Raw genomic sequence first — 72,089 nt, forward strand, 5'->3', positions numbered from 1 at the left:
TCTGTCTATCCACGGCTGACGTTAAGAGAATGTCAGAGTGTTCAGGGAATGTGCAGAACAACTAGCATCTTCAACATTTCTCAGCAGCGCTGTTGTTCCTATGTGCCTCAAGACAATGACCATTGTCCCTGGGCTGAAGAAGTCTACAGTTTCCTGCCTCAATTACTATTATCCCGTCGCACTCACACCCATTGTGATGAAGTGCTTCAAGAGGCTCGTCATGAGGCACATCAAGGCACAACTACCACCCTCACTGGACCCCTTGCAGTTTGCATATTGTCCTAACCGCTCCACGGATGATGCCATCACCACAACCCTCCATCTGGCCCTTACCCATCATGGACATACATATGAATGCTGTTCATAGACTTTAGTTCAGCATTCAATACAATCATTCCTCATCATCTGATTGAGAAACTGAGCCTGCTGGGCCTGAACACCTTTCTCTGCAACTGGATCCTGGACCTGAACTATATTGTCTACATAGCATCAGGGTCCTGGAGAAACGTTTCATTTCACTATGTACTGCGTCAGCTATATGTGGCTGAAATGACAATAAAAGCTTCTGGACTTGACAAATCTCTCTCCACTTTTGTAGTCAGAGAGGGCCCTCACCATAAAACGGCCCTTGGAATGTGTAGTTCTCTACATTATATTCTCTGCTCTAATCAAAACTAACTTTTTTATAATGTATTTTTGTCTTTTCAGATATCTGCTCTGGGTGCTGTTGGAGGACAAAACACCAAAAGGGTCACATGGAACATACTTTCAAGGCTTTTCTCAGATGCAGTAGCCAAACAAATAAACTGGAAAGGAGTCAATGGGAAGAAGTGCTTTAAGGAAATGCTCACAAGAAGTTTGTTGATCAGTAAGTATGGAATAATACCAAGAAGTTGAGTATTAGACACCTCTCTTAAACCACCTCTACAACATGAATGATACTTAAAGGGATAGTTCACCCAAAAATGATTTCTCACCCTCGTGTTCCAAACCCGTAAGACCTTTGTTCATCTTTGGAACACAAGTTAAGACATTTTTGATGAAATCCTAAAGCTTTCTGAACCTCCAAGGGTCCTACCATGATCAAGGCACAGAAACGCTGTAAGGACATTGGTTAAACAGTCAATGCAACATCAGTGGTGCAACCTGAATTTCATGAAGCTACGAGAATGCGCCATTATCGACGCATTGCATTCCTCCATTTGTTAACAAGGTGTCGATAATGACAGACTACTAATATGGAGCTTATTATTCTGGGGAAGTTAGAGATGCTTATTGTACTTAGTAAATAGTCAGTAATAAAATAAATTAGCAGTAGCACATGAATAAATATTCATATAATATAAAAGTACAAATGAAAAATAGTTAACAATGACTAAATGTAAAATAACATTTGAATGCTGCAGTCACTTTAAAGAGGAAGTAAAGCAGTCAGTTAAGTTTACATTATTTAGTAGACTGATTTACACGTTAATAAAAAAAATATATATAACAAAAACAATTAATGTAACCATTTTAAAGAAAATATGATGTTTTTTTATAGCTTTTGGAGCAAAAAAATATCTTAACTCTTCATGCAAACGGAGCATAACAACCCTGTGATGTCACACACTGTGGTATTGCAAGATGGCCATGCCTTGTTCCAAAAGCTATAACAATTTTTCTTTAAAATGATTACATTAAAGTGGAAATCAGTTTACTAAATAATGTAATTATTTCCAAACAAGATAAAGCATTAACCTTTTAATGCTCATTGGACATTTAATTTCACTTGACATTTCTTACATTGCCTAATAAATACAGACTGAGATAAAATTTAATATGAGGATAGATGAAGACAGACAACAATAAACAAGATATTTTTGAAGCCTATGAACACACACAGTGTAACCATGATCAGAAAGTATAAAAGCAAACTAGAATCAGGAACACAGGCAAACAGGAAAAAAAAATGAGACACTTACAATCCAAATGTATGCCCTTGTTTGGCTAAATCCAATTGTTTATATATTTGCAATATTTATCTACTAAACTGTTATTTTTTTTGTAAAGAAAGCTTTAGAAAAAAAAAACACTTTTGTGCAATTTTATTTATGTATTCTTATTTTTATTTATTTGTTTTTATTGTTTGCATACCACTGCCAATGATGTTCTGCCACCATGGTGTGGTTGTAAACAGCCATAGATTGATTTACAGATAAAAAATAATATATTTTTTATTATATTAAATTTTAATATATTTTAATAATTTTAATTATTTTATTTATAATAATATATATATATATATATATATATATATATTTATTATTATTTTTTATCTGTAAATCAATCTATGGCTGTTTACAACCACACCATGGTGGCAGAACATCATTGGCAGTGGTATGCAAACAATTCGCACAAAAATATGACACTGCAGGTTTTTATATATATATATATATATATATATATATATATATATATATATATATATATAAACCTGCAGTGTCATATTTTTGTGCGAATTTGTAAAATAACTTAGCCCATATAAGTTCATTTGCAGTTTATCTATAGTCCATCTCATAAAACTGCTTAAGTGGAAAAATAACAGCATTCTTATTAGTCTTTTTTTGCTTAGACCCATGGGAATTAAATTGTGTGACTGCCCTATCTGATTGTGTTTTTCTACAGTTCATTGGATAAATTTGTTATTATTAGTATTTTAATTCCTCTGCTTTTTTCTGACCACATTGTTTGGACTGAGGTGACCAACTCCTGTAGTAGCACAGTTAAAAAAAAAAAAAAAAAGATTAAATAAGTAAATAAAATGACTTCTTGTTCTTGTACTGTTTTCAGGTAAGTTTCATTTGTTTTTTATTTACACTTCACACAACACCTTTTTTTGGGAACAGTGTTGTAAAGATCAGTGGGGTTTTTTTCACAATTTACTTTTCTTTGAAACTGCTTTGAAAGTGCTTGAACTATAGACCAAGAACTGCTAGTGTACAACTGACCCAAGACATTAATTGGATGTTATTCCCTATCCTGTCACTCCCCTACCGTCCTTGTTAGTAAAAGCATAACAAGACTCAAAACAGAAAATATTGGTAAATAATGTCTGTGAATAACTAGTTAGTGAAATTGGATCTCATTTGACTCAGTAGATTTTTGAAATTTGAAGAACTGTTGCATTACAGTCTCCATGTGGTAATAATTGGGTTTTTCTTATTGTGTAGCACTGATTTAAGCTTGGTGAATATTATGTAATCACAGTAAGTAGAAAATTGAGTGTTAAGTAGAAAGTGTAACGTCTTGTCAGACGTAGGAGTATTAGAATCCATTCTCAGATAACGTAAAGGGCCGAAGGCTAAGATCTTGGTCGAGGTCACAGAGAAACAGGGTCAAAACCAGAAAGCTACGTAGCAAAAGTCAAAACCAAAACGCTAGTCCAGAAAACAAAGTCAGAAGAAAACAAGCAGGGTCATAGACGAGGAAACTAGATAATAGCTAAATCAAGGCTTGGCAGGTAACACTAAGGAAACAATGCTTCGCGATGTGACTGAGATAGCATGCTGCTTTTATATGTCACTGAACCGGAAGTGAGCAGAAACAGTTAATATTCGGGCGATGGCTCCCTCTGGTGTTCAGGCCTCGTGACAGAACCCCCCCATCTAAGAACACCTCCAGGTGTTCGGCGTCGAGGGCATCCCCTCGGGCGAGGAGCGAGTCTGTGGGGAAAGTTCAGGTGAAATTCTTCTATGAGAGCGGGGTCCAGGATGTCGTGTGCATTGACCCAGCAGCGCTCCTCCGGGCCATATCCCTCCCAGTCCACCAAGTATTGGAGGCGGCGGCCCTGACGAGGCGAGTTAAGGATGGTGTGAACCCGATAGGCGAGGGAACCGTCAACGTCAAGGGGAGGGGGTGGCTCATGGGCAGTGGGGCCCGCGGTTTGTGGCTCGTGATAGGGCTTGAGCAGAGATACATGAAAAGTGGGTGTGAGGCGGTAAGAGGCAGGCAGCTCTAGGCGAAACGAGATGGGATTAACCTGGCGAATAATTTTGAAGGGACCGATGAATCTGGGGCTGAGCTTACGACAGGGCAGTTTGAGTTTCAGGTTGCGTGTGGATAACCAAACCTTTTGACCCACTTGGTAGGTAGGATGGGGTTGGTGTCGGCGATTGGCTTGAATCACCTGTCTATGTATACCCCGTTGAAGGCGAACATGGGCTCGTTCCCAGATCTCTTGGCTTCGCCTGGACCACTTGTCAACCGCGGGGACGTCGGAAGGCTCCTCGGACCACGGGAACAAAGGTGGTTGATAGCCAAATACACATTGGAACGGCGTCAGCCCCATAGAGGACTGGGTTAAGGAGTTCTGAGCATATTCGGCCCATGGGAGGAATTCACTCCATCGGTGTTGTTCCTTGCTGCAGTAAACCCTCAAGAACCTTCCTAGTTCTTGATTCAGACATTCGGCTTGCCCGTTAGATTGGGGGTGGTATCCTGAGCTCAGACTCACTTTGATTTTCAGCTGTTTACAGAACTCCTGCCAGACCCTGGAGGTAAACTGCGGCCCTCGGTCCGATACTATGTCTTCAGGGAGCCTGAAATTCCGGAATACATTGTGAAAAATGGCTAAGGAGGTTTCCATAGATGTAGGTAATCCCTTCATGGGGACCAATTTGCAAGCCTTGGAGAACCGGTCAATGACGACCATGATGGTCGTGAAGCCCTGTGAGTCGGGGAGGTCAGTGAGAAAGTCAATGGAGATGTGAGACCAGGGACGGCGTGGGACGGGTAGCGGTTCCAACAGACCTTCTGACAAATGGCATTCGGTTCGAGACTGGGTGCAGACAGAGCATGAGCGTACAAATTTCTCCACATCCTGGTGAAGAGAAGGCCACCAAAAGGTTTGACGCAGCAATTGGGCCATACGATGGATGCCTGGGTGGCTGGAGCTGGGGCTTTCATGTGTCCACCTAATCAGTCTTAGACGGAACGTGGTGGGGACATAACGCTTGGAGGGTGGACAATTTGGGGGTGGAGCCTCGGATGTGTAAGTCTGTTCAATTTCTCCTATGATATCCCAGCGAATGGGGGCTACTAAAACAGATGGTGGGAGAATAGTATTAGGGTGTGAGGGTGACTCACTGACCTCATGAATTCTGTAGAGAGCATCTGCTTTTCCATTCTTCGAGCCGGGACGATAGGTGACCGTGAACTTGAACCGTGAGAAAAATAATGCCCACCTGGCTTGGCGTGGATTAAGGCGTTTTGCTTCTCGGAGATACGCAAGGTTACGGTGATCAGTGAGAATGAGGAACGGGTGAGCTGCCCCCTCCAACCAATGTCTTCACTCTTCCAGAGCAACCTTCATAGCTAGAAGTTCCTTGTTGCCCACGTCGTAATTCAATTCCGCCGGTGTTAGTTTTCGAGAGTAGAAGGCACATGGATGTAGTTTGCCTGACTCTGGCTGGCGTTGAGAGAGTACTGCCCCCACCCCGCTGTTCGAGGCGTCCACCTCCACTGTAAAAGGTAAATCCGGTCGTGGGTGTCGGAGTATAGGGGCGGAGGAGAAGCTGTGCTTAAGCTTATCGAATGCTGTTCGGGCTTGATCAGTCCACTTTAGTTTCTGTGGTTTACCCTTTAACAACGAGGTTAGAGGACTGGCTATGGTGCTATAGTTCCGAATGAAATGGCGATAAAAGTTAGCAAACCCCAGGAATCGCTGGAGGCCTTTAACACTGGTGGGCTCAGGCCAGGACATGATCGCGGACACTTTGGACTGGTCCATCTCCACTCCCTTTTGAGAGATCACGTAACCAAGAAATGTGATGGAGGAGCGGTGGAACTCACTTTTCCAACTTCACGAAGAGGTTATGGGTTGCCAGGAGGTGGAGGACTGCTCGAACGTGGGAAACATGTTGTTTCAAGTCTGATGAGTAAATCAAAATGTCGTCAATGTAGGCTATTACGTGGCTGTGGAGCATGTCCCTGAATATTTCATTTATCATGGATTGAAACACCGGCGGGGCGTTAGTGAGTCCGTAAGGCATGACTAAGTACTCGTAGTGTCCATTAATAGTGTGGAAAGCAGTCTTCCATTCGTCTCCTTCTCTTATCCTGATCAGGTTGTAGGCACTGCGTAGATCGAGTTTAGTGAATACTTTGGCCTCTTGTAGCTGTTCAAGGGCGGCTGGAACTAAGGGGAGAGGATATGGGTAAGGCACTGTGATAGCGTTCAAACCGCGATAGTCAATGCATGGTCGGAGCACTCCATCCTTCTTTTCCACAAAGAAGAATCCTGCCGCCGCTGGAGATGTAGAGGGCCGTATATAACCTGCTGCAAGGGCCTCTTCGATGTAGTCCTCTATAGCCTTTTTTTCCGGGATGGAGAGAGGGTAAACTCGGTTCTTGGGTGGTACGGCGTTGGGGAGGAGTTCTATGGTGCAATCCCATGGGCTGTGTGGTGGGAGCCTGGTTGCCTTTTCCTTACTGAAAACCTCACGTAGGTCGTAGTATTCAGGAGGGAGTGAAGTGGGACTGGACGAAGCTGGGCTTTCGATAGAAGTAGCAAGGCATGGACGAGGAGTATGCTTCAAAAAACAGTTCTTTATGCAGAAAGGGGCCCATCTTCGGAGGTCACCGTCCTTCCAGGAAATGTCTGGGTCGTGAAGTTGTAGCCATGGAAGGCCCAGCACTATGGGGTTGGACGGGGAAGAGATGACAAAGAAAGATAAACGTTCATGATGGAATAATCCAAGTTGGAGGTCCAGGGGTTGTGTTTGCTGAGAAATGAGACCCCCCTCCGATGGGCTGATTGTTGATGGCAGTCACTCTGAGCGGGGGTATGCATGGGACTGTGGGGATGTGAAGATCGCGCACCAGAGTCTCGTCCATGAGGTTGACCACCGAGCCCGAGTCAATTAATGCTGTGACAAAAAACTGAGAATGAGCAAAGATGAGATATGCCGGAAGAGAAACTTTGGATAAGTGTACTATGGTTTCTACCTGTGGCGTAGATGGTTTTTCAGGACATCGGAGCACTCCATGACCGGGTTTCCCACAGTAGAAGCAGAGGTTGAGTTTAGTACGCCGTTCACGCTCCTCCGCTGTGACTCAAGCCCTTCCCAGTTGCATGGGTTCAGAATGATCCTCTGTGTACGGTTGCACTTCTATTTTATAACGCGGCAGGGGGCGTGAGGTGGTGGCTGTAGGTCGGTGTTGGCGGCGCAGGTTATCTAGACGAATGGCTGTGGAAATGAGACAGCATGCCATTTCTGCTTGTAAATCCGGGTTGAGCCCCTCGCGGCTGTGTCCACCCCCTGGCGTAATTCCAGCAGCTGAATGGAAACATCCTTGCCTCCCGCCGGGTATTCAAACACTTCCTTAATTAAATTAGCGAAATAATCCGCAGATGATTTAACTTGGGGGTCGGAGTCCCAAACTGCTGCTGCCCAATCTAGCGCTCTACCGGTTAGCAGGGATAATATAAACGCGCACCTGGTTCTTTCGTCGCGGTATGCCTCAGGTTGGTGAGCGGAATAGTTATCGCACTGACGAAGGAAACCCCGGCAACGATCGGCGGATCCGTCGAACTTCTCTGGTAGAGCAAAACGAGGAAGTTCGCTGCGAGCGTTGTACGCTGGCGCCGCGGCTGCCGCTTGATCCGGTGGCTGTTGCTGGAGCTGTTGGTTAGCGGCTTTCAGTGCATCGACCTCCGCCTGATAAGCCTGAATGAGGACTCGCTGTTGCCATAGCGCCGCTTGCATATCCACTGGACTCATCTCTGGCGAAGCATTCTGTAACGTCTCGTCAGATGTAGGAGTATTAGAATCCATTCGCAGATAAAGGGCGAAGGCTAAGATCTGGGTTGAGGTCACAGAGAAACAGGGTCAAAACCAGAAAGCTACGTAGCAAAAGTCAAAACCAAAATGCTAGTCCAGAAAACGAAGTCAGAAGAAAACAAGCAGGGTCATACACGAGGAAACTAGATAATAGCTAAATCAAGGCTTGGCAGGTAACACTAAGGAAACAATGCTTCGCGATGTGACAGATAGCGTGCTGCTTTTATACGTCACTGAACCGGAAGTGAGCAGAAACAGTTAATATTCGGGCAATGGCTCCCTCTGGTGTTCAGGCCTTGTGACAGAAAGTAAGGTCAAATCTGCTCTGTGTAATTTTTTTTTGTATGTTTACAGTGAAGTAGTGGCTGCTGTGTTAGCACTAACATTAAATTATCAGAAGGCATTTTATTCAGTACAGTAGTTAATAACAATAATAAAAACAATAAGATAATTAATCATGTATATTAGAAAATAGAAAATGCTTGAATTCTAGAAAGACAGGAACATAGAGTTGGGCCACATCTGGCCCATATCTATTCCACAATGAATTGGTCCATGGTACGGGCATGGTACAGGACCAGATCCAGAACAGAGCTGGATCAGATCTGGTCCACATTTGGGCCAAATCATCATAAACATCATGCCCCTAGGTTGTGCACTCACTATGAAATTCCAGCAGAAAAATGTGCCATAAATGATTTTGATGTCAGAATGCTTGCAGCAATAGTGAATTGAAAAGTTTAGCATGAGAGCATAGAACAAGACGACTTTTTTACTGGAATTTTACTGTAATTTTCACATACATTTTTTACAGTATGGATCTCATTGCATGCCGTTAAGATGTGCACATACTAATAAATTCCAGCACAAACGTGTGCCAAAAACGATTCACTGTAAAAAAAAAAAGAAAAAAAAAAAAGAAAGTGCAGCAGGTAAGCAAAGGTTCAGTAGAGATAGAGATTAAATCATTCAAACCAGCACAGCTATACCTTCAACTAGTCAAACAAGAGAGACAGGCTTTTACTTGGAGCAAAGTCTGGAGTGATTTATCATATTGCATGCTCCTAGGTTGTGCACTCACTATGAAATTCAAGCATAAACATATGGCATATATGATGCACTGTAAAAAACATAGAAGGGGCAGCAGGTAAAAAAAGGGTCTGTAGTGATAGAGATTAAGGAGCACATTGATGCTAGTCTGTTTAACACAGAGGCCCCTTTTCTGTGAAGGCAAGTTCCAGGAAGGACAAATCATTTTCAACCTGGATTCGATCTATCTATCTATCTAGCAGACAGTTGAAGAGGACAAAGGAAACTTGGAGTTCCTGCCGCTTAATATTGCCACTTAATATTCCTTCCTTTGTGTTCTTTGGGCACATCCCCAAGAACGCTGCTTGTTGATGTCTACTTTCCACCAGAATGGACTTAGTGAAATTACTGCAGCAGTAGTGAAATGAAAAGTTTAGCATGAGGCCAAAGAACAAAAAGACACGTGTTTGCAGGTTACAGTAAAATTGCACCCATGCACAACAACCACCACAGTGCAGTGAATTATTGCATTGCATGCCACTAAGATGTGCACATACTAATAAATTCCAGCACAAAAATGTTTCATAGTAAAAAATAGAAAATGGTAAGCTAAGGTTCAGTAGTGATGGAGATTAAGTCACAGCAAACCAGCACAGCTATACCTTCAATAAGTCAAACAAAAGAGACATGCTTTACTTGGAGCAAAGTCTGCAGTGATTTATCGTATATCATGCCCCTAGGTTGTGCAATCACTATGAAATTCCAGCAGAAACATATGCCATAAATGATGCAGTTCTTTGGACATGTCCCAAAGAATGCTGCTTTTTGATATCTCCTATCCAACAGAAATCTTGCAGCAATAGTGAATTGAAAATTTTGGCACGAGAGTATAGTACAAGATGACGTATGTTTGGAGGGTAGAGATTGCATAAGCGCATCATACCCCAAGGGTAGGCATTTTGGCTCGTTAGTCGAGGGGTATGAGTCTCACTTCGGGTGCAAGAGGTCCCGGATGAAAATCCTGGATGAGCCCTAGTTTTAGACTGTGTGGATTAAAAGCAATGGAAATGTTGGACTGCAGGCTGCTTGGATATTGTCTAGAGGAGGTTCAAATCCCATGATGTATTCCACCAAATACCCTCTGAAAATTAGTGCCCCGACCATGAGCCTATCTAGCCCTGGTTCTTGGATTGAAGCCTGTTACAGGACACCATGCTGAAAGACACATTCACGCTTAGCGGCAATCTAGCCAACTCAGCTACTCAGCATGTCTTGGGGCTATGGATAGAACATGCACAGCTGCATGTAGCAAGTAATCTGTGGCTCAGAATCAAAGCACTACATATCTACTTGACTAATTAGCTGCAATAGCTCATTAGTGTGTGTACTATCTAATGCAAACTTGAACAAAAAATAGGTGATTCAGAACTTACCCGACAGACTGCTATCAGGTTGCAGATGTAACCTGGTGACTTCCACTTCATACAACGTTCTATCACAGTTAAACAGCACAGCTAGACCTTCATCAAGTTTAACAAAAGAAACAAGCTTTTACCCACTGTAAAAAAAAATCTGTATATTTTATGGTAAAATACTGGCAGCTGGGTTGCCAGAAGTTCTGACTGAAGACACACACACATACACACCCACAGCCACACACACACACACACACACACACACACCCAAAGCGTCTGGAAACACTCATCCTGACCCCCACAAGCACACACAATATGAGCCTACGTTACTTTAATTGAAACTTTATCCATTCCTGACTTCACCATAAAGTATGCAAATGAGTGACCGAGCTGAGACAAAGAAACTTTTCCCTCCAAAAGTTTCAGATATTCGATTGGTCACTCTGAAAAACTGGGCGCGACCAAGGGATCAATAAAAACCCTAAGCACCCATCTATCGTAGCTTTTTGTCCAGCTTTGGCTTTGTGTCCGGCTCAGCTCGGCTTGACCCCACGAGGGCCAACCCCCTCTCCGCTCTGCGGTTGGGGGGGCCCCCGTGCGCCTTTTCTTCCTGGCACGACCTCTCCTATCGTCGCCCGACTCGACTCCAATCTTTCTTCGGGACAAGACTTTCACTTTCTTCTGAGACTTTGCCGGCGGCTTCAATCGAAGAACTTTGTTTGCACCACCGAACCCTTTTTCGTTCCAGCAGAATCTCTTGCTTACTCCGAGGACTTCGAATCACCGAACCTCCTCGATCCACTACATCAGGACTCTTATCAACGAACCAATGCAAGTAAAAGTAACTAATTATTTTAGATCTGCAATTTTAAGCTGAAGCCCCTTTATTAAGGCGAATCCTAATTACCTTGACGATTCTCACATGGGTGTAACCAAAACTCGATCTGAACCTTGCCATATTTGATCTCTTCTCTAGTTCCTTATCTCTTTCTCTCTCTCACTCTCTCTCTCGTTCTGATTTCCTCCGTATTCCCTTCCTTAATCTCAATCTCTCTTTGCCTACTTATCTCCTCTCTATAATCCTTAACCTGTCTTTTATGTATGTGTGTCGTAGTTAGTATGTGTTGTGTGTTTCTGTTTTATTAAATGCATGTTATTCACGAGTGATTGTCTCTGTGCTTTGCTCACAATTTCGGGGTCCCTGAACATTGCTCTTGCTACGTGCTAAACATGCAGTCGCCCTAGGAATATCCAATCGATCAATGTGTCGAATTCTTCATGAACATCTTCATTTCCATCCCTACAAAATGTGTATTGCACAAAAACTGTTACCACATGATTTCCAGAACCGAATAATGGGGTGCGAAACTTTATTGGAAACCGTTCCCCTTGACGCAATTGTTTTCTTTAGTGATGAGGCACATTTTCACCTATCTGGATATGTCAATAAGCAGAATATGCGCTATTGGAGTAGTAACAACCCTAGAGAGCTCCATGAGAGGCCACTTCATGGTGATAAGGTGACAGTATGGTGTGCGTTGTCGAGAGTTGGAATTATTGGTCCTTTTTTTGAGGAGGACAATCAAGCAATTACTGTCAATTCACAGCGGTATGTGGACATGATTCAAAACTTTTTCGAACCGGCTCTTAAAGAAAAGAACCTAGGAAATGTCTGGTTCCAACAGGATGGTGCCACGGCCCACACAGCCTGAGCTTTGATGCCAGTTTTGAGGGCAATGTTCTCCGGACGGCTCATCTCAATTCGAGGTGACATCCCATGGGCGGCGCGCTCTAATGCCCTGTGATTTTTTTTATGGGGATTCCTCAAGGCAGAGGTTTTTAAACATCACCCCACAAACCTGCTTCAGCATGTTATTCGGCAGGAAATAGCCTGAATTTTGGTGGACATGTTCGAATGTGTAGAGGGAAACATCAGAAATCGGTTGCATACGTGCATAGAGAACGGTGGTCATCACTGTAAGGACGCACTCACGGCGGGTTGAATCTGAATCCATTTGCGGAACTTTATTCATAGACAGCAGGCAATTACTCGAAAGCGATGTTGGCAGCAAAAGGGTCAAACAAACACTTAGTAACCAAAACCGAATCACAAGATCAAAAGGCATAGTCACAATAGAACAGGCAAGGATCATACACAGAATATCTAAGCAATCTTAGAAAACACTCAGTAGTCTCTAGAGAGGTTGATACTTCGCAGTGAGTGGAGGCCTGAATGGCGTTTAAATACCCTAGAAACCGGAAGTCCGTTCATGAATTTAAAACTCAGGCGAGGGTGCCCTCTGATGTTTGGGATCTGCATGTTCCGTTACAGAACCTCCCTCCTAGGAACACCTCCAGGTGTTCGCCGATGCGGGCACCCCCAGGGCGTGGTGCAGGTCGACTGGGAAAGTCCCAATGAAACTCCTCCAGAAGAGAGGGGTCCAGGATATCGTCAGTGTTAACCCAACAGCATTCCTCGAGGCCATAGCCCTCCCAATCTACCAAATACTGGAGGCGATTACCCCGACGATGAGAGTTAAGGATGGAACGGACCCAGTAAGCGAGAGAAACCTCTATATCCAATGGAGGAGGAGGTTCACTAACCGTGGGACCAGCTTTGGGTGGCTTGTGGAAGGGCTTCAGCAGGGACACATGAAATGTGGGCGAGATGCAGTATGACGCGGGTAGTTCCAGACGGAAGGATACTGGGTTCACCTGATGAAGAATCTTGAAGGGGCCGATATACTTGGGGCTGAGCTTGCGACATGGGAGTTTAAGTCTCAGATTCTTAGTGGCAACTTTCTGACCCACATGGTATTCCAGGTGAGGGCTCCATCGATGGTTTGCTTGGATTTCCTGCCGTCTGACAGCCCTCTGGAGGCGAACATGGGCCCTCTCCCAGACCTCTTGGCTTCGCTTCACCCAATCATCAACTGCAGGAACAACTAATGGTTCTCCTGACCATGGGAACAATGGGGGTTGATAGCCCAAGACACACTGAAAAGGAGAGAGGCCGCGGAGGAGTGGCAGAGTGAGTTTTGAGTGTACTCCGCCCAGGGAAGAAATTCACTCCACCGATGTTGTTCTTTACTGCAGTAAGTCTGTAGAAACCTTCCGAGCTCCTGATTCAGTCATTCCACCTGGCCGTTGGACTGAGGGTGATACCCGGAACTAAGGCTGACACGAATCCCAAGTTGTTTACAAAACTCTGACCAGACTCGGGAAGTAAACTGAGGGCCCCTATCAGAAACAATGTCCTCTGGTAGGCCATAATGGCGGAAGACGTTTTCAAAGATAGCCGTGGCTGTCTCCATAGCAGTGGGAAGGCTCTTTAATGGAAGCAATTTCAGGACTTAGAGAACCGATCAATCACCACCATAACTGTGGTAAATCCCTGGGACTTTGGGAGATCTGTAAGAAAGTCTATGGAGATATGCATCCATGGTCGTTGAGGAATTGGCAGAGGTTCTAGTAATCCTTCAGGGAGTTGGCGGCTGGTACGAGATTGTGCACAGATATTGCATGCCTGGATGTGTTCCTCTACGTCATGGCGCAGTGCTGGCCACCAGAATCTTTGGCCGATAAGCTGTGTGGTGCGTTGAACCCCGGGGTGTCCAGAACTGGGACCGTCGTGAATCATTTGCATGACTCTATGTCGTAGATTGGAGGGAACATATACTTTGGAGGAAGGACAGGTAGGTGGAGGAGCTTCCGTTGATTGGGCTTGTTCGATTTCCTCCATGATGTCCCACTGCCCTGGAGCTATGACGACAGACGGTGGGAGGATGGGTTCAGAACTTGCTGGTGGTTCTAGAGTTTCATGCATGCGAGACAGGGCATCCACCTTCCCATTCTTGGATCCTGGACGATATGAAACTGAAAATCTGAATCTAGTAAAGAACAGGACCCACTTAGCCTGGCGGGGATTGAGGCGTTTAGCTTCTCTGAGATACGCCAGATTCCTATGGTCTGTAAGAACTAGGAACGGATGGTGAGCCCCCTCCAACCAGTGTCTCCACTCCTCTAAAGTGGCCTTTATCGAAAGAAGTTCCCGATTTCCCACGTCGTAATTCGTTTCGGCTGGCGTGAGCTTCCGGGAAAAAAAGGCGCATGGATGCACTTTGCCAGAGTCTGGTTGTTGTTGTGAAAGAACTGCTCCCAGGCCACTGCTAGAGGAGTCTACTTCCACCACGAAGGGCAGTTCCAGGTTGGGATGGCAAAGGATGGGGGCTGAGGAGAAGCTGCTCTTGAGTTTCTGGAAGGCGGTCTTTGCTTGATCAGTCCATTTTATTCTCTTGGGTTTGTTTCTCAGCAGGGAAGTCAGTGGGCTCGCTACAGTGCTATAATTCCTGATGAACCGCCTATAAAAATTCGCAAATCTGAGAAAGCGCTGGAGCTCTTTGATTGAGGTCGGCTCGGGCCAGGACATAATGGTTGAAACTTTTTTCTGATCCATTTCCACTCCCTCACGCGAGATCACGTATCCAAGAAATGACATAGATGGACTTTTCCAGCTTAATGTAAAGATGATGATCTGCCAGACATTGAAGTACAGCACGGACATGGGAGACGTGTTGTTCCCGATTGCTCGGATAGATAAGAATATTGTCGATATATGGGATGACGAAACGGTTAAGCATATCCCGGAAAACTTCATTAATCAGTGATTGAAAGACAGCAGGAGCGTTCGTGAGTCCGTATGGCATGACTAAATATTCATAATGTCCATGGGTAGTATGGAACGCGGTCTTCCATTCATCTCCCTCCTTTATTCTGATGAGATTATACGCACTACATAGATCAAGCTTAGTTAAAAACCGCGCACCTTGTAGTTGTTTGAGAGCTGCAGGAACCAGGGGAAGTGGGTATGGATAAGGCACCGTGATTGCGTTCAATCCTCTGTAGTCTATGCACGGACGTAATCCTCCATCCTTTTTTTCCACAAAGTAGTGATAGAGATTAAGTCACAGTAAACCAGCACAACTATACCTTCAACAAGTCAAACAAAAGAGACATGCTTTACTTGGAGCAAAGTCTGCAGTGATTTATCGTATATTATGCCCCTAGGTTGTGCACTCACTATGAAATTCCAGCAGAATCATATGCCATAAATGATGCAGTTCTTTGGACACGTCCCAAAGAATGCTGCTTTTTGATATCTCCTATCCAACAGAATTCTTGCAGCAATAGTGAATTGAAAATTTTGGCACAAGAGCATAATAAAAGACGACGTACGTTTGGAGGGTACAGATTGCATAAGCGCATCATACCCCAAGGGCAGGCATTTTGGCTCGTTGGTCGAGGGGTATGAGTCTCACTTCGGGTGCGAGAGGTCCTGGGTTCAAATCCTGGATGAGCCCTAGTTTTAGACTGCTTGGATAAAAAGCAACAGAAATGTTGGAGTGCAGACATTCTCGAGAGCAGGTTCAAGTCCCATGACATATTCCACCAAATACCCTCTGAAAATTAGTGCTTCAACCTTGAGCCTATCTATCTCACATCTTTGGATTGCAGTCTATTACAGGACACCATGCTAAAACACCTATTTGCTTCGGGTGCGAGAGATTCTGGGTTCAAATCCCGGTTGAGCCCTTGTTTTAGCCTCGGTGGAACAAAACTAACAGGAACATTGGAGTGCCAGCTGCTTGGTTCGCTCTTGGACGCTCTCGAAATGTCCAAGGAATTTCAAATCCCATGATGTATTCCACCAAATACCCTCTGAAATTTAGTGCCCCAACTTTGAGCCTATTCCTTTGAGCAGGTCCTTGGAATGAAGTCTATTACAGGACACCATGTTAAAACACATATTCCAACTCTCTGTGTATATTCAGTGGCAACCTGCATGCCCTAGCCCAGGACCCCAACACAGAAAAGCCCCAATCACAATCTTGCCACATATCCCCTCTTTAAATTTTTGCTGCCTCCTAATTATTTTGTTTTCTTTTAGCAATATAGAACACAGCAAATTACCTTTTCAACCAGATAACATATCAACATCAACATAAAATATCAACAGATATCAATAACGATATCTACTGCTTGCAATAGTAAATCTCTTCACCATAACTTGTCACTTAAACAGAACATGTGAGCATTTATGAATTCACTTTTTTTCACAATCTTACACTGGGGGCAGCACAGGATAGAGAGTGGGTATAAAAGTTGAATGAATGAATGAATGAATGAATGAATCTTACACTGTAGAACTTAACATGCAAGCAATCACTATGCAAGCATCCGTATGGCTGTTTTAAAAACTACCCCAAAACATAATCCTTAAACTTGGTTTCAGGAGCTTTTCCAACAACTGTGGCTGATGTTTTCCATGTTTTTTCTCCGTCCAACTTAACTTTCACACTTTGTCCAGGATGTATTTCAGGTAGACTATGTGTTGAGTATCGTCAGTTGTAGAAGTACTGTTATGCCTGTTGGATCATTTGTCATTCTGACTTGTTCGTAGTCAATAAGACTTGGTAGCAGGTTCTTTGGTAGTATCGGAACTGTTGTTCTGATCTGATGTCTGATCATTTGTTGAGCTGGGCTCAATCTGGTGGCACTGATAGGTGTAGCACGATAGCTCATAATAGCTAGCTGTGGATCTGGCTGTCTAAGCACCCTTTTTGCACTCACTTTCAGCAGCACCATTAGCCTGTGGGTAGTAAGGGATAAAACTACTGTGAGTGAAATCGTATGTTGTTTTGAACTCTGCAAAATCAGTAAATGTGAACTGAGTAGCATTGTCTGTATGGGATCCCCCACCGAACAAACATAGTTTTCAGATGCGTTATCACTTGCTGGCTTGAAACAATTTGCAGATGTGCGATCTCAATATCAAGAGAGTAACAGTCCACGACAATGAGGTATTTCTTACCATCTAGTTTGCAGATGGCCATAGCAATCTTTTGCCACGGGCAGTCGGGAAGGGATCATCAATGTCCCTGCCTATTCCAGGCCACCATACTGACATATTGATGTAACACCTCCAGTCTCTGTGAACAAGGGATCACAGTTCTGTCCTCATACAGCAAAAGTCCGTTAATTTCAGAAAGGTGAGCTCTAGCAGCATGGAACCCGTGCAGTGTGTGTGTGTACTGAGATGTCTGACTGGGCCATCCTTGGCAAATGTACTTGCAAACCAACTGGAGATCTGAATCCTGTTGTGTGGCTTTCAATTCAATTCAATTAAAGTTTATTTGTATAGCTCTTTTAACAAAGAACATTGTCTCAAAGCTGCTTTATATACAACATAAGAAAACAACAAACATATAAACAAACAGTCCTAGATGTTATCCCAAGTGAGCAAGCCTGAGGTGACTGAGGCGACTCAAAAGAGAACCCATCCTCATTGGGGTACGTGTAGAATATGATGTAAAGTGATAAGGAGGTTGTTGTTGTCCACAGCATTGCTTTGAATACCCCAATCCTCACAAAACAGAACCCAGCTGGAGCTGGTCCATCTCCAGATGCCACTGGAGCTGGCACAGTCTCTGCATGCCTCAGGATGGGTAGAAGAAGGGAAACAATGGAACAGAATTAGCGTAGCTGCTGTTCATAATATTAGCAGAACTAGATGATAATACTGGAGCACAAGGTTATGGGATGTGTTAAATGTATGCTAGGCTAAAGAGATAAGTCTTTAGTCTATGTAGTCAGCTAGGAGACTGTGTCTGAGCCCCAAACACTGTCAGGAAGGCTATTCCAAAGTTTAGGAGCTAAATACGAAAATGCTCTACCCCCTTTTGTGGACTTTGATATTCTGGGAACTACCAGAAGTCCGGAGTGATCTTAAAGAGCGTGGTGGATTGTAACGTGTTAGAAGACTGGCTAGATATGTGGGAGCTAAACCATTTAGAGCCTTGAACGTAAGTGGTGCTAATTTATAGTCAATTCTAAGTTTAACAGGTAGCCAGTGCAGGGATTATAATATTGGGGTTATATTATCATATTTTCTTGATCTGGTAAGAACTCTGGAGGCTGCATTTTGGACTAACTGTAGCTTGTTTATTGAAGATGCAGGACAACCACAGCCACCATTCTTTATGGCATCTAACCTGTCTACACTCACAGGTTTAGTGGACAGTATAGCCTGTAACGTCACGCTCGAGTGTCAGACTCGCCCTGATGAGTCAGTGGATTTCTGGAAAGAGTGTCTGCCACTACAAGCTGTCTGCCACTACAAGCTGTTTGTCTGGCTCATGCACTGCTTTGACGTTAAATCTCATCAAGCACATCAGTAGCCGTTGGCATTTTAAGCGAGCTTTGTCAACATCATTTGTGTGAATTAAGGGCACAAGTGGCTTATGGTCAGTCTGGATTTCAAATTTGTCCATACCTTGTAAGTACCGTGAGAACCGCTCACATGCCCACACCCCAGCTAAACACTCCTTCTTAATTTGTGAGTAACAGCATTCAGTATCACTTTAAATCCTGAACAGAAAGCAATAGGACATAATCTGTTTTCCTGCTGCTGAAACAGAGCAGCCCCTAGGCCATAACTGCTTGCGTCCACACTGACTACTGTGGTCCTGTTTGCATCATAGAATGCTAATGCTGGTGCTGTAGCCAACATGCTCTTGACCCTGTTGAATGCCTGTGTCTGTGCCACACCCCAGCTCCACTCAGTGTCACCCCTGAGCAGCTCAGTCATTGGATGAAGAACTGACGAAAGACGTAGGAATTTGCCAAGATAATTTATCATTCCTAAGACCCGTTGAAGTTCAGTCAGATTTGTAGGGCAGGGAAGTTCAGTTATTGCTCTCATCCTTTTCAATAATATGTCAGACGAATTGAATCTCAGATTTTCCAAAGTGGCCCTTGCCTTTGTTCAACTTAAGACCAGATTCTCCGATGGACTTTAAGACTGCCTTGAAGTTGTGATCATGCTCCTCCTTGTCTCTACTGAACACTAGTATATCATCTATTACTGCTACTGTGTGGGTCTCCGGAAACAGACAACTGGTGTGATAAAAGTAGTGAGTTTCCTGCAGCTTGCATTCAATGGCATCTGCCAAAATTCACTGGATGTGTCTAATGTGGAGAATATGCATGCACCACGCAGTTGTGGTAAGATATCCTCAAGTGTGAGCAGAATGAATCTCTCACTCTTTACTGCTATATTCAATTTCTTAAGGTCAACGCAAATTCTCACCTTGCCATTCTTCTTTATGAATGGTACCATTGGTGCACACCAGTCTGTCGCTTCAGTGACCTCTTCTATGATTCCTGACTTTAGCATATGCTGCAGCTTCTCTTCTTTATATATCTGCACCAGTATTGATCTTGAACTTAACTGTAGTGCCATTCGTTAGGAGCTTCACATGCCACATCCTCACATGCCATATTACCATCATCAGAAACTACTATTTCTCATGCACCTTGAATATCAGCGCTTTGTGTTTTAATCAGTTCTGACTGGCGAGAAATTTGTATGGCTTTTTCCAGCATCAAATTGGGCTCTAACTGCAGCTTCTCAGACATGTCGCAATCTATTATTCCAATCACTATGCGATCCTGAATCTGCTAGTCTGTAGTAGCACCAAAATCACAAAACCCTGCCAGCTTCTGATGAATGCTTCAACACTTTCACAATTTCGTTGATTCCTTTCGTGAAAACAAGAGCGGTCATGAATCAAGTTGCATTTGGGCACAAAATGTTTGTCAACTTCTTAACTACTGTGTTATAGTAATCATTTTCCTCCACAGCAGAAACCATAAATGAGCTAAATATGGGCTCTGCCTGTTTGCCCATCACATACAGCAATGATTGCATCTCTGTCTTCCTTGTCGATTTTCATTGCAATCCTAAAGCGTGCAAAGCTCTGCCTCCACGCCAGCCAACTTGATGGCTGTGCGAAATCAAAGGCTTTGGGCAGGTGAAACTTCAACATTTTCTTTCGTCTTCCTTCACAGATCACAGGATTGGGCAGGCAACTTTTACTTCAGACACAGTTTCATAATACATGGAGCAGACAACTCGGTGTTCTCACAGTCTTAACTTTATTAACACATGCATACCACTAAATCCAACTCTCTGTGTATATTCTAACCCCCCCGCAGTTGCCCATCAACCCAGGACCCTGACACAGAACAGCCAATCACAATCTACTATTCCCATATCTCCACAGTATTCCACCAAATACCCTCTGAAAATTAGTGCCCCAACCATGAGCCTACCTATCCCAGTTCCTTGGATTGAAGTCTATTACAGGACACCATGCTAAACACACATTCACACCCAGGGGCAATCTAGCCAACTACTGACATATCTTGGGGCTATGGATAGAACATGCAAAACTATATGTAGCGAGTAACTTGTGGCTCAGAATCAAAGCAGGGATGCTGAAGCTACACTATATTGCCAAAAGTATTCGCTCAGCCATGCAAATAATCAGAATCAGGTGTTCCAATCACTTCCATGGCCACAGGTGTATAAAATCAAGCACCTAGGCATGCAGACTGTTTTTACAAACATTTGTGAAAGAATGGGTCGCTCTCAGGAGCTCAGTGAATTCCAGCGTGGAACTGTGATAGGATGCTGACTGTGCAACAAATCCAGTCGTGAAATTTCCTCGCTCCTAAATATTCCACAGTCAACTGTCAGCTGTATTATAAGAACGTGGAAGTGTTTGGGAATGACAGCAACTCAGCCACGAAGTGGTAGGCCACGTAAACTGACGGAGTGGGGTCAGCGGATGCTGAGGCGCATAGTGCGAAGAGGTCGCCAACTTTCTGCAGAGTCAATCGCTACAGACCTCCAAACTTCATGTGGCCTTCAGATTAGCTCAAGAACAGTGCGCAGAGAGCTTCATGGAATGGGTTTCCATGGCCGAGCAGCTGCAGCCAAGCCATACATCACCAATTGCAATGCAAAGCGTCGGATGCAGTGGTGTAAAGCACGCCGCCACTGGACTCTAGAGCAGTGGAGACGCGTTCTCTGGAGTGACGAATCGCGCTTCTCCATCTGGCAATCTGATGGACAAGTCTGGGTTTGGCGGTTGCCAGGAGAACGGTACTTGTCTGACTGCATTGTGCCAAGTGTAAAGTTTGGTGGAGGGGGGATTATGGTGTGGGGTTGTGTTTCAGGAGCTGGGCTTGGCCCCTTAGTTCCAGTGAAAGGAACTCTGAATGCTTCAGCATACCAAGACATTTTGGACAATTCCATGCTCCCAACTTTGTGGGAACAGTTTGGAGCTGGCCCCTTCCTCCTCCAACATGACTGTGCACCAGTGCACAAAGCAAGGTCCATAAAGACATGGATGACAGAGTCTGGTGTGGATGAACTTGACTGGCCTGCACAGAGTCCTGACCTCAACCCGATAGAACACCTTTGGTATGAATTAGAGCGGAGACTGAGAGCCAGGCCTTCTCGTCCAACATCAGTGTATGACCTCACAAATGCGCTTCTGGAAGAATGGTCAAAAATTCCCATAAACACACTCCTAGTCTTTTTAATCCAGAGGCCCCTTTTTCCTCTTTATCTTGCAGACAGATGAAGAGGACAAAGGAAACTCAGAAATCCTGCCACTGAATATTGACATCCTTTCCTTCCTTTGTGTTCTTTGGGGACATCCCCAAGAACGCTGCTTGTTGATGTCTCCTTTCCACCAGAATGGACTTAGTTAAATTACTGCTGCAGTAGTGAAATAAAAAGTTTAGCACGAGTCCAAATAACAAGAAAACGTGTTTGCAGGTTACAGTAAAATTGCATCGGAGCACAACAACCACCACACTGGCACTGAATTATTGTATTGCATGCCGCTAAGATGTGCACATGCTAAGAAATTCCAGCACAAACTTATGCCAAAAATGATTCACTGTAAAAAATAGATAGTCCAGCAGGTAAGCAAAGATTCAGCAGTGATAGATATTAAGAAGCATGTTGATGTTAGTCTGTTTATCACACTCATCCATTTTCAATGCCTGTACCTTTCAGGAGTCTTCATTTTCTACCTTTTATTTCTTAAAACATGTTATTTTTGAAGAAAACCCCTTACTTTCTTTAAACTCTTTTATTTAAATGAAAGAAACATGAAGGACCTTCCTGTTGATTTCTACTTAACATAAATACTTTTGACATAATGTATAGTTTGTGGAATTATTGGAATTGCTGTAAACTCAAACATTTATCATGAATCTTCAGATCAGGAAAGACACATTTTATTTAATAATATAAAATCAGCAAACAGTTTAAACTCATGTTGTGGTCTTGAATATGTCCGTTGCTTACTCAATGTTTTTGTACTATTACTTACTATCATTGGATTTGTATTTATTTGTTTGTTTGTTTGTTTGTTTAGTTATCTATCTATCTATCTATCTATCTATCTATCTATCTATCTATCTATCTATCTATCTATCTATCTATCTATCTATTAAGGACAGTATAAGTATTTTACAACAGGAAATATCCTTTGAATACTACTGATTAAACACAGCTACAAATTAAAACATCAGAATCTCTGAACCTTACTCATTAAAAATGGCATTTCCCCCAACATGGCTTACTGATTTAGACTCTGCAAACATGAATAAATAAACCACTAAATTCTCCTTATTTATAATAATGTCTAACGTTCACAGGGCTAAAGCTCTGTAACCTAGCTGCTTGACATATTTTGGAAGTAACACAAAGCCCAGCTCCAGACATGTCACCAGTGCAGGACCTAAAATAGATCCCTTTTGTATGGAGGCTTGCGAAGTGAGAAAGCATCAACACATAATCGGGATATTTCTGGACTGTTATCACAGATTACAAGTGCAGGGTGTTTGTCAAACGCAATTGTTTTGGAAGCAGTGATGCTAATTGAACAGCATTGTGAATTCATTGTACTTCTGTCATTTAAAATATTATAAAGTTTACCAAGAGTTTCAAGACCAACCTTTATGTGCTGTCAGTTCTGAGAGATGGTATGCTGTTTAAGGTACATCTATTACACAAATCATCTTTATTACCAATTAATTATGCATGCACACATTTTGCTATAGATTAAATATTCTCTCTAATACACAATCCTTTAATCATTTAAAATGTTTCCATCTGATGTTTATTTCTTTAACTTTGCAGTGATGCTAATGTGAAGCTAAGGTTAACTTCCAGTTTAGCATTGTGAAATATCAATTCGTCAATCAAAATTTTATAAAAGAATGCTAAATATAAAATGAATCTTTGACCAAAAATCTTTTATGTGTACTTCTATAAGGGTGACATTTAATTGAAATATACAGAATTTAGAATACAACAGTCTTCTTTTTTTTTACTATTATTACATCCATGCAAAATGGCGTGCTTGTGAGTCTTCATGGTTTTATGTTTTATTTTTAGTAATCAGTATATGGCAAAAAACTATATGTCTCTTGTTAATGTATTGTCAGTGTACAAGCCATAGCTTGGTCTACTGCTTTCTGATCCCATGTGGCTGCAAATAATGTTTTTCTTTACCCTGCTGCTTTGCTCTTGGCCCATGTGTGGAAATCTATCACTTTCAACACACAGGGCATGTCTTTGGCACCCAAAGCTCCTCTGAGGGAATGCAGCAGTGCTCCAGTTGTCCTATTATAGCCCTGCCTTCTTGCTTGGAATAAGACTTGAAACAAGAACCATTTGGTTGGATCAGTTGCTGAGGGTAAAGAGCCATCTGCCTTTCTACATCTGATCTGCCTATGACATGGCCACTAGCAGATAGTAAAAGAGCCCAGATTTATTCGATATTCTAGCTGCTGACACAGCCCAAGAAGGAGCTTTGTATTTTAAATATGATGGTGGACTTTCCCTGGGTGTGAAATGTGAAACTAATAGCAGGAATAGCAAAAAGGAGGTTAAATGTAAATTATTTTTTTTAATATCAATAGTTATCAACAGCTGATATTTACATTTTAACTATTTATATTTATTGACCTAATTTAATTTGGATTTCCGAATACTGTAGGTACAGTTTCAATTTGCCAGATCATCAAATGGACACTATTCTTGCCGTCCGACTGACTCATTGGCTGAATTATGGACGGCATTACAGAAGGTGGTTTGGCCCATTAGTGTACAAAATAAGGGGTGTTTGAAATAGAACAGCCTAAAGAGCATGATGTCATAAATAACATGACAACATAAGCAGCATGACATGGTGCAGTAGTGAAATAGGAGAAGACTTAGTCACTGACTGCGATACACAGAAATTTGTTTTTCTGATCATATCCAATAAGTTTGACCAGTGAGATTCTGGACAGAGACTGTTATTAATATCGATGGCTTAAGTGAGTGATAACCAAACCAAGCCTTTCAAGATAATCAACTTCCATTTGCCACTTATTTCACACTTTGTCCAAATTCCAAGTGTTACACTTGCTCAGTTGACGCAAGTGGCTATATTTGACTTAGCTGTTTGCAGGAGAAAAAATGAGTCATGCACCTATACTCTGTGAAGCCAATTACACCTGTACAGTACATGTGAAAATAAGGCAGCCCTGGATCTTCTTGAATAGCATATCTTTAGGGGGCTGAGAAGTAATAAGGTGACAGCAATGGCACTTATGCCCCCAATACCAAAATAGCAGATGAGTGCTCACCAGCTACTTCCCATGCTCCTACTGTGTTCTGCCTCACTCAACTACAGCAGTTATTTTGGTAGGCTCTACTTTGTATACTCACTTTCATTCTTTTTATCTGCCTGTGAAATTCTACCTAACACTTCACCACACATCCTTATGAAGAGAACTGCTGTTTTTTTTTTAAAGAGGTGGCTCTGTATGGATTTCTGAATGATTATCTCTGGAAACCTAGACTCATGTGTTTGCTGAAACATGGAAATTAGAAACCCAGTCAAAAGGTAAGAAAATAAGTTGCTTTATCATTAAATGACAAGCAGTACTAAACAAATGTAGTACTTTTCCCTGTAAAAGTACGCAAATCTTTTTTTGTGTGTGTGTCAAACAGGGTAGCCACTATTGACTTCCACTGTATGTAGTACATAGTACTGAAAAAGTTAGTAAGTTATTGTTTTTATTTTATTCCATTTATTGATCATATTTGAATACATTTAGTACATATATTTTGAATAGTAGATATTGCTGTTTGTGATTTAATTATTACAACTACATTTTGTATGTTTTAAGTTCTAGATAACTAGATAACTTTCCTGGAGGTGTATTTGCTGTAGCATAGTGTTTAGTTAAATGTACCTAACAGATGTATAGAAATCATCCAGATAGCAAGTTGATATAAAATTATGAGCACTGGAAAAGATCCAGATTCTTTTGGCTCCTTTCATAATGTTTGCTATGGTTTTATTTTTGGTTGTCGCTGGAGTCTTGTCAAGTTGTCTAGCATTCAAAATTACAGTTCTATCTCTAAGGATCCTTACTATTCTATTGGAATATATTTATGTTTTGCCTGGAATTGTACTGCTTTGATTTAGTTTATTACTCTATTATAAGTCTATTTCAGTGTCTAAAGTTTATGTCTTACCATCAGTGGTAATTGCAGTGGGGGTAACAAAGTGTAAACCAAAGTAACAACCTGAAACAATACATTGACAACAGGCAGGTCTTGTGCATCATGTGAATGCTGAGCTATTTTTGTTAAGCCCATGGAAGGGAATTGCTTATCTTCTTGCTTATAGTCATGCTGCTGCACATGGCTTATGTGTTGGAAAGGCAGATAGGCATTCAGGCTCAACTAAAAATAGTTTATGTGTGGCTTGGTGCATTTCTCTTAAATGTACTTGTGCACTTTAACCTTCTGGCTTAACACATGAGAAGGTTAAACCCTCTGAAAATTAGGCTTGCTTAAAATGATGGAATTTAATAATAATATGGTATCTGTTTTTATAGGAAAAATCATGAGGTAATGGTGAAGTACTGGTGCTGGCCACGTAGGATGTTACGGATATCGGACTGAAGTACGTGGATTATACTTTAACCATGAGCTGCCTCGAGAAACAGCATGTGAGCCATAAAGCAAGCATGCAGCACCCTTCCAACCTGGACAGCTTTATGGATGAGACAGATAGAGAGGTTATGAATCTTACAGACCGAGCCTTTAAGAGTCTGTGCATCGGTGATGAGGCAATCTACAATGACTCAGAACTTTTACCAACTCCAGTAGACTGTCACAAGCCACTAGCTGAAGAGATACCAAAAAAGGCTCAAGATAATTTTGCCTTGGATGTTAAGAAGTGTGGAGCTCATAGGCCCAATGGTATGTACAATAGACCAGGGCAAATCAAAAACACATCAAAGGTGTCCTCACTTTTTGCCGCTTTTGCATATAAAAAGAACAATGACACAAAAATGACAAATGGGGACTCATGGGACAAATCAACACTGCTTAGCATCCAAACAGAACTATCAGAGTTCTCTTCAGATTATCAAAACCACCTCAGAATTGAACACAGTGACCAGGTCAAGAGTCATCGTAAGAGCACTGATAAAGGGACTGTTAATAAATCACCCCAGGACATATCTAATTCATCACGAAAATCATCTAAAAATCAAAAAAGTAAATCCACTAAGTTGAGAAAACTGAATTCCAAAAACCTTTTCCTTCACAGTGAATTCAGCCCATTCCGGTCATGGGGAGACTTAAATAGGTTTGGACTGGACAATGTGGAGATGTTTCCATGCAGTAGCCCAGCTGGATTTTATGATTCGCCAGTTTACAGAGAACAGAACAATTCAAACATATTGCATGTACCAGAGCCAAATATAAGAGAGACAAGCCAAAGCACATCACCTCTGGAACCCCTGCATAAATCTAAACTCAAATTTCTACCAGTGCCAGAAAAACATTCTGAGCTAAATTTCCCAAAACTGCCTGATGTACATATCGAGACACTTCAGCCACAAGTGCTGCTGATGTCCTCTGGGTCATTTCAGAGGTGTCAGTCTGAAGGAGATATTTGTGCTCCTTGGAGGAAAAGTCGAAATAGGTCAAAAGGAATTGTTCAGCCACTTATCAGCTCACCTGTCTGTGAAAGGTTAAACACTGGAGAGCAGGGATCAGTACAAAATGAAAAGGAGGTTAGAACAGTAGAAGAAGCAACCTGCTTAAATTCAACTCCATTCAATATTTCACAGCTGTTGACTCCTGTCATACCCTCCAGACAGGGTACAGGAACCTTAGAGATACTGCAGTCTGTACAGTCACCCGCAGACCTCGATATCCCAGCACTCCATGAAACTGAGATTCGTCCATCACCTGACATCAAACGGGAAGGATACAAATCCAAGGCATCAAGTCTGTTATTTAATCTCAAGGACAACAGAAAACGGGTCAAGGCAACATACAGCCCACCAAAGTTTAAAGTTTTAGATGTAGTAGAGCAAACTAAACTCTCTCCTTTGCTTGAACAGGTTGTTACCCAAAATGTTCTGGAAAGCCCAGAAAATACATATTCTAAAACCATGTCAATCACTCAGAAAAACAGCTTGTATCCATTAAGTCCAGAGACTGTTGACATACAAAGCTTTCAATCCAGCGGTCAGGTAAATAACACATTGCCAGATGACTTTTTGGGACTTAGTCTACTGCAAGCTGAAAATAAAGGCTCAAAAAAGAAACATTTGGCCAAAACAACATACCCATCTTTAAATTTGTACCGGAAATCTAGTCATCAAGAACTGAATACTAAGACCATGTCAGTGGAGGTCCCTGGTTCTCATACTACAGAAAACAGAAATTCAAAACAGAACGTGAGCGAAGAACATTTGCCAGAGAATGATTGTAAGGGACTCCAAATAAAACATTTAACTAAACCAGAAATAACCAATGCACTTTTAATTAAACCAGAAATAACCAGTGCAGACCATGTTGAGATTGCAGACAAGGTACTGTCCGAGAAAACAAATGCGGTGGCTCTGAAGGAAAAACATTTTCCTACAGTTAGAAAGAACCACAATGCACAACAAAATGCAGGTAGTAGGAATCAAGACAAATTGAATGCAGGAGGAATATTTAAGGCAGAAGAAAGACCTATCAAATATAATGAGCATCACAGAAAAGAAACAAAACCTAAACATTTCTTTTCTGCAAGACAAAACAACTATATCAAAAATCAAAGATATGTAAATGTAGATGATGATGATGAAGAATGTGAATATTGGCAAGAGGATGTAATTTCTGCTGTAAGAGATGAGCCGAGAAAGAGGGAATTGAATGTACATATGCATAAAGATAAACGAAAATTACAGGATTCTATGGATGTTAGTGTTACAAATGATGCCTTTACAAAAGACAATTATGCCAAACCCTCAAAGAATGTTCTGGGTATATGCACTGAACAAGGAGTAGCCAGAAATGATGCTTTATCTATGAAAGGAAACACATCAGCAAAAATAGCACTGTTCACTTTAAAGGAAAAGCCCTCAAATACAGTCCCAGGCTCAGTGATAAAGAACACAGTAAGGGATAAGGATGAGCTATCCACAGTGGCTTTGGAGAAAAGGATTGCTGAAAGAGAACATGGAAAAAAGCTAAGTGATAGACACCACGGACAGGATTTACTTATGAAAGGAGAACACAAACAAGATTTGCTAACATCGGACCAGAAGGAAACATTAGGAAATGTCATACCAGACAGCCTAGGTCAGAAGGCCCTTTCTGATTTCCCACCAACTAGCCAAAAGGTTCAAAGCATGTCAGACATAGACACCAATCAGGGTGACTGTCATGTGCCCAAGGTAAAATTAGCTGAACCTTATAAACAAGAAGGTACTGAAAAGCACAGCCAAAGTAGACTGATATACACAGATAGCGACATAGATATTGACCCAAGCAATAACAAGTCAATGGCTAATGTAACTGAAATTAAAAAAACAGTGTGTATGCATAAAAATGTATGCCTCGATCAAGAAAGCTCAGTAGTCCAGAACAATATTGACAATAAGCTCATTAGAATTGGTGATGATGACTCATGTATTCAGAAAAAAGCTAAAATAGAAAGAATAAATTCTGTGAGTGAACAGAGGGCAATAAATGAAAGACTAAGAAAGGACGATGTAGGGAGTGTTGAGAGGTCAATGATATGTGAAGAAATTTTAAGCACAGACGTCAAAAAATCAAATCTACCAAAGGAAAAAGTGAAAGGCCATGTATCACCAGTGAAGGGCCATGTATCATCACTTATGGAAACATTCAACAGAGAACAAGTATTAGCAAGTTCAAATGAAAAAAGTTTGAGTCAAGTAGATGGTCTAATGGGCTACTCCGGAAATGACTTATTAAAAGAAAAAGCAATTTCACCAAAGGATATAATGGGTTTTTCTGAAGTTGAAGAACTTTTGACAGAACATAAAGCAAGAGAGATAGAATCAGACAAGGAACTATCTGAGAAAGAGTCAAAATACACCATGGGAACTGAAACTGTTAAGAAAGATGTTACAAGAAATGAAGAGGATAAAAAAGATGTGGCTAGGAGAGAAAATGAAGATGCTTCTGATATTTTGATAAAAACAGATCAAAACCAGACCAAATCCAAATGCCAAGGTGAAAGCTCTGTGAAATGGTATTTAACTGACAATTCTGAGAAATCTAATGAACCTGATCATGATTCTAAGAAGACACCACCCTCAAATTTGTTAAATGCTGATAATGCTCCAATGGATAGAATAACCCTTTACGATATTCTTAATCAAGCTGAAACTTCATCATTAATAGATGATAAACAATTAGAACAAGGAAATTTACCTTCCAAGCTATCAGTGGACTCCTCCTTTTCACACAAAACAGAAGAGTCACCATCTCTGAATAAAGGTAAAGAAAGAAAATGTGAACATTTAGACACTATTCATTCCAATAGCATCCCTGAAAGTAAGCAGCACCCTCTAAACGATGTGGAAAATGGAGGGTGGGTGCGCTGTTTGATAGAATCATCTCGCAATCTAACACCAACATGCCAGTCTAATGTCTCTTCTCCCACACTGGGAAAGCCTGCTTTATTTAAAGTGAAAGATAACACATTCAGTGCATCTCCTGTTACCAAAACAGTAAGACCCATACTCCATAAAACAGTTGCAAGAGTTACACAGCCATGGTCTCCTAGAGAAAGCTTAAGTGGGTCAGAAAGGGGTGAAGAAGACCTTTTCAAGGACCTTGTGGACCTGCAATGTCCAACTTTGTCTTTCACACCTGTCCAGATAACTCAGCCAATACAAGTTGTACACCGTCCATCCTCTCAATCCACCACTGACCTGGAGAGAACAGGGTTAATGGACAATTCCACAGTTCCAGAAGAAGAGGGGTGGCAATTGACTATAAGCTCAGATGGAATAGAAAGCCATGACATGAGTGCACTTGACACTGTGGAGGACCTTGCATTCAATAATGTACCAACAGACAGCATACAGGAATCAAAGGCACCAAGTGAGAGATCTGATTCAGCCTGTAGTGGTATTGAAAATCAGCTTCAGGGCAAGCCACCTGCTGTCCCTCCGAAAACAGAGAAAGCCCTGCGTCGTGCCATGAAGCTGACTACAAAGAGAATCCAGAAAGCAGAAGCTAAAAGTAAATCAGAGCGTGGCCGGAGCAGCGAGAAGGGTTCCTGTCAGAATCGTGAAAGGAGGTATCAAAGTAGTGACAAAATTCTCAGTAACAGATCATACCAACGAGAACATAGTATTCACAGAGCTATGAGTAATAAAAGCACTGAGGAAAACAACAGTGAGACATCTATGCCAAAGAGACACACAAGTGAAAGACTTGCCACAGAGTCTAATAAACCAAACAGATGTCTGAAAAAGAAAGATTCTGGAAGGAAACCGCATGACTGTCATAGCAGTCTACTCAGAATGGATGGTGATGCAAAGAGCAGCATGGCTGAAAAACAAAAAGAAAATCAATCCCATCACAAAGATCAGTTTGATACTCAGAATATAAATGTTGACTGTGAAAGATTGGGACGTACTAGTGAGAAATACCTACCACATAAGCTGTACCGTAGGGCTCATAGTTTGGACAGATTTTCAAGTGGCAAATATGAGCATAGGGTATTTATCTCTGAAGATCCTGCCTCCAAAACCAACACTGAGACATTAAAGACGCTCACCACTGCACAGAAAGCACCATTACGACAAAACAGCACTGAGCATACTTATAGCTCTTCAGCAAACAACATGGTATCACAGTCTTTCCCAATGACCCAAAGGAAGCTTCTGCAAGATCTTGATTCTGGACAGTACTTTGTGGTGGACATGCCAGTGCAGGTCAAGACAAAAACCTTCTTTGATCCAGAAACAGGAAGCTACGTCCAACTGCCAGTTCAGTCACTTGAAGGGTCTGTACCACGGGCACAATCTGTAGAAGTTGTGAATGCACCTCCACTGATGCTATATCATGGCTTTGTACCAGTGCCTGTGTCTTCCTTACCATAACCGTAATACACTGACTCTGTTGTTGTCCCTGCTTACTTGGACTAATTTCAAGCCAGTGGTATAGAAGAGTATGACAACCTTTACCTTTAAGCACAAAAGAGAGTCTCAGCCCAGCACATGAGCTGTGCATGTATTAAGAGAGCACTTTTGTTTAAACATAATCAGAATTTGATTGTGTTGGATTAAAATAGATGAGGAAAAGTAGAATTATGTTATAGACCAATAAATGGTCTTGGAATTAAGTGAGTCTGAATTCAGGCATTAGTATTTTTGTCCTACATTAATATAAATGTTTTGTACATCTTTGCTCCTAGCTCTGAAATGCTCTAGTTTCCTTCCTGCCTTTGGTATTGGCCATTGGAATTTTCTAATGATTCTGTATTTTGAGATGTTTGTCTGCATTATTATGTTATTGCAAAAATGTCTAAAAAATAGTGCTTTTCCCAGTGATTGTAAAAATAGCAATGTTCTTTGCCATACTTACTTTTACAGATGACAAGATGCACTGATTAAATAGAGAAAATTGAAAGCAGTGGCGTTATGTCTTAAATGACATATTTAAAAGTAAAATTGGACATTAACTACATATTTATGTAATATTTTGTGTATTTTGAAATTACTGATTTCATGAGGCTATGTTGCTGGCTTCATAAAATGTAAACCATTCCAATAAAAAGACATAAACTAATGTCTAATATTTCATATTAAGTAAGAATGGTCAGCTTTAAGTGACTGGTCTGAATAAATCTTTATTTAGGTCAATCACTGTCTGTTTAGATGTGAATCTTTTGTGGAACACAGTGAGGAGTTACTGCATGCTTATAATTAGCATGATATTCCACTTTCAACCAGCAGTATCTCTTTCTGAGTCTTTTCCAAGGGTGCATGCCCAGTTTCCAACCACCAAATGAAACAATGATCTTAGCAATGAATTGCTAAGCAATTGATTGTAACGTGATATATAAAGTGCACTGCATATGTTACTGGTCTGCATGTATCATATGTGTTTGGTACTGGAGTTCAAACATGTCAACCTGTGGCCAAACCAAGTGTTCCAATTGTATTATGTCTCCATTCATATGTAACTGCGGTTCTGCATCTAAATTGAGGATACTTGTGTGGATGAGAATGGCCAGAGTACACGTTATTTGTCCACATGAGGTTGAGTTGACAAAAAAACAAACAGGACTGCATGACCTGCATGACTGGTACTCACTAAAGCTAATGCTCAGCTAAAGCTCATGATAATAAAGTGAATACAGTGATAATTGTGCCAGTGTTGCTGTTTGCTAATTTTTTTTTTTTTTTTTACAACAGCTGGAGTGTAAATTGCCTCAGGATTTTTTGTTTGATTATAACTCATTATATGGGGAGGAGAAACATAAAATGATTTGATTGGTTACTTTTATTTAACTACTTATGTTCAGGGATTCATGATCATAAAAATAAAGCCTGTTTAAAAGCAATCAAAAGTTGATGCAGTTTAGCAAAAGATGAATTCCTCTTTTTAAGTGATACTGACGAATTGTGTACAGTTGGCTTACAAGGGGAAATAAATCACTTTTGATTTCACTTTGTTTCACATTTGTTAATGTATGTTCTTGATAGTAAAATTTATTTTAGTTATTAATTTGACTGATACCAATTCTCTATTTGTACCGTCATACAAAATGGTAAATGAGGACAAACAAAAAACTAGCCTGAAATCACATGAATTTAATCTGTACAACAAAAGTATAATATCCCGCTAAACTTAGCCATTCCAATGCCAAAATACGTTATAAACTATTGTTCAGACAATGGGGTAAACTTTTTCAATGGAGATCATTTCCAGGCATTAGTGACCCCTTGCGGTGAAAACTGGCATCCATTGGTGAAAATTGGTACCCATATCCATTATTGGTTTTTATCACCCCTGAATCTTTGACTTCGACAAAAAGAAAAGAAAAAAAACAGGTGTTCCTAGTTTTGTTATAACATGCTAATTCAGTCCAAATGATTTTTTTTTATATATATGCACACTGTCCACTTTATTAGGAACATGTGTACACTCATGTAGTACACTCATGCCATCCCAATGAATAAACCATGCTGTCATGTCAAGATTTTCAGTTCACATTAAAAAAAATCTGATCTGTGTGAATTTAATTGTGACATGATTGTTGTTAACAGACAACAGTTGTTTCACACACAACAGTCTCTAGAGTTTGCACCAACATCAATGCCTCTGTTCAATCACACTAAAATCACACTGTTTCTATATTCTAATATTTAATGTGAGCATTAGCTGAAGCTGCTGCCACATGATTGGCTGATTAGATGTACAGGTGTTCCTAATGAAGTGGTAATCAGGGAAATACATCCAGAATCTGTTTTTACCTTACCATTAAAAATAAAAAATAATTCTGTAAATAACTGTACTCACAGATTTTTTGGGGGTTAACACAAATATCATGATAACGTTTTGTGTTGCCCTTTATTCGCTTATATTACTCCCTATGGAATATATTAAAAATCTACACATGATGATGTACAGTAGTGCATTCAGTGACAGCCACAGCTGCCTGCCACCATGTCGTCATATTGTTTGAGAACAACATTTTCATCATCGTCAAAGTACAACAGACTTATAGGTTGAAGGTTGTCTGGTACGCAGCATGGCCTTCCCACTTTGCTGGACAGTTTTAATGTGTTTACTATGGATTGCACAATGGCATGATTGGTTGGATGTAAACTTCCACTGAGTGGAAATGGACAGGACCCACTGCAGTGATATGCGTTGTAGCCTCTTGGTGATATTACCCATCCGGCCCAACCAAGTTTTACAAAGTCCACATATAGAGGTGTTCTTTGACAATTTACAACTTGCTCATTTTCAGATGCCCTTTTATGTGTACTCCTGCGCTTTCGCACAACAGCCTGGAGGGAGCTTTTGAACTCGAGGAACTCGAAGGGCAAGCCGGTGTTCTGACCTGATGTGGAAACTCCTTCACCTGTGCAATCAAAAAACTTCAGAAATGTTACTCTGATCAAATTGAAAGTCCAACATCTAGAAATCCAACTGAAATTATTACAATACTTTAATAATTTGGACATCTTGTCATCAGATTTTAAATACACGTAAAAAAGCTCACCTACAGATATGTGTTAAAAAAATGAAAGTTCCTGAGGTCACCTTTACCAGAGCTTCTTCTTCGACCATCATTTGAGTAGACAACCAAATAGGCATCATTTTCCTCATAACTTGTTTCTCTCGCACTTTGTACATACGTCTCCAACCAGTGTCCCGAATTTAAAGTTGCAACAACCAAGATGCCATTATTTGTGCTGCTGTTGAGAATCCACTTGGTGACCTATTATACAATTAAGAAAACAAATTCACAGTTTTGTCAGCCCTGTTGCACTGCTAGTGTACTGGAGCGTGAATGTGGATCTATCAATTGTAGGACAAGCTACTAAGTGTGCCTTGGAGAAACAAACCTATGCAAACTATCTTACATTTTTGTTAAAGGCTATTGTACAGAATGTTGTAAGGCTTACCTAATGCTAGTCTAATAAACAGCATTACATTTCAAACCAGAGGCGTGCTAAGCAGGTGTCCTAAAGGTCTTGCAGTACCACCTACTGCCAGGACTGTGTAACTGCATCCACAGGTTGGTTATTACACAATATGTCGAAATACATGCAATTTTAATGTTTGTTAAGTAAAGGTCAACTGATAAAAAAAGTGAAAAAGTGTTCAATAATAATAATAATAATAATAATAATAATAATTTTAGCTGCAACAAGTGGACTCAACGAACTCATGGAAGAAAGTAAATAATGACTTTGCAATTTTGGACTACATTTAGTAATAGTCCAAGCACTTTATAACATTGATATATTTATATCAATTATCAAGTGCTTGGAGAATTGGAGTGTTTATATTATGACACATCTCATGAACTCTATATTTACAGTTACATTTATGGCATTTGAATTACACCCTTATCCAGAGTAACTTACATAAGTCTCTATCAGATACATCCTGATACTGGTTTACAAGGTCATAGACTAAGAGTAAGCATCAGTGTTTTAAATCTATAAACTAAAACTCTAAAACTATAAAGTACTTACTTAATCTAACTACAGTGGAGTTCATTAATTTTCTCCAAATCAAGGACTGGGAAACATTTAGCAGACATAGAAAAAGTGTAAGACAAAAAAAAGATCTCCTCAACACACATTTATCTTACTAGCATGATGTAATGGTTTAAATATCAGGCTCATTACACATTATTTCATTATTTAAATGTGTGAATTAATATTTTGACTATTTGTCATTACTAATGTGTGCTTTCATTTATTAACATTGGGAAAGTTATAAATCCTAATGAATTCATATAATTTCATGTATTTCTAGGTTCAGGTTGAGATTATTTATTCTGAACAACATATTTATTTACCGTGAAAATAATCACATTTCACATATCATACCAGTTGATTTGTGCTTGCTTTTATACCAACTGTACTGTAAGGTAAGACAGAAATGCATACAAATGTTTATACACCCCTAGCCAAAAGACACATTTTGCAACCCCTTTCAGAATTTCAGCACTTCTGTCCCCTAACAGAAACATTACATCACTTTACCCTGCTACACTCTTCAACATGGCAGTGGAAGAGCAAATATCCATTTGCCTCTGTATCAGAATGCATGGAACTCACCGTCTGTGTGATGTTAAACACTTCCCATCCTTCAGTGTACATAGACAGTAAACGTGACAGGATCAGATTTCCTCGCCAGGGTTTCACTTTGCTCTCCAGCACTTCATACAAATCCACCTAAAATCCGAGACCACAGAGAGCTGAGAGTCTGACCCGCCTTACTTCAGAACAAACTAAGGTAAAACTTACTCTGTAAAAGTGATGTCCAGGTAAAACCGCGTGCGCGCGCCGAAACCACCGGAATTCTGCTTTTGTTATGATCTCTCGGTGACCAAATGATGTCAGGTTAAAAAAGTGAAACGCGCCATTTGATTGCGCTGAAACAGTGCGAATATTAGACAATGGCAGTAAGGTATGGAAAAAGAACTGTATGAGTGCTTATGAAAAAAATCTATTAGATATGGTGGTTTTCTGTGTACTAATCGGAGTGCGGGTAAGGGTTTTTACGAACCTGCGAAGCTCCTCACGATGTTATCCTGCAAAGTCGCAGGGTTTCTGAGATGTTCCTCGTACAGCTCCATCATAAAGCGCGGCGCTTTTGTGCGCACTACATGACGCCCAACATCTCGGACCTGGAGCGCGTCATTCAGTGTGCGCTGCTTGGGCACATCTGTAATTACGCGCGCTTCTGGCATTTCATAAACATAAGCAGACAGCACGCTGAAAAGTAACACCAGCTGCAAGGCAAGGATCTCAAAAAGATAAAGACTTCTTAGCAAAGCCATGGCCAATGACAGAGGTGTCGAGTGCATTCACATTAAACCTCAGCGCGCAGCTTGCACCAGGATAACATGAGGTCACGTGATGCGGGACTGCACCGATCAAGCTGGACTGTAGTGGGTAGCACTTAAATGGCAGTCAGTTTACCTTGTGTGCTCGTTGAGCGTGCAGGAGCACACACGATATGGTTTTCAACCAAAACCACAATAGAGTTCTGCCGTTCCTGCCGATCCTAAAATAAAGTTGCAATGCAACAGTTAAGTTTTGAATATTTTTCTACATGAAAAACTTACTTACTTAAACCCAAAAGAACACAAGTAAGTGAAGAACTCCATACGCAAAAAAAGAGAATGAAAATGAAATGAAATAATTATTATCAGCCTACAATCATCATCATCATCATCATCATGAGAAGAAGAAGAAGAATTCAGACAAAGCATGAATGAAATAAGAATAACTCCAAGCAAATGAATACACATTCCTGCCTGGTTACAGAAATTCATTCTGCTATTTGTAGCCGTTAAAGCAAATGGTGTGAATATTAACAAATGACGTCAATGCACACTGAAAAGCTGTGTGTACCACTGGTTGAGAGCAGTACAGTGTTTTGTTGCAGTTTGCTATGTGTTATCTGTGTGCAGTCAGGTCTCCCTTCAGTGTGTTAGGTAAACGTAGGGATGCGGTGATGACGTATGGTCGAAGGCACACTGACTAAGGATCACCCCAGAACTGTTGTGTGGGATTTTCCTACTCTGTCCATGCATCATTATACTGCAAATGTCTCAGAGTAATGCATCTGATCAAGCTTTATAATCCTTAAGATGTTTCATCACTCATTGAAGGAGAGTTCAGCAGTGTGTTCTGCTCAAATTTTTCTCAGTCCTGCAGCCACAGCCGAGGTCCTGGTGCTTCCCTGCTCTAGGGAGAAGAACAGCTACAGCTATTCTTTCTGGTTTTGTTACTACTGTGTGAATGTGTACTGGGGGGTAAACTCCTGACTATCACAGGGCTAAATTAATGAACAACTCAAGGTTTCTTCCTCATATAATCACAGGTATTATTTCCTTGCCACAATTTCCTCATGCTTGTTTATTAGGGATAACAACTTTACCATTATCATCTGTTAAAATTATCACCAATTTACAATCCTTGTGTGCAATATTACAGCTCTACAATAGTATTTGTACAGTATTTGTACAGTATTTTTATTTATTTATTCTATTTTACAGTTTATAAAACAGTGTATATATTTCTTTCTTTCTCTCATATATTTTTTTATTTTCATTATAGCAACTGTAACATGGCAAAGAAATTTCTCCATTGGATTAATAAAGTTCTTTGAATCTTGAATAAATATTAATTTAATTTTAAACTTAAAATTATTTAAAACCAAATAAAATAATTTTTATTCTATTTCTCTATTTCTGTAAATCTGATTTGAGACAATGTCAGTTGTTAGAAGTGCTATACAGATAAATTGAATTAAAATTAAATTGAATTAGAATTTCCATACCACCTTACTTGATATTGAACTGAAACCCTAATTTTATATAACTTACATCAAGAATATAATTATTTCTGTGAAGCTACTTTATGACAAAGTCCAGTGCATTGTTTAAAGCACTGTATAAATGACGATTAAAACATAATGATACACATCACTGTGTGAAAAACCCCCAAAAAGAAACAACATGGAGAACTTGTTCATCTGCTGATTTACAACGTCTAGGCACCGGGTCAATTTATTTTTACTACCTGTCAAAACCGCAATTTTATAAGATCTTTTTCACAACACCTTCATGATGCTTCATCATTTCTACAAACCCAATTTTGATAAATAAATAAATAAATAAATAAATAAATAAATAAATAAATAAATAAATAAATAAATAACTGTATTTAGTCTAACAATTTTTAAGTGTTAAATGTAAAAAATTAAATAAACTATTTAGCCAACAATCCTGTTTGAAGCACCATGACAGATATCCATGTTATCAAGCAAACACATGTTCAAGTTTTAAAGTGACTAATTATCATAGCTGTAAGAGTCCCATCAGAGTCACAGTGTGTAGTGAGTCAGGGCCCTTAGCAGTTCCCCGACTCATGTATACAATATACTGATTCCTGGCCTATAGGGAGCCATTGAGATGGGCCTCAATGTGCAAGGTTCATGCTGTGACTTAAATACACAGTCAAGTGTCATGCACTGGTTTTGTTTTGTGTTTATGGTCAGTTTTAATCTCTTTGGCTTAGCATATTATATATGCATTAGTGATATTATGCCATTGAAGAAAGGAAGCAACATTAGCCCATTTTTTAAAATAGTGTTTAAGAATGAAACTGTTGTATTTTCATATTTGGATACATTGTATATTTAAACTTTTTTGGTATGCTTTAAACAGAGGATGCATACTAATTTATTAGTCTTTGGCGGTTTTAATCTTCTGCTTGCTTGTATAAATGTATCAGTTTACTGCTTATGAGTAAGCCAGAGGTAAAGGTGATTAGGAAAAACTCCCTGAGATGATATGAAGAAGAAACCTTGAGACTCAAATGGGAACTCATCCTCATCTGGGTAACACTGGATAGTGCGATTATAAATCATTTCCCTTCTATTACTGTAAACTATATGATTAAAAAGAAATTGTGAACCAAGAAATCCTCTCTAGTAGCAAGCGCCATCACTAGATGGTAGTATTGATCAAGTCTTTAGTCTTTTGGTCTCTTTCTGCCTGCTCTCACGCATCTACTTTCTATTAAACATCATAAAATGCATACTAACACATACTAACCTCACAGCTCTTTAATTAATCATGATTCATTGTGTTTGGCAAATGGCAAATTATATCAGTATTTTGTTTCGAGAGAAATGGAAATTAATAATACTACACACAGAAACATATTCTTGTGCTCACCTGTTTAATTTATCCAAGGGAGAGTGCTGAAAAGATCTCTGGTCAGTGATCAGTTCTTGTTTCAGTGGCCTCCTCCTTTATTATTAGAACACTGAGCACCTAAAAGGAATTAAATGAGCAACGAGCATTGCTGTTATTATAAAAAAAATATGTGCAGGGAAAATACAAGTATTGTTAAAGTAGAATGAGGGGATTAATTGGAGCTCTGGCATTTTATGTTTTCAGACTTGGTGTAATTTCTCATTTCCTTTTCATCTTTGATTGACAGACTGTTGAATACAAGGTCTGTTCACTGAATGTAACTTTTAATTCTGGCATGTCCTGCATTATAGGAAAGTACAGTACACCCCATAATCTAATAAAGTTACTATAGGTACTGCTTAGCACATATTGTATGGCTATAACTTTATTCTTCACTCACATGGACTATTCTTACGTCTTAATAAGGGTCAGTTCTTCTAGGTGTCTGGTGTTACTTCTATCTATACACATGCATTGTTTTCTGTTACAGTGTATATTCTCCCTGTTAGCATGGTCTACATTCATGTGTTGTATCCAGTCTTCTCAGTTTCACCCTACTGGTATGATACTATACATGTTACTCTTCTGAAGCTCTGTTTTTGTTCATTGTTCCTGGGCTATGCCAGTCAGACTAATGTAATTTAGGCAGTAGTTGCTCAAATGGTTAAGGCTCCGGGTTGATTGGAAGGTTAGCAAGCTTTATGCTACTTTTTGCCTCTGACCCCACTTTTCTAAGTTGGGATATGTGAAGAAAAGCATTTCATTGTGCTGTAATGTATATGTGACAAACAAATATTTTTTCTAATGTGTACACTGTCTCTGCCTTGTCTTGTATGTTATATATTAGACACTAGATATTCCATCCCACTCTACACTCTATACACACACACACATATATAATATATGTATATTGTTAGCTCCCACATTCTACGCTGGTGAAACCTCAGAAAGCTGCCTCAACATCCACGTGTTTAAAACATGCCTGGACCCACATCTCGCAGCTTTCAGCACTTTCTACCTGCTCCTTCCCAGGAGGCCTCTGGCACTGCCATATTGATGTCTCCTGACAGCAGAGAATTATCCGGAAATGAACCCGGCCATCTGACACCCCCTCCTCCTCTTCACAAACTGCCGTGAAATACACATATACATACACACACACGTCACGACATGCGTTGACTGATAAGACACATTGGCACATGGTAAACAAACAGTGGTGGGTGGGCTTAAAACCTCAGTTTCACTGTAGCTACTGTGGAACATGTGTGGAACGTGTGGAAAAGGTGAGGTCTTAAATGTTGTGAAGGTTGTTCATCTTGCTAATCAGAACTATACCACTGCATTAATGAATTTTCTACTCTGGCCAGAATGAAAGAAGTGTTTTCTACAATGGCAGCTTGGGCAGTTTTATTAATGCACTTATTCTGATATGGTATTATTTCTATAGTAACTATTTATACAGAGACTCGTAGTGGACCACGTTGCTGAAATCCAATAACAAACAGACAAAAACCTGGTATTTAACAAAGAAAAGTACATTTCTTGTATTTGTAATTGAAAATAGAGGTTCAGTGTAGATGTAGTGTAAGATTAAGTGTAACCATTGTCATTTCCACCTATTAGCAGTAGTGATCTATGATGGTGAGTCAAACAAAAACCTTAAAAGCGCAGCATAAATTACAGAAAGAGATTGTCTACAGCTGGAATATATGTGAGTCATCAGAAATCACTCACACAACATCCTGTTTGTGCCTCATTTGGTCAGATGGAGTAGTGCAACAGATGGTGCATTAGTGGATGAAAACTGTTACAAGTTTTTCAATGGCTCAGTTGTATTCTGTATTACTGGCAAATCAGCTTACTGCTAGTATATATAGATTCCATTGTGAACGGTGGCTTAGGTTAGCCTCACATCTTGGGGGTTCCCATCTCCACCCAGCTGTGTAGAGTTGGCATGGTCTCCCATGCCACTACTACTACTAGGGTTTCACTCGGTTTCTTGGCATGTGACTGTGTGTGATTCGGCCATGTGATGTGTTCAGGCACCTTGTGCCCCAAATCTCCTGGGGTAGACTTTCAGGATTCCCTGTGTAAGTGCTACAGAAAATGGATGGATGAACATCATTGAACATCTGAATAATTATTACTATCCCATTTATTATTTCTTAGTCACAACTTATAAACTATAACCAAGCTTAATACATAACAGTATAAAGAATATAAAACATAATCAATTCAACCACTAACAATGGAAAAAACTCCTTCTGGCTTTTAGTAGTAACAAAAAACAGAATAACTGCATGTACTGGCTAGTGCCTAGAAGTTGAGGATCAGTGAACTATTTATAGTGTTTATGTGAATCATACTACCAATAGTTATACAGTCTGTGTGTGTGTTCGAGTCTATATGAAGACTGAATTATGTCATTAAGATTCCAATGGACTTCCCTTTCCACACTGTGTGTTCACAGGTGGGAATACAAATAAGATTAGAAGAGAATGTTACAGTAATGAAAGAAATCTGAAGAGTTTTATAAAGACTGCAACTGAAGAATGATGTACTGTATATCTGAATGTCTAACCTTCTTTTTGAAAAAAAAAGTAATTTTGTTTTGCATCATATTTGTAAAACCTATACAGTTCTACACGAGTGTGTTTGGCCTATAAATGAACAAGCTTGTGTGTTTCGGTTTCCACTAGACATTAAAATTCATTCTGTGTAAGGGTGGCTGGGTGGCTTCAATTCCACAAAGAAACAAAAATCTGGGAGGCCCTGTGGTAAAACAAGCAAGATGCCTAGGAGAAGAACATAGTATATCCTTCAGTGTTAAGCTAAATCAACAATACAGGGATGGTTAGTGTAAGTGCTAAATGGATTGAGACACTAACACAGGTTTCTGCATAGTTCCTTAAGTCAGCTGGAAGTCAAAACACAAGAAATGCACACCAAAGGCACATAAAGAAATCATTATTTTTGTAAGTAAAAAACAAATCTTTTATCCTTCGTAAATTTGTAATTTTTTATTCTTGCACATTTCTTTTGTGGGAATTGTGTAGGTTTTATTTGTGGTCATTAAAATACCAAAACGGACCTTTGTAAATGCAACTAAATATATAATTTTGCTTACCATCTATAGCAGAATGAGAATTGAAAGTGATCAAATGGGAGTGAGGAGGAAAATCAATGCAGGTTTTATAAATCCCTTTGCCTTTATATCTGTTTGGAGACTGGAGGCCAAACCCCACCACCAATTATACTTGACATTACACATTCCTGTTCTAATTATGCTGTGAGTAGGAGATAGTAAAAAGGTGCTACATATTATCCAGTAAAACATTGTAAAAAACAATGATTAGAAGGGTTATGACGGACAATGGAAATTGTCTCCTGTGCCATCCGACACAAGCCCAGGCCAACATCCACAGTGAACAGACTTAACAGGATGGTACAAACACAGTGAGCAGCTGAGTGTCCATTAGTTTCTCTACTCAAAGACACTATGCAAACTTGACCTGCACTAAAAGATTCCATAAGACAGGCATGCTTTCTGGAATGCAAAGAAAAGAAAAAATAGACCCAAACTGGTCTACCAAATCTTCGTAATTTTTTCCATATTTAAATGCCTTCCACTAATGGTAACTGAAAAGCAAAAAAATATTGTGATTTCTGTAGTACCCCCAAATAATACCCCTCATTTCTTAATTCATATCCATAGCAGAAGAGAATGTGTTTTTTTAAATCATGTCATGGTTATACCCCATGTGTGAGACACAGACTGAGCATTAATTAAACACTAACTAACTAAGTAAATGAGAGTCCTTGCACCTAGCATGTGCTTGTATTTGCATCCTTTCCTGTAGGCTTATCTTGGGTCATCATTGTGCTACAAATCATCATCACTGTCAGCATTGTTCTTCTAGTCACTGTGGATCTGAAGCCAGGGTGTGAGAAAGGATAGAAACAAGGCGCAAGACAAGCGAGGGAGGAAACTGAAGAACCTAGAGGATCCCATGCAGACATTATTAGGACCCTGGAACTGTGAGGTGAGGGACCACTGCAGCAAAGCTTGCATGACAACAGAGCTTCTATTTAGGCTTATTAAAACTTCTTTTAACATCGTATAAATACCAGTAAACAAGGAAGGACAACTGCTCACTTTTGACTTGTATTAAACTTTTCATTTGCACAAATGAATGTGTCTATAATTCACATAGATTTTTTCAGAATAACAAAAATCAGAACTTTTACCATAACAACTCTGATCTCAGCACAGGACAGAATTCCAGTGTCCACATTCTCCATCTACCCATACCATCTGATGACTGTTATCCAATGACAGCACAGCTCTTATCTTTCACAAATGTAAGTAGTATTCACAGCTGAAAGTGGAGGGTACATTGCATACATATGGAAGACATAGGCTATAAAACTTCAGCAGTAATGGCCCTGATGTGTTGCCGATTTCCTAATGGGCCCCTTGTTGCTTGGCCTGAACTTTACACACCATCTGTTGTGTTCTCTTGGATCCTCATCAAAACGGCCACCTTAGAAATGGAAGAGTGAATGATGGCACATCTAATCTCATTTGTGATGTTTTTAACTGCGTGCACCAAGTAATGGGGAAGAAGGTCAGTGGTAAGAACATTTTAACAGAATTCCTATTTATGTGTCTATTAGTGTTTAAATATAGGTAATAAAGATTTTAATTTTCTAGAGTTGTTGAGAGGAGTTTGAGATGCTTCTTAAATCGTGACTCTTATTGAGAATTTTTGTACAGAACAAAGAGAAATAGTGAATAAACGACAGACTTATTCACACAGTGGTAGCAGGCCAGTGTTTACATGGACTGGCAGATCTGTTCCTGGCCCTAGACTGCAAGGCTGGGGTGATGTACAGTTAGGACGCTATCGTTTGAAGGACGGATTAGTACTTTCCTACCAAACAGCCCTGGATTTCTGTGTGGCTGGCACCGTTTCCCCCACCCAAAAAAAAAAAAAAAATGAAACATGTATATTTTCCTTAGAACAGACAAAGGCCATAATTCAAAAAAGGCAAATCATGAATTCACAATCCAGGCTGCACATTTTTGTCAGTTCTTTAATAAACCTCATGAAACATCTAAGATGGCCTCGTTTTTAAAATAAGCATAAAAAAGCTGCAGGCTGTTGAGCTCCTACAACCTCATATGAAGGATTTATAAAGTGTTTATACAAACGCTGCACTGACCAACATGGCCTAAACGAGTGGCGGATCTCAAGTTTCATGCCGCGTGGCTTGTTGAAGGAGAAGCCGATAACAGCTTGGCTAGCTGCAATTACGTTTTATTAATGATCCAAAAAGCCTCAGAGGAGCACTTTTCCAAGCACACCTACACGTTCTTGCCAAAAGCCATGCTGACCGGATTGTGACCATCTCAGTGCTGACTCTAGAAAGGAAGGAAAGAAACACATCAGTTTAGCTGCTGCCATGGTAACCCACTTTGGGAAAGCAAGCAGTGCTTTATGTGAGCCAATATAAAGTCAATCCTCCATGAAGTGCATAACCTCAGCCTCGGGTGGGTTTGTGTAGGGCCTCTGTTACCTGCGATTGCTTGGCTCGATAACAAGCAGTAGTAAAATCTCTTGCAAGGGAGGAGCTAAATGCTTTAAAAAAGACATGTAAATATCATCAGGTAACACTAGTATATTAGCATTAATAAATTAAGAATGAACATCAACAGGACATAATATAAGAAGGACTGATAAGTTTTGGTTTCAGAACAGAGAAGAGGATGATTTATGGTTCAGTTCCTAGTGCCTCTCAAAAACCCTGATTCACTTTCTGTTACCCAGGGACTTTTTAAGAGAACAACAGGTACATTTTTATTCCAGTGCTTCCAAAAGTTAGCGCATTTCTAACAAGTACAACAAAGAAACTATTACTGTACCATTAGTGTGACAAAACATGCTGCATCATGTCTCCCTGTTTGATCCTAAGCTTGGGTTACTATGACTGGTTCTTCCATGTTCTCTGGTTTCCTCCTGCCTCCAAAATACCTAGGAAAGTGGACTGGCTATTTTATATTGCTCCTTAGTGTGTGTGTGTGTGTGCGTGTGTGTGTGTGTGTGTGTGTATTTATATCACTATTGTATTTATACTGCTAGTGTATTTATATAACAGTATCAACATTAAACACTATTGCAAAGAAACTTTACAGTAATATATAAATTCAGGATATAACATTTAAAGGCATCCGTAATGAGGCGATTATGACAAGGATAAACTCTCCGAGATGATGTATGGAAGAAACCTTGAGAGCAATCAGATTTAGAAGGAACCCAACCTTATATAATATGAAGGGCAGCCATGAAGTAAGTCAAGTCGTGTTCCCAAAACATGCTTTCATCTCTTTTCATGTCTTCTCTTTTTTGGCATTGCTATGCCATCACTTGTATATTCTTTTTATTTGAATATGCAATGTGCTCATATCTTTTTACATGTACAAATCTATATTTCAAATAAAATTAGAGTCAATTAAAGGATTACAAACAATTGTCCTTGCATTTGTGCTGTTCCATTAAAAGTTAGTTGTTTGGTTGTCAGCAGTGTTCTTGAGCATCTTTTCCCCCATGCCATCATGCTTGGGTGTGTTTCCAGCAGTTCACCATCTGCCCCATGAAACCAAACCTGACTGACATGGAGGACAGGTGGGGGAAGAAAGGGCTCATAACAAGGCTGCAGAGGATATTCTGCATTGAAGTGCTGATGGATTTGGGATTCTGCCCTTGTCCTTGCCCATGTGTTCCTGTCACCACTCTTGCGCAGCAGCTTCTACCAATAAACACAACCGGCTCCTTACTGTTTACTTTGGTGTCATGCAAAGTTCACTTTATGTTGAGAGAGACAGAAAATTATAGCTGTGAAGCCTGACTGTGGATCTGTATGTCTGGAAGCCAGCACAGTTTGGAGGTTTCCCTGCCTGAGCAAATATACTCTAAAGTTACAACATAATGTGATCTTCAGTTTAATCAATATTTCTAATTAAAATTTTATTTCACATGCACAACCATGCACTGTATGACATGCTTTTCAACTGATTGTCACAAAAGTTGAATATAAATAGTTAAAATAAAAATAGCAATAGATTCACTTGTTCAAGCAAAAGAGAGGAAAAGTGCAATATATGGAATAATATTGCAAATGTCTTAAGCCAATTTATGAATCTGCTTTTCTATTCACATACATTATAAAAACTATTTTGCCTGACATGTATATATCAGTAAAAACCAGACCTCGACCCCAGTCAGTTGTCCAACTATAGGCCAATATTAAACCTGCCATTTATCTCCAAGATCCTAGAAAAGGCTGTAGCACAGCAGTTATGATCATACCTACATAGGACTAACATTCATTGAATATAAAATACTATTACTGACCTATAAAGCACTAAATGCTCTTGCGCCACAATACCTGAACGATCTTTGGTTATTTCTAAACTGCCATGCCTGCTCTGATCAAAGCATGCAGGTTATTTATTAGTACCTCAAGTAGCAAAGGCTACAGCAGGGGCCAGAGCTTTTTCTTACAAAGCCCCACAGTTATGGAACAGCCTTCCAATTAGTGTTCAGAATTCAGATAGTCTCAATTTTTAAGTATAGACTGAAGACACATTTGTTTAGTCAAGCTTTCAGTGTATAGTTTTTCTTAGGTAAAGGAGCAGATCTGGAAGGTTCATGGGCATAGAGTGTTTGGTGTTCTGGGGTGTTTGGATGCTGTCGCCTTACCACCCTCAGATTTGCTGACTGTGAAGTGGTTGGGCGCTTTGTGTCCCAGGAAGCCTTCATGTCTGTCACCTTCTGGCTCTCCCTTTTAGTTATGCTGTCATAGCTAGTCTTGCCAGAGTCCCTGCCTGCACTTTACACATAATCTACATTTTCTTTAAACATCACATGATCACAAACATATTTAATATATTTCTCTCTCTCTGTCTTTCTCTGTCGAGCTATACATCCCACTCCCAAGCTCCCAGTGTTCTGAGTTTCTAGTGTGACCACTGTCTTTATCCCTGGTTGGAGTCTCTTCACTTGGTGATACTTTGTGGACAGCTTGTGACCAGGAGTCAGTGGTGGACAGAGCCACTTGGGGACTATCACACCATCACGGATGTGCCGTTACATCTGTCAGCTTGCAACAGCAAGGAATTATAATCTATAATGAACTCAGAAACTACACTGACCTAACAGTTCCCCATAAGCCCTTGGTTGCTGATGTCGAAAGACCATTATATAGTTACATTTAGATTATTTACTGTCAGGTGTCACCCAAATAAAGATTAGGTTTGCTTCTGAGCCTGGTTCCTCTCAAGGTTTCTTCCTCATATCATCACAGGGAGTTTTTTCTTGCCACTGTCGTGTGTTTCAACTCAAGTATATGCCCTGAATGTTGCAACTCAAGTATGAGTTGTGATCTAAACCAACAGACGAGGTACTGTTGCGCAAATTGCTGAAGAAGTTAATGCTGGTTCTGATAGAAAGTTTTTTTGCAGTTTGTTGCGTGCCCATGCGGACCCCTGTACAGCACCAAAAGTGCCGACAATGGGCACGTGAGCATCAGAACTGGACCACAGTGCAATGGAAGAATGTGGCCTGGTCTGATGAATCACATTTTCTTTTACATCACGTGGATGGCTGGGCAATATGTGCGTCACTTACCTGCAGAACCCATGGCACCAGGATGCACTATGGGAAGAAGGCAAGCCAGCGGAGGCAGTGTCATACTTTGGGAAATCCTTGGGTCCTGCCATCCACGTGGATGTTACTTTGTCACGTACCCTACCTAAGCAATATTGCAGACCATGTACACCCTTTCATGGAAACTGTATTCCCTGATGGATGTGGCCTTTTTCATCAGGATAATGTGCCGTGCCACAAAGCAAAAAATGGTTCAGGAATGGTTTGATGAGCAGAGCAAGAAGTTTGAAGTGTTGGCTTGGCCTCCAAATTTCCCAGATCTCAATCCAATCGAGCATCTGACTTGCATTTTAATATATTCAATATATCTTTCCCATGAATGTGTATTAGATTATTCCCAATACTCTATTCTCTACATTTTATAACTTTTCTCTCGGTTGCGCTGCTTCCAGTAGTGTATATTTATGAAAGGCGTATTTATCCAATCATATTTCAGCCAGTGGCTGACATCATGTGTCGCCAGGGTGAAAGTCTGCCTCAAGGCTTTCAGAATCAATAGTGCAGGCACCTGGAGCTTAAAATAAGTGGCAATGAAATTGTTACATTAACCAATCAGATTTACGTCAGCAATTTCCCGTTCTTTCGATTGGATAATTGGAGTAGTGTCACTGTGCATACAGATCCAGACCACTAGAGGGAGCCCTCACCCGAATATTGACAGTGTACAACTGGTTTCCAGTTTCTAGGTCTTTTAAGCAGCGTGCTCCCTCTATTGTACGCGAAGTATCGTTTCCGAGTGTCACGTACCAAGCCTTGCTTATTGCCTGATTAATCTTTGATGTGTATGATCCTTGCCTGTTTGCCTTGATTACGAGTTTTTTGTTTCTGTTTTGATCGCCTAGTGTTTTGCTTTTCCGGTTTTGACTCTTTGCCTGCTGACCTGTTTACAATTCTGCCTGCTGTCTTCAATAAATATCTGCTTATGGATTCAGACACTCACGCATCCAGCGAGTCCTTACAAGTAGTCAGAGGCAGCGAACAGCATATATACATTGTTTCTATATTCACTGCATCTCATTTCGGATGCTGCGTGCTCTGGAGATTGCAGTTTGCTGCATATGGCATCAAGAATGTCTTTTTTGAGAACAGTAACTGTAATAAAATGGACTATTCCTTGTGAGGTGTGAAATACTGTAGACTAATTTCTTTTTTACTTTGCTATTTAACGGTTGATTAGTATCTATTGCCGTGGCTTCCAGGGGCGATTCTAGAATTTTCATTTAAGGGGGGCTCAGCACCCAATGAGGGTATAATAGTAAAAAATTAATTAATTAATAAAATTAAATTAAAATTAAATTAAATAAAGGTTTGACTAACAGGGTAGGATGGTAAACTTATTGCAGCATTCCACTGTATTGCATAGATGTGTATAACAAGCCAAATAGAGTCTTCCTGATCACACACACACTTGTCCTCTGATCCTCTGCCGCCGTTTTCATATGAAATTTACAGGGGACTGAGGAGATCACGAATTTTTGTACAGTTTATGGAGAATCGCAGAATTTTAGGAGGACACCAGTGAAGGCCTAGGTGTGAAATGCATGGCCCACCACTGATATATATATATATATATATATATACATATATACCCTATATTGCCAAAAGTATTCGCTCACCTGCCTTGACTCGCATATGAACTTAAGTGACATCCCATTCCTAATCCATAGGGTTCAATATGACGTCGGTCCACCCTTTGCAGCTATAACAGCTTCAACTCTTCTGGGAAGGCTGTCCACAAGGTTTAGGAGTGTGTTTATGGGGATTTTTGACCATTCTTCCAGAAGTGCATTTGTGAGGTCACACACTGATGTTGGACGAGAAGGCCTGGCTCTCAGTCTCCGCTCTAATTCATCCCAAAGGTGTTCTATCAGGTTGAGGTCAGGACTCTGTGCAGGCCAGTCAAGTTCATCCACACCAGACTCTGTCATCCATGTCTTTATGGACCTTGCTTTGTGCACTGGTGCACAGTCATGTTGGAAGAGGAAGGGGCCAGCTCCAAACTGTTCCCACAAAGTTGGGAGCATGGAATTGTCCAAAATGTCTTGGTATGCTGAAGCATTCAGAGTTCCTTTCACTGGAACTAAGGGGCCAAGCCCAGCTCCTGAAAAACAACCCCAAACCATACTCCCCCCTCCACCAAACTTTACACTTGGCACAATGCAGTCAGACAAGTACCGTTCTCCTGGCAACCGCCAAACCCAGACTTGTCCATCAGATTGCCAGATGGAGAAGCGCGATTCGTCGCTCCAGAGAACGCGTCTCCACTGCTCTAGAGTCCAGTGGCGGCGTGCTTTACACCACTGCATCCGACGCTTTGCATTGCACTTGGTGATGTATGGCTTGGATGCAGCTGCTCGGCCATGGAAACCCATTCCATGAAGCTCTCTGCGCACTGTTCTTGAGCTAATCTGAAGGCCACATGAAGTTTGGAGGTCTGTAGCGATTGACTCTGCAGAAAGTTGGCGACCTCTTCACACTATGCGCCTCAGCATCCGCTGACCCCGCTCCGTCAGTTTACGTGGCCTACCACTTTGTGGCTGAGTTGCTGTCATTCCCAAACACTTCCACGTTCTTATAATACAGCTGACAGTTGACTGTGGAATATTTAGGAGCGAGGAAATTTCACGACTGGATTTGTTGCACAGGTGGCATCCTATCACAGTTCCACGCTGGAATTCACTGAGCTCCTGAGAGCGACCCATTCTTTCACAAATGTTTGTAAAAACAGTCTGCATGCCTAGGTGCTTGATTTTATACACCTGTGGCCATGGAAGTGATTGGAACACCTGATTCTGATTATTTGGATGGATGAGCGAGTACTTTTGGCAATATAGTGTATATATATATATATATATATATATATATACATATAAATATATAATGAGATTTAGAAGGAATGCTAATCCACTACTCTGCTCTGGCAAGAAGCCTGACAGGAGACAAATGATGTATTTCACCCATTGTTGCCTCTGTGGTATCATTGATTAGGGCTAAATAGTATTTTGGGGTTGTATAAGGTATATCATAGTTGTATGAGACCCCCTGCACCTCACAACAAGGTGGCAACCTGTTATACACTCAAGAGAAGCCCACAAAAAAATATAAATAAGAAAAAATAGAAAAACATATATTCTGAACTTGTCATTCTCTGAAGGGGAAAGTGAGACAGGCAAGGAGATGGATGGTGGTAAAACAAAAAGCTGGAACTGTCTGCACGGTGTCATTGAAGTGCAATGCATCCGGCAGCCAAGATAAATGTGAAGTAAAACCCCCAGGACTGATGGTGGCTCATTTCTTTTGTGAACTTGGGCATTGCCCGGAGCCAAAAAAGGCCCACCAAAGAAAACAAATATCAAACAATTCCTCTTGTTGTAAGCCAATTATGTAACCAGAGAAGCCCTTGCAAAGTGCTTGCTGACAGTAAGTCATCCATTAGTGCTAAAACACACCGCACAGATGAAGCAGCTCACTTAAATGTTAAATATCAAAGTGGGAAATCAGCCCAGATGACTAATGCAGTCGATTTGTAAGTACAAGTCATTCGAACTGAGAAGAGACCAAAATGAGTGAATAATTGCCTCAGCTGTAGTAATGCAGGATTTAGTATTTCAGAATTGAACCCCCAACCACATAGGTACGATGCAAAAGTGAGGATCACTAGGGCCACTAAGCCCTTATCAGAGATGTTTTTAAAAAAAAAAATTTCACACATGCATTCACACATACTATGGATTAAAAATATTCCAACTACCTACCTGTTTTTGTACAGTGGGAGGAAACTGGTGAACCTGGAGGAAACCCACATGAAGACAGGCAGAATGTACAAAACTCTGGAGCTGTTAGTTATCAAGAGTACCCAAGGCACCACCTTCTCACAATATATTGCTAATATGGAAAACAGAAATACAAATCCAAAGTTGTTCTCTAACTAGGTAGGCTGGAGTTAACAACCTGAAACTAACATAACCACAAAAGACTTGGGCTGGAATTAAACACATATGAAGCTTTGTGACCACAATACAAACAAAGACGTGCATACACACAGATTGAGGCAACACCAGAGCAAGACACAGGTGGAAGCAATATTCGGGAAAAAAAAAGGAATAGGAAGAGAGGAAAAAACACATCATACAAACAAGATACAGAAATACAGACTTTGTATAAATGCACAGTAAATATATAACTAGCTACTAAAAAGGGCATGGTGTTGGTGCCACCTTAATATTTTCCTTGTGATTATTAGACAAGTGGTAGCATATCCCCCTTAGCTAATAATTTTTTCTTCACATTAAGATGCTTAAATTTTTGTCATTTGGAGAACTTACATTAAAAGTCAATCTTTTCTAAACGTGAATTCTCATGATGTCTCAACAACAAAATTCAAAGCAGTCCATTCAGACCTCTACTTAGAGAGAAAGACCGTCCTCAGATGAATGACTGAAATTTCGATGGGAACATATAAAGTGGTGGTCCTGAGGAGACACATAGACTATAACACTACTGCAAAGAGTAGCAAAGTGGATTGTATTTGCAATCAACTGCAAAAAAGGACAGTAATTTTTTTTAATTGATGGATGCCCTTGCTTTCTTTTCAGAATTTCTCCTGCTAGTAAAATCTTTGAGGTTACTTACTGTGGTGGAAGCTTATAAACTTCCTTTTTCAGCAAGAGGTGGTAATGAGCCACAAGAGGAAATTTAAGATGAGGTTTAGGATGTGGGGAAAGGAGAATTCTTGTATTGTAGCATATTATACAAACCTTCAATCTCCCAGGTGGAAGATTTCACGCTTGTCTAGTGACTTCGAACTTGGTCTCTTCTTCTGCAGCTACCGGCTCAACACTGAGATTGAGGGACGCCTGGGATGTATGTTCAGATGCTTTACCATATGTGCCCCTACTGGCCACCCCAATAAACCATACTGTAAAAATTAGTAGGGCATAACGGTGGCCACTGCAGTATGGGGAAAGTGTTTTGTTTCCTTTACTTTCTTTCTTTTTTTGAGTTGTGCTTCTTCAGTGCTTTTGAGCTCTCCTTCACCTAGAAATAATTTCTCTGCATATTATTTGTTCTTTGTTTGATCTCCTGGCTGCAAAACCATCACCAATCTGAACTCATCATAATATACAGTAACAATCAAAATCACCCTAAAACCCTGGTGTAATTTTAACTGAATATGTCAAATTTTAGGTTATAATCCATTAAATGAAAAATAGTATCAGGTAGTATGGAAGAACTCCAGGGTTCCCAGTTTGAACTCCAGGTTGCTGTCTGTGCAGCAGTTAGCATGTTCTCCCAGTGTACATGTTAGTTTCTTCCAGGTTTCCACCCACTTTCCAGAACTGTGGGTAGACTGACTGTGCTAAATTGGCCCTAGATGCCCTGTGTATTCCCACCTTGTGCCCAGTGTCTCTAGGATAGACGTCAGTGATCAATACGTCAGTCAGAGAAATTAATAAAATTAATTTTACATGGACGTCTAATTAAGGATTGTAAGCTACAGTAGCTCATACATGTAAACATGTAGTATGCAATATAAATAAAAGGAAGAGAATATCATACAAAGTACTATCATACACTACATTCTGCATTTAAAAGCCTTACATCCATAATGTGCAGGCAATTTTTCATTTCTAGTCATCAGGAGGGGAGCAAAATCTCACACCACTTTCCCTCGGGTGGTTTAAAACTTTGCAGAATAGAGATTGGAGCCAAGCAGCTTAGAGATTTAAGTAATGGAAGGATAACATTGGTGTAGCGACGCCAAGGCACTATTTAGAAGTTGAAGCCTCATCCCTTGACCTTTCTTTTTTACCTCACCAGGGATGACCCAATGTTTGGAGTAACAGTATGGGACATTATGAGCTAAGGCATGTTTGGTTTAGTTCCTCCTACTATTCCCAGGCCAACTGTGAGGTTTAGCAAGGGCAAGAAAGCAAAAGATTGTTTGGAAAAAAAAAAAATCGGTCAAATTCTGTAATGTTTGCATTTTTTAAATCGTAGAATCAACTGTTTTTAAGTTGTTTAGTTAAAAACACTGCACTTGTGCTAAGAGTCAGTAGCATATTTTCTGGCGATGTTGAAGCAGTGTGCATCCAAAGCTAATTTATGAACATGGGGTTAACATTTACCTTCATTCGTGACACTGATATCAAAAACAACATACAGACCAGGGTTTAATAGAGCCATGGCATTTGAGCTTACTCCAGAGAACTGCCCAGAATGTTGAAAAACCACTTACTCTATTGTGTCTAATAGAATTTTGGTGGAGCAAATTGTACTGTTTAGTCTGGTGTACTTTTGGCTGGCTTCGTTGTAGACAGCGACTTTGTTGTGGTATGTTACAAAATATTCTTCGCTTTCATTGCTATCCATCTGCACTATTGCACTTTCACTTTTTTTTTTACTACTCAAAGAGAATAATTAATTAAATTAAAGATTAAGTCAGCCCACTGGCATTACCCAAGAGGGACTGGTCAGTTTCAGACAAAAGCTTTTACCACATGCTTCAGCATTTTCCCCCTTTCTGTTCTAATAGCTCCTTCACAAGGTGAAATTCTCAAAAGGCAAGAAGAGTAAGTGAGATTCCGTCTCAGACATCTGCTGCAGTTTTACTTGGCACTAGGTTCTGGCTGGACATTCCATCATTGTTATTTCTTTGTTCAGCTCTTCAGAGAGAAAATAAAGATATTACAGGCTCTGTCTACCCAGGCAGTTGGCTAATAGCAGCCTGCTGGTTCCTGGGTTCCTGTCTGAATAAAATACATTGCACTCAAACACACTCATTACAACAGAAACACAATCAGTCTGTTATACAAAAGGTCTGTAATCGCGTCTTTTTTTTACTCAGTAATGTCTTCCTACTAGTACAGAATTGAGGCCAAAAAAAGGGGCAAGTCTTTGGCCTCGCCTTTGTTAAGTATCGAGAGCGTTGTAAACGAAAGTGAGGAATAGCCTAGGCATCATCTTTTTTTCTTGATTTTACCAAAAAAAAATTTGGTTCATTTTATGGGACTGAAATCCAAGTCAAGCAACTGAACAGTTCTATTGTAAATAAAATTCAGTTGATATTAATATTAATAACTAACTAACTAACTAACTAACTAATATTCTGTCTTCAGTTTAAATGGATTGCTTTAAACTGACTATTTATTATTGCTAATTATGAATTACAACCTCTGTGATCTAATAAAGTTCATCATAGCTAAATTGTATTTCTAACTGTTTAGAATACACTCAAAAGGCACAACAACAGTTTTCTCCAGCTTAAACAGCTAACACAGGAATTATTACCTGTGTTCTGTAATTCATTTCTGCAAAAAACCTCTCTCTAATTGCTGCCTCTTTCTCAAGTACTTTGTATATACATATGCATATCTCTTTACTTATACAGCTGTATATAGAGTAAATAATGCACAAATCTGCACATAAATCCTCTGTTCCAGATTCATAGAAAATATTATTATTTATTGTTTTACTATTTAAATATTTTGTGTTCTCATGCCAGATATGTATGTATGTATGTATGTATGTATGTATGTATGTATGTATGTACCAAGAGCACCTTAAAAAAACCCACAACAGATGCCTTGTGTGTCTGCACACACTTGGCGAATAAAGCTGATTCTGTTTCTGATTCTTAAAATGGCTGTCTGAGCTCCTTTATACCTTTAAGTATACCCATACAATATTTAGCAATAACAGCAAATTTTACACAAGGCAAGAAGAATTATCATGGAAAACAAACTAAACACACAGAATTGCCACAGAGACAGCAGTTTTGCTGAAATTGCCAGTGCTGGATGGAAAATAGTCTTCCAGCTGGAAATATCAAGCCAAGAATAATCCTGTTGTTTAGAAACTGACCACTGATGAAGGGCTACAAAAATGGATAGAGATTATTTATAGTCTGATATGCTCAAATTAGCCCAATAATAACGGTCTATCACACAGCCAGTGTCAGGACCTCAGATCCACTTCAAACCTCATTCTAGTCAAGAAACCGAAAAGGTGGTAATTGTGTGGCAAATATGCATTCCTATTTAGTTACTTTCCTTTGCATCACCTATTCGCATACCGTATGTGTCACATGCACATACGCAAATAATACCTAGTCAGTGGTAATATGAAAAAAGATAAGGCCGACAAAGTGTAATTGTAATGAAATGGTCCTGTGTGGTGGGTGTACGTTCAAGTACAAATTCAGGTATAAATTCAGGTACAAGGTTAACGCACAGTAACATTTTCATGCTCATTAAATAAAAATAAAGAGATCTTGTTACTTTATCAAGGAATCAACAGCTTATCAATGAATATTACAAGACTGTACCTTATAGGTAGCCTTCTCACAGCTAATGAGGCTTAATATATTAATGCACACAGGCTTAAGGTGGCCCAGGGCTAGTTATATTTTATTATAAAGAAGTCAATTTATTTGTGCTGCATGATTTTTCTTTCAACACATTCTTTCTCTGTAGTAGTCTGTCATATCTGTGTTCACACCATATATACATTTCAAACACTGTATTTGGAGTTTAGCAGGCTTCAATCCAAACACTGAGCTAAACAGTAAATAGTTAAGGTGTGTGTGTGTGTGTGCATACTGAGCAGCAGCTCTTTGGTAGTTCTGGAATTTGATTTTGGGGCTACCTCACCTTTAAGCAGCCACATCATTGGAAAACTTCAGGCTTTGTTGCTGTTTGGTTTGATTATAAGCCCTCCTGGAACTGTATACTTTGGGTTGCATAGCCTAAAGCTGCCAGGTCACCGCTTGAACTGTACAATTTAAACTATGGCCTCCAGCAAGAGAGCAAAACACGCATGCTAATGTTATGAGCCTTATGTAAAACAGACTTGAAGAGAGCTTTATTAGAGGCATTAAGTTTATCAATTCAGGGGTCAAACTGTGGAGGTCAATGATGGTATAACTGAGAAAGCTATAAAAGGGTGATTGGTTTGCCATATAAAGGCTGATTACTTGCATTGGTTTTAGCGCTTCAAGATGTTTTTAATGAAACCATGTTCCTTAGTCTTTGCATACTAAGAATACAAACAAAGACCATGATTGAATATTTTAAAAAAAGGTCAGACAGTTTGAAAATACTTGAATTTCAATGACATAATCAATAACTGAAGTAAATAATAGACAGTCTGATTCATTTAAAACTGTATAAACTGTATAAGCATTTCACTAAAATGATTTCATTTTTGAACACCATGTTGCTATGCAAACTCATTGTAGTTATGTTGTAGTTAACATTAGGTTAGATTATATTATATCAAGTCTTTATCTTTCCACAAATAGCCAATAGAGAGCACTGTAGCTCCATTGGAGAGGCTCGGCTGGAATCTGCAGGCCAACGAGATATCCTCAAGGGGAACTGAGTCTTAACACGTCCAGTACAGGAAAAAGGGAATTAGAATAAGTAATTAAAACGTATTGACACCATATGTATTCAGTCTCTCTCTGTCTTTGGCTTCTGTGAAGGTGTTTAACCCGTAATTAGAGGCAGACTGCCTCCAGACTGATTATATAACTGCTCTCTCTCTCTCTCTCTCTCTCTCTCTCTCTCTCACACACACACACACACACACACACAGAACCTGTTTTTACTACAGCACAATACATGTGCAACATTATGTGTGGCTCATCATGTTTATATATTTACCACAACCTGTGACATAGTTTGTCCTGATTTGACAGAGTGGCCAAGAAATATGCAGTTTTGAATGCTATGTGTTTCCCTACAGTATAGATTTTTATTAAACCAATTCTGTCAGCTTTTTTCGTTATTTCAGAAAAAAATGTATATAGATAAACCAAAACCAAGGAATTTATCATGTTCCAGCAACCAGGCTGAGGACATGTGTTCACTGTAGCTGACAAACTACATACCAATTACTGAACGTAGTAATTCCTAAATTTCTTTGCAGCTCAAATGTGAAATTATTAACAGCTTTGGAGGATTTTTTATTTTTTAGGATATCCTTTGATCATATTAGGACATTAAAAGGATGTTAAATTGAATAATTGTATATATTTGTGTGTCTGTATCCATTGAACCAGAAGTGAGAGAAACATTAAAATTCTCAGTTTACCACAATGTTGTCATGTGACTAACAAGTGTTTAGTGACCAAGACTGTGTGGCGCTGTGTGATGATGTCATCATCCATCCACTGGGAGAATGAGATCAGCAAGTGGGCTGCCAATGGCTGATAAGGGACCCGTAAATAAACATTGTAATCGTTAAACGTGGCCTGAATCGATGACCAAATGATGATTTAACTATTATTAGGGAAGCCAAATCGTGACCCGCATAGTCAGCTGGCATTTCCACCAGGCCTTTTAAGAGGCCGGTCAGAGCAGTGTATTTGGCATAAAGAACATAACAGCTTGTCCAAGTACTAAAAACAGCTGCCGTGAGTTGAAGACAGAAATACGGCAAGATTATTTGACCCTGGGACTTGTTTATGAAAGTCAGACAAAATAAGCGGAGGAGGAGGCAAGTATAATCTCTCGATCCTCTGGGACCAGCTGTGTGGGTCCACTCACCAAAATGGCCTGCACTTAGCAGAATCACAGCAAAAGGCTGTAACTCCTCAGGGCTACTGACCAACCAGTTTTTTCCAAAATATACCACAGTTTTCCCAGAAATACAATGGGAGAACCGAGGATCACAGACGAAGAATATTTTCATAGTTCATTAAGGATATGCTTAGAGTTTTTGACTAAAATTAAGAATACGCACTCATTTCTTTCGACACTAAATACAAGATGCAGGTGTTCCAATCACTTCCATGGCTACAGGTGTATTAAATCAAGCACCTAGGCATGCAGACTGCTTCTACAAACATTTGTGAAAGAATGGGTCACTCTCAGGAGCTCAGTGAATTCAAGCATGGTACCGGAATAGTCCATTCATGAAATTTTCTCAATAGTAAATATTCCACGGTCAACTGTTAGTGATATTATAACAATGATATAATATCATATGATTCAAGATGGCTGCACAGCAGTAGCAAGCAGCAGCCACTCTGGATTAAAAATGTACAAAAAACATTTGTACGGCCACCAGACACTACTAGGATTTGGAATTCATGCAACAGCCAAAGTGCATGATGACCTACGTAAAATCTTCGCAACCTTGGCTTGCTGCGGAGACCAGGCCCCGAGGCCACAGCATTGCCCGATGGCGGTGGCCGGGAAAGGAGTCGTTGGAAGCAGTGCGTGAGACAGCAGAACTGCGGTAAGAGGGCAGGTGTCTGTGCTAGGCTTAAAACAAACCCTAGCCGGCTGGCACTCCCCTCCATACTTTCATCCAATGTCTGCTCCCTGGACAATAAACTGGACTACATCCGACTCCAGCGAACTACATGGTGTGAGTACGGAGACTGCTGCATTTTTGTTTTTACGGAGACGTGGCTCAGTGACAGAGTTCCAGACGCCGCCATTCAGCTAGCCAGGCTAACCGCGTTTTGTGCCGACAGAAATGCAGCTTTGTGCATTAAGACTTGCAGTGGTGGCTTGTGTGTCTACATCAACACGGAATGGTCTAAGAACTCTGTTCTTGTTTCTAATTACTGTTCATTGCTAGTGGAGTTTGTGAGTGTTAGATGCAGACCATTTTATTTACCACGAGAATTCACCACCGTATTCATTGTTGGAGTGTATATTCCCCCCAGCACTAATGCTAAGGAGGCTCTGTGTGAGCTGTATGGAGCTATTAGTGAGTTGCAAAATGCTCCCTCCGACAGATTGTTTATTATCTCCAGAGATTTCAACCATGCAAATCTCAAGTCTGTTCTCCCTAAATTCCATCAACATGTGGACTTTGCAACCAGAGGAGTGAATGCGCTGGATCTTGTTTACACAAACATTCCTGGAGCCCCGTCCCCACCTGTTATGCTAATTCCAACATACAGACCACTCGCCAGACACTCTAAACCGGTTCTGAAACAGGTTAAAAGCAGGAGCCATCTCTGCTCTTCAGGACTATTTTGAGTGCACTGACTGGGATGTTCAGGGAGGCTGCAACCAATGGCGGAACCACAGACTTGGAGGAATACATGTCATCAGTGACCAGCTACATCGAAAAGTATGTCTCCAAGTCCATCACCACACACTCAAACTAGAAGGTGCCTGTGCTGCTACAATCCAGGGATTTTGCCTTTAGAGCTGGAGATAAGATTGCCCTAAGAACAGCACGGGCCAAACTGTCTCGAGCCATCAGAGAGGAGAAGCGTGCCCAGAGAACGTGCCCAGAGAACACTCCCAGAGAATCCACTTCCAGAGCAGCGGTGACACTTGGCGCATGTGGCAAGGCATCCAGTCCATCACCAACTACTGGCCAACTCCACCTGCCTATGACAGTGATGCCTCCCTTCCAGATGAGCTGAACAGCTTCAGTGCTTGGTTTGAGGCACGAAATGACGTGACAGTGAGGAAGACCATCCCTCCTCCAAAGGACCAGGTGCTCTGTCTCACCATGGCTGAGGTGAGGAAAAATCTACGCAGAGTTAACCCATGGAAAGCTGCTGGACCAGACAACATTCCTGGCAGAGTGCTCAGGGAATGTGCAGAACAGCTTGCAGATGTCTTCACTGACATCTTCAACATCTCCCTGAGCAGCGCCATCATCCCAATGTGCCTAAAGTCCACCACCATGCCGAAGAAATCTCCAGTGTCCTGTTTCAATGACTACCGTTCCGTTGCACTCAAACCCATCATCATGAAGTACTTCGAGAGCCTCATCATAAGGCACATCAAGAACCTGCTGCCACCCTCACCAGACCCCATGCAGTTTCCGTATCCTCCAAATCACTCCATGGATGATGCCATCAGCACAACCCTTCACCTGGCCCTCACACACCTGGAACATAAGGACTCATACATATGAATGCTGTTCATAGACTTCATTTCAGCATTCAACACAATCATTCCTCAGCACCTGATAGAGAAGCTGACTCTGCTGGGCACCAACACCTCCCTCTGCAACTGGATCCTGGACTTCCTGACTGGAAGACCTCAGTCAGTCTGGAATTGGAAACAGCATCTACAGCACCACCACACTGAGCACTGGTGTTCCTCAGGGCTCCATGCTCAGTCCACTGCTGTTCACTCTGCTGACTCAGAACTGTGCAGCAATGCACAGCCCCAACCACATCATCAAGTTCGCTGATGACATGATCGTGGTGGGTCTCATCAGCAAGAATGACGAGTCAGTGTACAGAGATGAGGTGCAGCGGCTAACAGCCTGGTGTAAAGCTAACAACCTGTCTCTGAACGTGGAGAAAATGAAAGAGATGGTTGTTGACTTCAGGAGAGCACGGAGTGTCCATTCTCTACTGAACATTGACGGGTACAATGTGGAGATCATCAAGAGCAGCAAATTCCTTGGTGACCACCTTCTACAAAGGGACCATCGAGAGCATCCTGAGCAGCTGCATCACTGCCTGGTTTTGGAATTGCGCTGTGTCGGATCTCAAGATCCTGCAGCGGATAGCGAGGACAGCTGAGATCATCTGAGTCTCTCTTCCCTCTATTACAGACATTTACACCACACACTGCATCTGCAAAGCAAACAGCATTGTGGATGACCACACACACTCTTCACACACATCTTGTTTTTAAAGAATCGCACCTTAAATGTAGTTTAGCTCTATGTTGTCCATGTCACCTGTTCTTTGTTTTGTTCTGTGTAGCACCTCTGGTCCAGGAGGAATGTTATTTTATTTCACCATGTACTGCAACAGGTAAACATGGTTGAAATGACAATAAAGCTTCTTGACTTTGACTTTGACAAAGTGGAAGCAATTGGTTGGTGAACAACAGCAACTCGGCCACAAAGTGGTAGGCCACGTAAAATCACACAGCAGGGTCAGTGCATGTTGCGGCACACAGTGTCAATAGCTACAGAACTCCAAACTTCATGTGACCTTCAGATTAGCTCAAGATCAATGCCTAGCGAGCTTCATGAAATGGGTTTCATGGCCAAGAAGATGCATCAAAGTCTTACATCACCAACTGCAATGCAAATGCAGTGGTGTAAAGCACACTGCCACTGAACTCTAGAGCAGTGGAGACATGTTCTCTGGAGTGACGAATCACGCTTTTCTGTCTGGCAATCCGATGGATGAGTCTTGCTTTGGCAGTTCCCAGGAGAACAGTACTTGCCTGACTGCATTGTGCCAAGTGTAAAGTTTGGTGGAGGGGGGATTATGGTGTGGGGTTGTTTTTCAGGGGCTGGACTCGGCCCCTTAGGTCCAGTGAAAGGAACTCTGAATGCTTCAGCATACCAAGACATTTTGGACAATTTCATGCTCCCAACTTTGTGGGAACAGTTTGGGGATGTCCCCTTCCTGTTCCAACATGACTGCACACCAGTGCACAAAGAAAGACATGTCCATGAAGACATGGATGAGCGAGTTTGGTGTGGAGGAACGTGACTGGCCTGCACAGAGTCCTGACATCAACCTGACAGACCACCTTTGGGATGAATTAAAATGGAGACTGCAAGCCAGGCCTTCTCGTCCAACATCAGTGCCTGACTCATAATTGCGCTTCTAGAGGAATGGTCAAAATTCCAATAAACACACGCCTAAACCTTTAGGAAAGCCTTCCCAGAAGAGTTGAAGCTGTTATAGCTGCTGTTATAGGCCCATGTTACACCCTTCAGATTAAGAATGGGATGTCATTAAAGTTCATGTGCATGTAAAGGCAGATGTCCCAAAACTTTTGGTAATATAGTGTAACTCCCACATTTGAAAGTTATCATTTCAGTGAGTTTTACTACTGATGAATCAAAGCAGAGAAACTCAGCAGATCATTGCTACAGTTGTCAAACTTTTCTGCTGTCAGCATGGAAACCCAGGTGTCCTCACAGCTGCATCTTGTGGCCCTCCTCTGTCCTTTGCTTCAACTTGGGTGGATTATGACTTTTTTTAGTATGAAACAAAGTGCTTCCTTTATATCCTCCTTCTTATTATAACCCTCAAGTCTGATATATCTGATATTGCACATCCATGTTTTGTAGCTTTTACATGTCTCACATACAGCATAAAGGTCTAATTATCTTCACTTCATCAGATCAGCATTGGAAGCATTTGCAGCTTAAACATGTTCTGACCTGAACAGCTGCACCTTTGCAGCATTTGGACATTCTGATATCACTTAGTTCTCCAGGGTTCTATGATCCCCTTCAATTAGCCTGCTGCCCTGTCATCACTACACACTCTGATCTTCCTCACTCACAGCTGCCATGGGCTTATTGCTGCGCAGGTGGGAAGCTTTTCTGCAGGTGTTTCCTTCAAGGGAAAGATACAAGTTCAGGCCAGTATGAAAACAGCTGAAATGATGTAACATGGCCTATAAATGGTGACACTATCATCTTTGCAGATCTTTGGACAATTAAAGTGGTTGAAGAAATTCATTCAATAAAGATTCACTGGATCTAATTTTTAAAAAGTGTAACTTTAGGTAGTACAGGCTGTAGAAGGTAGTAAAACTGTAACCTAAAGCAATGTTTTTATCAGGTGTGCAAGAAGTATAATAATAATAATAATAATAATACGAAGAAGAAGAAGAAAAAGAAGAAGAAGAAGAAGAAGAAGAACACACATAAACAAAAAATAATAAAACAAAATCTGGAATTATTTGGACAAATCATATTAATGCTGTTAAATATAATTTGATTTGGAGGTGATTATGATCTTTAAAACTTTAAAAAGTCCTTAAATTGACTACCCATAAATATATAATATTGCATATTACTTAGTTTGTATGCTTCTGCTTTTGATCAAATTCCTTTTCATGCTCTTACTGGTTTAAGGAATGATCTTAATGTATCTTTGCTTATGCCAGGGATTCAGTAAATATCAATGTGTTCATGTTCAAGAAATCCCTCTCTACCTGCTGTACAGTGTGTATAATCTATAACTGACAGCTGATGAAGTGACTCTTTCCCCAACTAATCGCTCCGATGTGATTCCACAGAAGCCAAGTTCTCCCAGAGCCTTCTCAGTGTAAGAGATTGCCCAGAGACGAAAGACAGACAATTAATAATTTTCTGTAAAATAGAAGAGGCAGCTTTAATACACCAGAGGAATTACATATGTACTCACTTGGCCTTCCAGTTGTCTTGCCAAAAGAAGGGACGAAGAGTTCTGTGTACATAGCAGCGTCAAGGTTTTAGGAAGATGCATGAGGATGATTTGCTTTACTATTCTGCTGCACCACTACTGGGATTGTGATTTGGCATCCATAAGGCGACATAGGTATTATGAAGATATAGGAAAGATCATTTGTTACAGAAACAAATCCTAATGGTAGGACATATGGGGTTGTATGGAAAATATTAAATGTTTGGGGAAAATGCACATGACGCTGCTTTACATAAACCTTTTATCCATCTGCAAAATGTGTTTTATATTTTGGGAATCCAAAGACACAGAATAGATGCGTCTGCACTTTTGAAAATGCTTTACATTAAGATTTATTATGCGTGTACTATATAATGGCAGAGGCTGTAGATTTAGGGTGAAAAAACCTATTGATGGAATCTGGAACTCTAAGCACAAAGAATTTATTTTATCTAAGCTTTTTTCCTAATTGTTTGTTTCCCAAATAAATTATGAATGGACTGCAGTGGTTTGGTTGATCTTGAAAATTTAACAAATTGAAACGCTCTAGGCCAGTTTCCAGCTCTGATGAGTCAGTAGTAGAAGTGTATGACTAAAGCACAGAATAAATGGGTGACTGCTGTTGAAAAGGGAAAAAACACCCTTGCATTTAAAACTTTAACAGCTGGAAGTGATTGGGAGACTGTAGAAGAATGGTTTAAACCCCTCAAGTTCCATTTGCAATTTTCACTTTTCTTAACTTGCCGTTACTGTTATGAAATGATTTATGAAATGATTAAACGAGTCTTATAGCATGAACTCTATAGATAGACATATAAATAAATGAGAGTCAAGCAACAAAACATATTTCTTTGTAAAAGAGGAAGCAAAAAAACCAAAACAAAACACAAAATACAATTCTCTTTTTGTTATTGTGTTTTTATCCCTTTGTGTTATGTATATCTTAACCATATAATTAATGCTTTGTCTTCTCTCATCTCCAAAGACATTTTGGAAAAATGAATGATCAAGATGGTAGCTCACCTTGTTCCTGTTTATTGGTCCTGTTATTGTATTTCACCAAACCTGCTGATGGGTTTTGGATGCATCAGCAAAGCAGGATTAAATAAATGAATCCCGACTTTTTCCAAAAAATTGTAATCAATTTCTACCAGCTGTCTCTCACATTCCTTTTCCCTGCCAATGTTGTGATCTCAGCATGCTCTAATGATCCCAGAAGTCATAAATATTTGTAAAAGCCAGTTCATAAGAAAATACATTGGAGGTTATGGTTAAAATAAGGAATGATATTAGAGGTCAGAGGTTTCTTTACAGCTCAAGTTTGGTCTAATTCTATACCTTTTGTGTTTTCTTCGAGAAGTGCATTTTGTGACCTAAGGAAAACAAAATCTTTATCTGTTATATTAAAAGAGATTAGTTTAATTGCACGTAAATAGTAAATGACTTTGTAAATTTACCTCAATTTGTTCCTCTTAATGGGCCGCATTAAAAAAATGACGTAAGCAGGTGGAGAGGTTTTTCAGCTTTGCTATTGATCATTATCTTGTATGTATTCAACTCTGTTAAACTTTAAGGCTGCATTTACTCAAAGGGGAAGGACGTTTTGGGTATTACACGTAGTCTGTGGCTGTAGAGTCATTTCTGACTGTTTCAGGTCAGACCTCGCCGAGGCGTGCAATCCATGGTACGGTGGAGTTAGCCGTCACACTGATGGAGATATAAGGGGCTCCTGTTGCCACTGTAAATAATTTCAGGAATGATAAAGCTTTAATATCTGATTTTGCACTAATGGTATCAACCACACTCCTTGTCCAACTAAAATATGAACAGTAAAATAACAAGTAAAAAAAGAAAAGAAAAAAAGTAGAAAGCGTCTGGACTGGAAAAGTGCATATGGTGCCAAGAATGCTGATTACTGATAGTGGCAATGGATTGTTCAAGTTCTGGCCTCCTCTTTGAGAACATGGTAGGGAGCAATTGGTTTGTGGTCCATGATTCATTGTGGACATCATTAAACAGAATAACAAAGGCTGAATAAACTGAACCTCTATATGAACATATACTGTAGTTTTATAGTGCATACCTATATTTAAAATAAGTATTTGAACACTTTGCAGATACGCAGCCTTGTGTCATGATGCTCCAAATCCCGATTCACTGTGGCTATGATGTTCTGGGGATCAACCATTCCAATCTTCAAACAAGACAAGCTTGTTATGTTTTTGCTTTGTCTAGACTGCATTGTTACAAATGATTTCTGTTTTTGTTTTTTATTGCACAGTGGATTATTGCATGAGGTGTTGGTATGGAGATACCAGCAGTGAATTTCACTGTTTATTGTTCTCCTCCGGTTCTTCCTGCAGTTTTCAGGGCATCCCGCATCTCTTCTATTTTCCTTTCCTTACCATTAGCCTGAGAGGACACTGGGAAACCTTGGCTCACCTGTCCGGAGATGATTAGTTGTGGTTCTGTGAACTTTCCTTTAATCCATTTGTACTGTCAGAGATGTTTATGGCCTATGCTTGGACCATAATTGCTGTCTGGTGCATAAAATCTGTTCAACCTGTAGCATTGTCATGTTTATCCTGAAATTGGTGCTGAACTACATTGCTCATCAGCCCCAGCATGTAACATGACCACCATATCACATGTCCCACTGATCACACACACCTGTTTTATGTCACCCATAATAAGCCTATAATCTGCCTGGTTTTGACTTGTCCATTCTCTGTGTTTATGGTCCATGTTTAACTGTTTTCTTTTCTAACGTGATGCAACTTTCATTACAAATTATATCACTGACAATAACTTGAAAACTAGAATCTTTGTCTCAGTACCTTAGTATCTGGTGCTTCCCCTTTTTGCTTTTTCATGACTGTGGTTTGATTTGGCACGGATGCTAGAATCTTGTGCAAAACCTTCTTGATCCATTTTTGATCAAATCCTTCTGAGTGATGTCTGGACATGTGCTCCAATAGAAGAGATTACACACAAGGACAATATGAGCTTTTTGTACAAAGCACTTAACATTGTAAAAATTACACATTTGCTTACATTTAAATAGGGACAGAAATAGTGCTGAATCCTTGAAGATACATTTTTTCCTTTGTTTAAAATGCACAAAAATTACATGTCTCAGATTTTTGAACCCCACTGTATCTTTATGCTCATGAATAGATCATTTTTCTTTCTTATTTTGTAGTCAATAGTCATTGACACTATGCTAGACACTGTGTGTGTGTGTAGATATAACGTGTATAGACACTGGAAGTATATTAAATAAACACAAAAGGTTCTGAATATTTGAAAGATCTTCAGTTAAATAATCTTTAGTGATTGTCTGTCCTTTCACAGTGCAGTCTTTCCTATTAATTGTAAATGTCAAAAGAAGCAACTTTAAGAGATAAGACAGATCAAACATTACATTAAATATTCAGACATTCTCTGCGTCATCAGACAGCAAACATGGCAACGAAATGATAACTCAGACGCACATATGGCTAAAACTTACTACAAAACTCAAAGTGAAGGAGCTGCTTTGTCTTAACCAAATAGGATGTGATGGGGCATGGACAATGTTTCCAGGAAGATGGGTCAAAATGGGAATTGTGCGTCACATACTGCCAAAACCAGCATTACCAAACTGTTTGAGTAAGGAGGATGCTTGTCTGCTGCCTGCACTTTTATGAAGCCACTGTAGCTGATGAAAGAGAAAGAAAAAGTGAGAGAGGAAATACGATGAAACAGAGACTTGAAACAGTTCTCTCTTTTACTCTTAATGGGATGTTTGGCAAGATTTTTTAATTCTACAGGACTAGACAGTACATAGTTCTACACAGCCAGTTCTTGAAATACATATACAACACAACAACAAAATAAGCATCAGGGTTCATTTTGCAGTATTTTGAGAACCTCTATAAGTACCTTTAATCAAATCTGAGGTCATCAGCATTTACATCTTGAGATGAAAAAAAAAACCAAGACATTTTGTGCCTTGTGGGCAGAGCTTTTGTGAAAATTTGAATTCTAATTCTAATTATACCACAAATACTAACAAATTCCTCATTCATCTCCAACTGTGTCTCAGATCACATGCATATGTACCATAGACTGAGCACTAACACAGACCACTTTTACAGTTTTCCTATTACAGTTAGTGATTAATTATTAAAAACATCTCTTGCAGCCTTCTTTGCAAAAGTCTATTTTGGGATTTTCTAAATTAAGAATGGGTCAGAGTTTTAAATTCGAGACACATCCCATGACAGCAATCATGATGGTGGAAATTTTTAAAGTGAAACAGAGCTCATCAGTGTGTTTAACATTGCCAGGTATGCAATCACTAAACTTGGAAACCAGACGGACAGGGATGTTTTGACTCAGACGTGCCAACTATAGTGGATGTCGGTTTCAATCGTCCAGATAAAGTACGATACTCAGACGATGTGTGTGAATAATACTTCTGCCGCCTCTTCTGCACACGCACGCAAAGTCATGAGTCAAGAATAAACCAGGCTCTTCTGCTTTGCATTGGGCCGCATCACACCACCCCAGAGTGGATTATTTAAACACCACACCCTCTCGTGTTTTATTCCTTATACATCCTTCGAATCTGGATATGAGAGTGGAAAGAGCTCTGCTCTTTCGAACCCACCTCCTTAGTGTTTTTGAAAAGGTGTGTCAAGAAATACCTGCCCACCCTTCACAATAGACTGCTAAGTCAGGGCAAGGAATTTGGTCACATTTGTTACACATTACTAACATAGAAAGATGAAATGCTACAGTAGTCCTACTTTATAAACTTCAAGGCCTGTGGTCCAGTTTTGACAAGGAAGATTTGGAAATCTCTATATCTGCATGAGCACATTTGTGACTGTTACCCCATATACCCCATACACTCCAACCGAAATACACTCACCTTCTGGGAAAGAAAATTTCTATATTTCAAACATTTAGAAAAACAGTAAAATCTAATGCCCCTGTTGCACGTTACCACGGCAGTGCAAACATACAAACTGACAACCACTACAACATTCAACCATATTTTGAGCTTTTGAATATTTACTGTTTTTCCTGCTTGAAAGATGAAGGATGTCACATCCTTGCTTCATGTCATTATAATAAAACAAACCTTTTGTGGATATTTGAAAAATAAGGACAAAAATTTTGAGAAAAAATAAAAGATTAAAAAGGCAACAAAGGTCGAATCTTGATGGTAAAGGTGGTTATGTAAGGGCAGTACCATGATGGTAATGTACAGGTGATAATGTAAGATTGCGATAATAATATGATTATTATGTAAGATTGTAATAATAATGTGATGGCTATGATAGTGTAATGCTATTGATAATGTGCTGGTGATAATAATGTGATTATAATGTAAGGGTGAAGATAGTGTGATGTAATGCTGAATATAAACCCTGTTCTTGGTGCTGTACTGCACTGGTCAGCACAGATTTGCTCAAACAGCAGCAGATCAATAGTAAAAATGTTCAGCCATGTGGAAACAATCCACACTTTCTAAACAAGTACATAAGTGATTTGTTAAAGGAGTATTTTAATAAAGTACAGTTATATTTTTACTCGCCAGTACACTTTTACCTATGCAAGCTACACCATTCACACCATCACACGCTGATGACACCATGTAGCTTTAAATAGAACAGTGGATAAAACTTGTATAAGAAGGCACAAGTTAGATATTTATAAAGGTAATGATTTGAAAACCTCTAGCTCACACTTCAGCTGTGTCAGTACAGACTATCAAGCAGCAAAAGTAGCAGGCTTTTCAGTCCTTCTGTACTTGACATTCTAGTGTTCAGTCAGGCTCTTAGAAACTGCATGCCACAAGGCTCAGAGCATAAGCTAATTCCCCATCTTCTAGCTACACATCTGATTAGCATATATACCAGTGTCACATATACACAGAGGAGCACCAGGTGTTCCAACATTCCCAGTGTCATTCTGAGGGCTTCTGGTTGCTGAATAAACTGGCTATTCTTGAAGATTAATATGTACCCTTATTGATTAGAGGTTACATGCTCTTACATTACACCAGTGATCTTGACAGCTTCTGTTCTCCGGACCTGCCTGATCTGTCCTTATGCCCTACTTCTGGTGGTAGTTTCATAAGTTGGAATCCGCTTTCTACTACTGAAGGTGGCTTAGAGAGCCTGGAAATAATTCGAATTGCTGTTCATTTTACTATGTAGAAACCGTAAAGATAATAACTTCAGTATGGTAGATGTTATCATTTATATTTTATTATTGTTTATATTTTTTATTATTTTTAATCACTCTCAATGTGGTGTCAGGATGGGTTTCCTTTTGAATCTGGTTCCTCTCTCAACTTTTCTTCCTCATATCATCTGCGGGAGGTTTTCGTTATCACAATCTGCTCTAGCTGTTCATTAGGGATAAATTTAATATCTATAATCCTGAATTCACATATTTCTGTAAAGCTGCTTTGTAACAGTGTGTGAGAACCTGCCTGAAAAGAGCTGTGAGTATACTCTTATTAAGATCAAACACTGATTAAGTCTATATTTACTAAAGATAGGCAATGTGCACAACTATAAACTGAATCCAAATATAAACTAAATTCTGAAAATGGAATGCATTTACTATGATCACATTTAATGTAAAAGGGGGCACATGGACAGTGGGCCACAGTACTTATACATCTGTGTGTGTGTGTGTGTGTGTGTGTGATTAGAGCTTCTCAGGATTTACATGGGTGGGTGATGTCACCCCTATAGGCAGCTGTGTGCCAGCTCTAGAATCTCAGTGTGCAGTCACTTTGACAGCCTGGGTCGAAACTCTATATTTGGTATTTTGTCCTGCCGCAATGCAATTTATATTGGAGCTTTAAGAAAGTGCTCTTTTCAATACACCTAAAAGTCAAATTCACTTAAGTCTCATGGTTTTAAGCAATGTGTGTTGAATTAACAGGAAGCTGTTTAGTTCTACTGTTTCTCTCACTCTTACTTTCTCTTCAGGGCTGGTATCTAGTATCTCATTTCTGGTATAAATGACATGCAGCTGTCCGGTGGGTAGAGAGAAGCTTTTTTTTGGAGAAATGACCAGGTTCAGTGTGTCAATAATCCAGTGTAAAGTAGTATGAAAATGATGTTTGAAACATCAGGAATTATATTCAGGGATAAAATTCTACATGTACTAGTTGTTCCTTTGTGCCAATCAAACCAGAATGCCAATGTAAAGATCCTGAAAAACTGTAA

The 72,089-nt window shown here is 40.2% G+C and overlaps 2 protein-coding genes across 3 annotated transcripts; one reads left to right on the forward strand and one right to left on the reverse strand.

The window, feature by feature from the left end:
- The first annotated feature begins 24,712 nt into the window (after positions 1-24,712).
- LOC131363313 (uncharacterized) lies at positions 24,713-32,985 on the forward strand. The gene is made up of 2 exons (XM_058405705.1): positions 24,713-25,086; positions 26,090-32,985. Exon 2 carries the CDS (start codon positions 26,180-26,182, stop codon positions 31,622-31,624), a length of 5,445 nt encoding a protein of 1,814 aa, XP_058261688.1. The 5' UTR covers positions 24,713-25,086; positions 26,090-26,179; the 3' UTR covers positions 31,625-32,985.
- A 343-nt stretch (positions 32,986-33,328) lies between these two features.
- Positions 33,329-52,591, reverse strand: LOC131363381 (bone morphogenetic protein 2-like). Of its 2 annotated transcripts, none has more exons than XM_058405844.1 (8): positions 52,472-52,591; positions 41,006-41,115; positions 39,967-40,065; positions 36,783-37,283; positions 36,521-36,648; positions 36,332-36,448; positions 34,806-34,977; positions 33,329-34,617 (listed from the first exon to the last, which is right to left on the reverse strand). In XM_058405844.1, the coding sequence occupies exons 4-8, from the start codon at positions 37,081-37,083 to the stop codon at positions 34,169-34,171; spliced, it is 1,167 nt and encodes a 388-aa protein (XP_058261827.1). In that variant the 5' UTR covers positions 37,084-37,283; positions 39,967-40,065; positions 41,006-41,115; positions 52,472-52,591; the 3' UTR covers positions 33,329-34,168. The 2 variants fall into 2 exon arrangements, with proteins under 2 accessions (XP_058261827.1, XP_058261826.1); XM_058405843.1 differs by having other exon boundaries at positions 34,800-34,977.
- Positions 52,592-72,089: the final 19,498 nt, after the last annotated feature.

Source organism: Hemibagrus wyckioides, linkage group LG13 (assembly GCF_019097595.1).
Source record: "Hemibagrus wyckioides isolate EC202008001 linkage group LG13, SWU_Hwy_1.0, whole genome shotgun sequence".
Lineage (NCBI taxonomy): Eukaryota > Metazoa > Chordata > Actinopteri > Siluriformes > Bagridae > Hemibagrus > Hemibagrus wyckioides.

Bases quoted from the DNA above. Each gene is read 5' to 3' on its own strand.
- LOC131363313 (XM_058405705.1), top strand. From the start codon at position 26,180: ATGAGCTGCCTCGAGAAACAGCATGTGAGCCATAAAGCAAGCATGCAG.
- LOC131363381 (XM_058405843.1), bottom strand. From the start codon at position 37,083: ATGCACTCGACACCTCTGTCATTGGCCATGGCTTTGCTAAGAAGTCTT. The intron at 36,449-36,520 runs GTAAGTTTTACC...CTCGGATTTTAG, and splicing joins CTGGACATCACTTTTACAGA to GTGGATTTGTATGAAGTGCT. The intron at 34,618-34,799 runs GTGACCTCAGGA...TTGATTGCACAG, and splicing joins AAGAAGAAGCTCTGGTAAAG to GTGAAGGAGTTTCCACATCA.